General features: G+C 41.1%; 1 protein-coding gene across 1 annotated transcript; it reads right to left on the minus strand.

Annotated features, from left to right (window-relative positions):
- Positions 1–6,739: 6,739 nt before the first annotated feature.
- On the minus strand, positions 6,740–29,269 carry OPN5 (opsin 5). Its single transcript, XM_067294848.1, has 6 exons — positions 29,131–29,269; positions 22,743–22,862; positions 18,972–19,136; positions 15,170–15,504; positions 12,088–12,332; positions 6,740–6,825 (listed from the first exon to the last, which is right to left on the minus strand). The coding sequence occupies exons 1-6, from the start codon at positions 29,267–29,269 to the stop codon at positions 6,762–6,764; spliced, it is 1,068 nt and encodes a 355-aa protein (XP_067150949.1). The 3' UTR covers positions 6,740–6,761.
- Positions 29,270–72,089: the final 42,820 nt, after the last annotated feature.

Here is a 72,089-nt window from a genome sequence, read left to right on the forward strand (position 1 = left end):
CCCATCTCCGCTGATGCCTGACCCAGTTGCCCCCTCCCAACCCCAAGTTTGCAATTCCCCTCAGTCTTCTCCAAGAAAAACAGAGCAAAGCTATGAATGAGAGGGAGAGCATCCCACCTGCATGTCCTTTTAGAGCTCAGCAACGTAAAAACCTGGCCAGGTAACACTCCACTGGGCCAGGCTGCCGAAATCGTGATGCCTCCTGACACCTGATGTGCAGGACCTCTTGGCCAGAGGCACCCACTGCAGCCCCAGGGCCTGAGAGCATCTCCTCCCCCGGGAGCGGGCTGACCTGCAAGGTCCCACAGCCGCAGGGAGAGCTGGGACTGGCCCCAAAGCCCCGAGCACTGTTTGCCAGGGGATGCTAGCCCTTATGCTTTGCTGGCAAGGTGAAAATATCTCAGCCACCTTATTTTTCTCCCTTGAGGTTGTGGAGGTGGAGGGGAAAAGCGGTGGAGAAAGTAAGCATTTTGTTTTTTATTTGGAGAATCCTTTTAATCAGGATGGCAGAGACAGAGGAAAGTGGTTTATTAACCTCAAGCTTTGGGTGTTCCTCATCATTACACTGAAATTGGACTCACCCTCTTTTTGTAGCCACTCAAGTCATGGCAAAGCACTTGAATGCAGGCTATGGACTGCGTGGAAATAGCACCAAAAACTGCCTGGATGTGACAACGTACAACTTTGTAATCCAAACACAGAGACGAAATAACATGTAACAACATCAATCCATTATCTTGCTTTATTTGAAAGCACATTCAGCTAACAAAGTGTGGAAAATAAAGCCTGTCTGTGATGCCATCAGTCTGGCTTGTGTGTTTAGAGAAAAAAAAAAGGGGGACAGAGAAAAATGGAAATAACCAATCTGTTGTTCCAATACAGTGACAACTAAATGGCCCCTGGTGTTAAATGTAGCCAGTATATTAGTTGTTTGGTTTTTTTTTTTACTGCTTCATAAGAAATTGTTATATATTATCAACATATTAACTCAGCATCACTACTTGAGAACTTACACAGACAATATTTACAGGTTCACTCCATAAATTTTCTTATACATTGTTGATTGTAATTCCAGGATGTTGCACTGACACACAAAGCATTCAAAACATTTAAGGACAACAACACTTGAATTTCTTACTGTGATTTACAAGACTGCAGCAGTTTATGAACTCTCCCACTTCTCTGACCTCTGAGGTTCATTAATAACCTTACTTGGATCTCTCCTGACACACTGAGCTCCAATATACCAAAAACTGCAGAAATAAGTACTCTGTAAAGTTCTGTATTAATTAATTCCTTACAGCTGAATACAGCTTTGAATGTTGCTTGAAACATCAACATGCTATCATATTTCTGCTGTGTGGTCCAGTAGGCCATTGGAAAGGTAAAAATGCCTTTAAAAAAGGATATAATGAAGCAGAACACAGAGGAAGCTTAAATCACTCGGCAGCAAGAACAGCCCAGCCTTCATCCTTCCTCCCATGTACGCTACCAGCCAGGTAAATGCGCAGTGCGGTCGGTACCTCCTCTCAGCCGGAGGGATCATCATTTAATTACCGAGGTCGCCTCTGGAGAACTATCCCCTAGAAACGGGGCAATACATCTGGCATTTCTTGTGTCAGGCACACTCCCAAAAAGCTGCGCTGAAAACACACGTTTCTCTTTGTGCTTCCATCACAGCTGCAGAGCGCGGCCGACCCGCTCGCTTCGGTGGTGTGGCTCCTGGTTTGTAACTGAGGCAGGAACGCAGCCCACCGCCTGCCTTCGCTCTTCCCTCCGGGCCGACCGTGCTCCCCATCACGCACGTTGCAAACCAGCCACAGCTCCAGTGAGCTGGTAATGCTGCTGTGGCAGGAAACGCGGGAGAGGAATAGGAAATGCAAGACCTCTTGCTGCGTTAGAAACACCGGGCATAGATGCAGACCGTGGACTTCTAAGGGAGCGTACCTGTTTTCACCAGGAAGGAATCTGATCCCCCTAACAGAGAAGGCAAAAGGTAGCTCATACGTGCCTGTGGTTTTTTGCTCTGGAATACTAAGCACAGGTCAGTATTATGACGTTAAATGCAAACACAATTTTATTGCTGATGCACTAAAACCACAAATAAAGCATACACTGAAAACTACACTTCAATTAGTTTCTTAATAGGACACGCCTTCAGGACTAGGAATGCCTTTATATACAATGAATACACCTAAGCTTTGAGATGACTTTTGGCATTCAGTTATTTTGCATCAGTATCACTAAAAATCTATAGATATCTTCGTAAATTTAACTCTTTTAGAAATAAAACTCCTAAGAGATGAAAATGTAGACAACAAGCCACTAACAAATATTTTAAAGGTACTTTCCTCATGTAGTTCCCCTGTGATTATTTGGTATATTTTAATTTAATTATTTTCAGATTCTGAATTTATTACCTTATTCTCAACAGCTCAATAGCATAACCAAAAATATTTTATTCCAAAGAACTGCCTACAACAGAAATAACAGAATTTCTATCAGCTTGAACTGCAAGCGTTGCAAAATGATAGCTCTCTAAAAAGCTCATCTAATATCTGAGGAACTAAAGCTATTTCTTTCATAACAAAGATTTACTTGGCATCTACACATGCCACTGCATTGCACCAACTTTGGACTTCAGATCCACTTCATTAGACATGGAGTTTCGCTGTATGACAGTTCTTTGCAAGTTGGTTTTAGTGTATACAATGCCATCAGTACAAAGGAGTCAGTACCCATTTCCCCCAGTAATAGAGACACGTAAGATAGTATCAACATTTTAATTAGGAAATTTTTCATAAAATCAGATGTCAGGACTAAAAATGATCATTGAAAAGAATTTAGAGTTGTAAATCATTTCTGCTAGTGGATTGGTTAATCTGTTCTTGAATATCTATGATAAATCACGACCTAACTTCATCCCTTGACATTTCTGCCAAGGCTCAATTGTTCTGCTAGTCCAGAATGCCTAGTCTCAACTTTTTCTGCTTTAGCTTCAAGCTTTGATTTCATATTCTATCACCTTCTGAGACTGTGGATAATTCCCTTCCTTCATTTACATTATTATTGCCTTAAAGCTATTTATAGACTAATATAATTTTCTCTCAAACCTTTCCTCTTCTGGGCTGCTTTGCTTAACACTGTCATCTTCTCCTCTGCTTCTATTGCTTCTATGTGATCTTTTTTTTTCTTTCCTGTTATATTTCCCCTTAGTTCCTCTAAATCTTTCCTAAGTTTTGAGAACTGCCGGCAGCCAGGCAGATTCTTCTCTACACACTGATCAGTCTAAGATAATGGCTTGCAATTCAGTATAAAGGATGTTCAGATGCTTTGGAGGAACACTTTTAAGTGATGTAAATTGCCTCCATGAATTCAAAACCCTAAGGTAAGATACCTTTCTTGATATGTTTTGCAAGACTGATGCAGAAAGAGCCAGACATTCACACCAGCCTCTGATTTTAGGGTGCTGAGCCTCTCTGTGGCCCCTTTCTCAAACTGAAAAGACCTGTACATTTCAATCTCATACCAGCTGTCAACTTCCACTATTTTCTAGATGTTTAATATTTTCACTAACATAGGATGGTAAGACTTCATGTCATGTAAATATTCTTTATTATTTAAAATGTGTCCTATACTCTCTACCATCTCTGACTGAAATGTGTTCTGTGAAACAATCAGTTTTTGCTCAGTGCAATCTTGTGTTTATTTGGTATTTCACAAATATCTTTATCATTTTGCACAAAGACTAAGTGATCCACTGTCAAATTTTCCTTTAGCTGCTTCATCCAAAGGTGGACTAAAGGTCCATCTTATTGACTCAAGGAACCTACTAAGCCTTTGCTATTTATTCGCATTTAAGACTTTCATCTAGGTCTTATGCAGGTTACTTGATTTAATACTGAATGTCTCTCTTAAAAATAGATCTCTGACAAACTGGGTGGCAATTTTCTAGGTGTTTTTTTTTCTTTATCTGCTTGAGACATAAAACTACAGTCAGCGATCAATACAAAGCACATTATAGATGATTAGTGAAGAGTCATTTAGGTCCAGACATAAAAAATGAAAGCACAAAACCCTATAACAAAGCCTTGTATTTCAAAATATTTTGTTCTGACCTGTAGGTCCCAGAACTGTTCCACCATCCAGCAAGTGGATGGCAAACAGAGGCATAACTGGAGAAATGAAGATCATGCCAAAGAAGACAAATATAGCCCTATCACTCTATTCACTATGTACCAAATAAAGGGGGAATATGAGTCATCCTGAAAAATGACATAGACATGGAAATAACAGAGAAAGGTCCATATGGGATGGCTCAAGAATATTTGGAAACATGATGATGATAATAAAGGACTCTTCCCCTCTTTGCAAAGCCCCAAACTCAGCAGCAGCCCTCCAGAAATTCTAGTTTCAGGTGGCTAGAGGTCCTTCCTTGAGGCTGAAAGAACTGCAGAGACATACATGACACTTGGAGAGATGCAGGTGTAAAGGAAAACAATCGATCATCCTTCTATCTTGGGAGAGGGGAGAGAGAGAAATGAGTGTTGCAGTGAATGTTGTTTACTGGGAGCTTCTAACGCAGGACAAGAGTCATTTGGAATCATCCTGAGCTCAGAAATATACTTTTAAAAATGTCAAAAAAGCTCTGAGGGACGCGGATGGAAGCATCTAAAGATCCTTTGGTGAATAGGTGGATCCAGTTTCCAGAAATATCTGAAAGTTCCTGGTAGTAAGAAGAGATGGAAATGCAATCATAAAATAGATTATATCAAATTACAGAAGAGCTGAGTGCCTACTCAGTTAAGAGCAATTCAAATTTGGTCTCCGAACTAAGATCACCCTGCTCATTGGAGGTGGGACAACCTCCAAAAGATATTGTCCATACACAATCATTCAAGAGGCAAGTTTCACCAAAGAACGCAATTCACTGGCATTGTACCTGTCAATTCATTAATCGTGTTCTCTTCATATGCTTGCATTAACTTACTCTTTCCTTTCGTCTCAGTTGACAAAATATCAACTGTTTGTATTGCAGAATGGGAGTGCTGGGATAGGCCAGTAAGCATTCAATTAGTTTAAATCTTTATGATATATATCTATAAAAGATTAGCATCACTACAGAGCAGCTACAAAGGAGTTCAGTTCAGCCTGGTGGGGAATACATGCTAAACACAGTTACGGAATGGCAGTATAATAAAAGTACTACGTTTATCTATATCCTAACTATACTGTTAAATGCTAAGCAGGAAAACAACTGAAACTTTCATAAATGCACTCTTTCCTTTAAGGAACAATTTAAAGGAGAGCTTTAACTCTTGTAACTTTTTTTTTTAATGAACAATCAACACAAATCAATTGATTTGAAATTAACCTATTCTATATAGTTTCAAATTCTTCCTGAAGAAATCGTATACAAACATCAAAATAATATTTTGAGAATTAATAATCCGCTTGTACAAGACTGCTAATTTTTGTTCTGTAGTGATGCCTCTATTGAAATGGTAAATGCAGAAAAGAAAAAGAAGAGGATGTAAACAATTATTGCCTAGATCCAGGGTAACTATTTTGGCTGCCTAACTTACTCTGCAGATCTTCTCAAGGCATGCTGTTTTTCCATTAAGTATATTAGGAACATACACGTATTCTTTAGGAGCACTGACTGAATCATTCCTAATCCTCTTCCTTCCAGGTCTTGGTGCTTAAACAGTAGACACAACTGCACCTGTAAGGGACATCTGTTCCCCATGCTGTTTCCTTTCCCGTGAATTCTCTAATTTTGAGTTTGTATTCATATTTAAGAGTGAGAAAGGATCTGCCTTTTTATGTTTAATAGTGACCACACAAAAGATGGTGGAAAGTACAATATAAGGCAAAAAAAAAGTCAGTTAGCATTCAAGAAGTCAAACATGTCTGCTTATTGCCATCATATATCATTGCATTTTTGGCTAGAGAAAGCCAAAGAGATGGACAAAATACTGGTTTGTCCGAGTTAGCTTGTATGGGGCTGATTCCATTTAGGTTCTGATTTTTGTTACACATAAATTCATGATTCCAAATTGTTTAAATGAAACTAATATTTGACTAAGACTTGTTCCCCTCTAACTCACAAATATTGTCTACCTGTGATGCACGTGTGACCACATGAGCATTGCTTCTGATCTTGCCTTGACTAAAAAAAATGTTATTGAAAACAGAAGCATTGAAACCAAAGTGGTTTTAAGATGGCTCGTAGCCACAAGAGTTTGGAGGGATATATATTCACAAAGGATAATTAGTGGGGCTAAAGCTGCTGTGTTTCTCCAGTGGGTGATTCAGAGTCCTGATAAATCAAGCTCCTGCTCTGATTTGTCCTTTCTCTCATGTTCTGGTTCTCCAGTGATTGTAGGAGGAATCTAGGGAGATTAGCTTGAGTAGAGTAAAACTGGCCTTTGTGAACACTTCACTTTCCATGAGGGGAAAAATATCAATTTTTTGAGTGCTCAAAAAAAAAATTAATAATTTTTCAAAGGCTCTCAAGTGAAGCCAAAATTTTTATACAAATGAACCATCTCTGTTTCTTCTTCCTTTGAGTATTTAAAATATTTGCCCAGCTCTAATCACACTGTTTTAGTTAGTATAGAAAAAAAAATACATTGTACATAGGACTAGGGAGTAAAATAAAACTGTCATCATGTTTTAATTTATTTACAGAAAGAGGAATTTGAGACAATATGACTGTTTGTCATCAGGTTTTCATTTGCTGTACATGAAATGAGCCTTCATACTTCCAGTTGGGTTTCGTTCATTGCTGTCGAATCTCTATGTGCAGATATGGTATACATCCTATGGGGAGGAAGCAGAGAAGTTATATTGCTTGAAACAAGCTGATGATTAAGTTCCCAGTGCTGGGAAGTGATTTTTCCAGAACAATTTGTTCACCACATGGGCCTAGGAAACCTATCTTTCATTCAGCATGAGAACCACAAAACCTCCTCTCTCAGTTGGAGCGCTAGCATGGGGGTTAAACACAAAACCAGCCATTGCACACCCTAGATGCCTCCAAACACGCGGACAAAGCCTGTGGAGGTGCCGGGGAGTATAACGGCATTGGTGTGGAGGGCACAGGAAGATGCCTAAGTTACTGAGGTTTCCAATAGGTCCCAGAAATCAGGCTGCAAGTCCTTGTTTTCCATTTAAAAATCAAATTGGAGGCACATATTGGTGGAAGTTGACCAGAGTTAGATCTTCTACTTTTGAGGGTGTGGATGAAAAGGGATTATAGATGGATGGCAGGAGGCATTGCTGGTTCTTGTTCTATGGTGAATGAAGGTCCAAACAGCTACGTAGGGGCATAACACTCCTCTCCATTTCTGCACACTACATACAGATTTAGGCTTTTTAATTAATTTATTTATTACCCTGAGTCTGAACCCTGTTTTTAAAATGTGGCATTTTTCTGCCAGTGAGATTGCTCCTGCCTAATCAAAGCCCCTTAAATTATTAGTCTTGTCACCCTGTTCTCCTTGTACAGAAAACAGAGAGAGAGACGGGTACTTCAGATTTGTTTCCCATTTGCCTAAAACTGCCAAGGTCCTTGGTAAGCTATCACTTAGGCACCTCAGTTAAATGCATGTAACGTATATAGGCTCCGTATGTTCTGATGTGATAAATCTGAACGTAAAGTTATAAAATGATCTGTTAAGGGAAGCCGTAGAAGCTTGAGATATTGACAACTTCTCTGGACATTACATTAAAAAAATGCTGGAATTGGTAAGAAAACAATATGAATGATGAAGTAGACCTTCATGCCTCTAGTAGGTGCAATACTGAGGCAAAATCCAGGATTTTGAAGTAAATAAACCTCCTGGAATTCTAGGAATTTCCAATCACTTAGCTCTCCCTGCTGCAGGGGACGGAGGCATCTATCTGCCGACCAGACCTCATGTCTAGAGAGGTTTGTGGCCTGCCGGGGGCTCGTGTGAGAGATGTCATGGAAAGACTGCCTAGGCTCGTCCATTCTTCGGACTATTACCCACTGCTGGTCTTCCATGTGGGCGCCAATGACACCAAGGGCAAACTGGAGGCCATCAGGCAGGATTTCAGAGCTCTGGGGATGGTGGTCAAGGGTCTGGGAGCCCAGGTCATCTTCTCCTCAATCCTGCCAGTGAGGGGGATGGATGAGAGGAGGAGGAGACGGACTTTCCAGGTTAACGACTGGCTGCGCCGCTGGTTTTGGCAACAGGGTTTTGGTTTCTACGACCAGGGGACCCTGTTTGAAGATCGACAACTGATGGGGAGAGATGGGATCCACCTCACGAGGCAGGGCACGCGGGTCTTTGCCAACAGGTTGGCCAACCTGGTAAGGAGGGCTTTAAACTAGGAAAGATGGGGGAAGGGGAGAGTTATAGTGACAGGGTAGTTGGCAAAAGACTGCTCAAGTCAGGATGCCTCCAACAGGTGAATGCAGCCAGGGAAGTGCGCATGGGATGTGGCTATGGAGGACCCTCTTTTAGCCCTCCTGGGAAACCTGCATGCTCGATCACCTCCCTGAAATGCCTGTATACCAATGCACGCAGCTTGGGGAACAAACAGGAAGAACTAGAGATATCTGTGCGGTTGCAGGGCCATGATCTCATTGCCATTACAGAGACATGGTGGGATAGCTCGCATGACTAGAGTGCTGTCATGGATGGCTACGTGCTTTTTAGGAAAGACAGGCCAGGAAAGCGAGGTGGTGGAGTTGCTCTTTATGTGAGAGAGCAACTGGAACGTATTGAGCTGTGCCTAGGGGTGGATGAAGAGCGAGTCGAGAGCTTATGGGTAAGGATCAAAGGGCAGGCTAGCATGGGTGACACTGTTGTGGGTGTTTACTACAGGCCACCTGATCAGGATGAGGAAGTCGATGAGGCCTTCTACAGACAGCTGGAAGTAGCCTCACGATCCCAGGCCCTGGTTCTCATGGGGGACTTCAACCACCCCGATATCTGCTGGAAAGACAACACAGCTAGGCACAAACAGTCCTGGAGGTTCCTGCAGAGCACTGGTGACAACTTCTTGACACAGGTGGTGGAGGAGCCAACAAGGAGAGGTGTGCTGCTGGACCTTGTACTAACAAACAAAGAAGGACTGGTGGAAGATGTGAAGGTCGGGGGCTGCCTTGGCTGCAGTGACCATGAGAGGTGGAGTTCAGTATCCTGCAAGGAGGCAGCAGGGCACCAAGTAGGATCGCAACCCTGGACTTCAGGAGAGCAAACTTTGGCCTCTTCAGGGACCTACTTGGAGGAATCCCATGGGTTAGGGCCCTAGAAGGAAGGGGCGTTCAAGAGAGCTGGTTAATATTCAAACATCACTTCCTCCAGGCTCAAGAGCGGTGCATCCCTATGAGTAGGAAGTCAAGCAAAGGAGGCAGGAGACCTGCATGGATGAGCAAGGAGCTCCTGGCAAAGCTCAGCCAGAAGAAGGAAGTCTACAGAAAGTGGAAAGGGGGACAGGCCACTTGGGAGGAATATAGGAACGTTGTCAGAGTATGCAGGGATACGCTGAGGAAGGCTAAGGCCCGTTTGGAATTAAATCTGGCAAGAGATGTCAAGGACAACAAGAAGGGCTTCTTCAAATACATCAGTAGCAAGAGGAAGACTAGGGAAAATGTGGGGCCTTTGCTGAATGGGGTGGATGCCCTGGTGACGAAGGATGCAGAGAAGGCAGAGTTACTGAATGCCTTCTTTGCTTCAGTCTTTCCTGCTCAGGCCAGCCCTCAGGAACCCCAGACCCTGGAGGCAAGAGATCAGGAGAGGTGCCTGAGGACTGGAAGAAAGCCAATGTCACCCCAGTCTTCAAAAAGGGCAAGAAGGAGGACCCAGGGAACTACGGACCAGTCAGCCTCACCTCCATCCCTGGAAAGGTGATGGAGCAGCTCATCCTGGAGGCTATCTCCACACATGTGGAGGACAAGAAGGTGATCAGGAGTAGTTAGCATGACTTCACCAAGGGGAAATCATGCCTAACCAATCTGATAGCCTTCTATGATGGAACGACTGCCTGGGTAGATGAGGGGAGAGCAGTGGATGTTGTCTACCTAGACTTCAGCAAGGCTTTTGACACTGTCTCCCATAACATCCTCATAGGGAAGCTCAGGAAGTGTGGGCTAGATGAGTGGACAGCGAGGTGGATTGAGAACTGGCTGAATGGCAGAGCTCAGAGAGTTGTGATCAGTGGCACAGAGTCTAGTTGGAGGCCTGTAGCTAGCGGTGTCCCCCAGGGGTCAGTACTGGGTCCAGTCTTGTTCAACTTCTTCATCAATGACCTGGATGAAGGCACAGAGTGCACCCTCAGCAAGTTTGCTGACGATACAAAACTGGGAGGAGTGGCAGATACACCAGAGGGCTGTGCTGCCGTTCAGAGAGACCTGGACAGGCTGGAGAGGTGGGCGGAGAGGAACCTCATGAAGTTCAACAAAGGCAAGTGCAGGGTCCTGCACCTGGGGAGGAATAACACCATGCACCAGTACAGGCTGGGGGCTGACCTGCTGGAAAGCAGCTCTGCGGAGAAGGACCTGGGAGTGCTGGTGGACACCAAGTTAAGCATGAGGCAGCAATGTGCCCTTGTGGCCAAGAAGGCCAATGGTATCCTGGGCTGCATCAGGAAGAGTGTTGCCAGCAGGTGGAGGGAGGTGATTCTCCCCCTCTACTCAGCCCTGGGGAGGCCACATCTGGAGTACTGCGTCCAGTTCTGGGCTCCCCAGTACAGGAGGGATGTGGCACTACTGGAGCAAGTCCAGTGAAGGGCCACAAAGATGATCAGGGGACTGGAGCATCTCTCTTATGAGGAAAGGCTGAGAGAGCTTGGCCTGTTTAGCTTGGAGAAGAGAAGGCTGAGAGGAGATCTTATCAACGTGTATAAGTATCTGAAGGGAGGGTGTCGAGAGGATGGGACCAGACTCTTTTCAGTGGTGCCGAGCGACAGGACGTGAGGCAACGGGCACAAACTGAAACACAGACACTTCCATCTGAACATGAGGAAAAACTTTTTCACTGTGAGGGTGACAGAGCACTGGAACAGGTTGCCCAGAGAGGTGGTGGAGTCTCCTTCTCTGGAGATATTCCGAACACACCTGGATGTGATCCTGTGCAATGTGCTCTAGGTGACCCTGCTTGAGCAGGGGGGTTGGACTAGATGATCTCCAGAGGTCCCTTCCAACCTCAGCGATTCTGTGATTCTGTGATCTGGCAGGTCAGCTGCGGCCTCTATACCAACCTACACTGTCAGAGTAATAAATAACATTGTCTTATTTTAGGTCTATCAGAAAAGAAAGATATGTGTGATGTACCACAGAGCTAAGAAGTCGTTTTTTTTACTGCATTTATACAGTATTTCCATGAATGTCACTGACGGTCAGCACAGATTTGTCACAAAGTTATAGATAAAACAAAGACCTTATTATGAAATTTTATTATACTTTGTGTTTTGGGTGTTTTTTTGGTGGAAGGGGAAAGATGGTTTGACTTCTCCCCCACTCCCCCTTCCTATGACTAATAAAAAGATAGATATAACCCTGATCTGAACAGGACAGGAGGGGAGTGAACAGCCATTTGGATTCTGTATATCTTCTAGATAGGAACAGATATGGACCTTGAGTGGTACCTAGAGGGTGACTGGGGAACTAGCATCTCTCTCTGCTACCTCTACGGTTGAAAGTCTTGGTATTAAGAGTTTAATCGTATAAGAACTGAACACAATTCTCTCCCATTTACTTTACTGGGAATGGAGGTCATAAACACCTTCTGGAGGTGGCTTTTATGGCGACATGAAAAAAGAAGTAACAGGAGGACAGGAAAACCACCAAATTCAAAGGGATTTTTTCCCATTACATTAATGGACTTGCAGCTGGATCTATAGTAACCATCTCCTTGCTTCTCTTTATATGGCTAGAATCACTTCATGAAGTTTCACGGCAAGAAAGACCCTGCACGGGTCGTGGTCAAAAACAAGAAATAAGATCAGAAGAGCCATGACTCTTGGCAGATCTTATGTTGGGTAAATTTTTAGAACGGCTGTCTAGAGCATTGTGTACTTAAAGATATACCACTACTCAAAGAAATAAATTACCTGGATTTATTCAAAGAGCTCTTCTTCTTCAGGGTCTTCAACCCACCTGACCGGCAACAGGCAAACTTACAATCAATGACCTGGTAAATAATTGGGTTGTACATGGCTGCTGACTTTGCAAGCAAAGTTGGTACCACTGAAAACTGAATGGGAACTGAATCCGGCTGTCCAAACGCTGACCACACAGACACCACAGCGTAAGGGATCCAGGCAATGAGGAATCCTGCACAGATCAGCATTGCCACCTTGTGAGAGGAAAACAGAAAAGAGAGAAAGGAGTTAACCTAGCAGAATTGTCCTTACTGACAGCACAGCACACAGCTATGCAGAATGCTGAGGAATGTGCCATAGAATGGAAAAATTATAACCCGCTTCAGATAAATTTACAGCATGAACAAAACCTGCCATGCATTTCACTTCTTTTTATTTAGCTCCTGTTTTCCTTTGACTTTTCACAGAATAGCTGGTGATTCTATTAACACAGACCTTTTAAAATGCCATAAGGTCAGCCTAAACATGAGGAAACTAAATGAGATCTCAGAAAATAATAATTCTTTGACATCAAATTTAAATTATTTAAGGAGGGAAATCCTTTTAAAGAATACAGATTTTCTTTTTTTTTAGAGAATTTAACATAAAAATGTGAAATTCCTGGAAAACTTTAGGAAGATCTGAAACCATTTGAAATGAATGCTGGTTAAACTGGAAACATTTCCTGTAGAGCTTTTCTTTTTGAGGGGGTTATTTGAGGAGTCCCTCATTTCTATTTATGGGAAGAGGCTATCCTCTTCCCATCAAATACTCCTTAGAACAGTCAAAAAAACAGGCTCTTTTTTTCCATTGCAGGACGAAACTGGTGTGCACCAAGAAAACAAAACATTAAAAGATTAATCAAGTGCAAGTCTTCCATATTCTGGGTCCTTTGAAATCAGACTCCAAACATCATAAAACCAAAGTCTTTGAAGAAGCTTCCAGGACTGAAGTGGGTCCTGATGGTGTTGGGGAGTAGGGGATCCTGAGTGTCTCTGTAGGTGAGCTGGTTTAGGAAGGGATATTCCTGTCTATATCTGTTGTAGCTCTTTCTTCTGTATCACCAGTACCAGGCACTGAGGCAAGAACAAAGGGAACTAGGAAATGAAGGAAAAAGAAATTGCAATGCCCTGAATCTAACACAGGGCTTCTTCTCCTCTTGTAGGCTGTGCTGATGTTGCACAGAGAAGACGTCAAAACCCAGTGCAACTGATAACCTGTCATGATGGAAGATGTCTGTAAGAGGAGGATGGAGAGCTTTGCCAAATCAGGTTCATCTTCTGCCTGCACCTGGGGTGGGGTCTGTGACCTTTCTTCCAGTGGAAAAATGCCAACCATTTTAATCCTTTTCCATGTGGAAAAAGCAAGCATGAAGTCATTCAAGAAGGCACAGGCTGTTAAACCTCTGGGAATACCCACAACAATAGATAGAAATTAATGTATTTACCTGCATAATCTAGAATCGAAATTAATGGGAATTTAATTGAGAGTGACAACTCTAGTATATTATCTACTTTTTCCTTTGCCAAACCATACTATGGATTTCATACTCCATTAGAATCTGTAGATGCATTGAAAAAACAAATGTCGACAGAATGTTTGGTTTGCAATCCCTGGTAAATAAGAAATGCACTTTCTTATAATGTCAAGAAATGTAGCCATGGAAATATTTAATTTAAATATTAAAGAAAATATGTTTGGAGGCAAAATTTGTGATTCATTTACTTTACCTGAACCAGCCCATCTGCCCTCAGTCGCAGCATGACATAGCTTCAAATCACATATGTAATAAAACATACTGAAGAGCACATTCTATCATACCACTGCCATTGACAGACTATTTATTATTCAGCACCCTCTCTGATTTTAGTACATGCGCGGTCATTTAGAATGAAGCAATTAGCAGGTTTGCAACACAAAGTCACCAGCAAGCAATAGTTTGGGGGATACTGCATTGTCCTCAACCTTTGTTTTCACATCCTGATGGCAACATTATTGAGGGGGAAATTTTATGCTTTTATGCTCTTTTCTTGTCCATCACAGGGATCTCAAACTCAGCCTGTTTTAGAAGTTGTGCTGTAGGGTTGAATGGGTTGTGATGGAGACTCATTTTCCAACTTATGTATATCCCAGCATTAGTAGTACATCTTTACCAGCTGTATTGGCAGCACTGACCATACTGGTAGCAAGCTGAGCTTCCCAGATATGTTCTGGCACAATATTACTTCTTGCTGTATGTCATAAAAATTTCAGTTCTACTCCCAAAAATGTAATAAAATGAATGTTTGCTCAGTCAAGCAATCAAAGCATGTTGCTTGCCTCCCTCCTGACCTGGTTCACAGAGGCTGGCGAATCTTTTACAACTAAGAAATCTCATTTTGCTTATAACAAGACTTTATTTTGAGCGAATTTCTGGCACAATAACTAGTATCAACAAGGATCATTGCTGTCACCACTGCCAAACAGAAAAAGAGATTAAATTAGAAAGGGAAAATAAGGCATGGTCTGAGAAGGAAAACATTTTTTTATCACTTGCATGCATTTCTATCAGCAGCTCATGACTGAACCTAAATGATAAATTATTTGCATAAGAAGAATTGCAGTATCACAAGAGTGCCTTTTGTTTAGATCTTCCTTAATAGAGAACTATAAGCTGTCTGAAGGTACTTGCACTTGTCTCAAATACCTTAAAATAACTCTTTACAACTGCTTCTGAAAGCTAAGGGAGTTTTATGATGGGCAACAGGGCCAAAGAGAGATGATACGACTTCTGTAAGGTCATGCAGGAAGTTTATGGCAGAGCTTCAGACTGAATCATGATCTCAGGGACTCTGGTGCACTACTCACAAAAATATGTTACAGCTTCCTTCTTATCCCACCTTGACAGCATTGAAGGAGAAAGCTAGAACAATCACTTTCAGAGCATCGTACTATCACTCAACATAGTAGACACAGTAGAACATTACTGTACTTGGAACTAGATATTGCTGAATTTCTCCAAGGCTACTTTTAGGATCTGATGAAGCAAAGTGAGTTAAATCTTCCTACTTACCTTGGTCAGCTTCATTTCAAGTATGTGGCTGTTCTGAATCCTGGTATCGTAGTGAGCAACCTCTTTGGTGGATGACTTGACTTTTAAAATGATTTTGACATAGGAAAACACAATCACTGCAGTTGGGAACAGGAGGCAAAAGAAAAGAATACTCAGAATAAAAGCCTGTCCAGCCACTGATGCCTGCGCCAGCCACCAGTCCAGAGTGCAGGAGGTCCCAAAAGGCTCAGGAGCATAGTTCCCCACACCAGCAAAAGGCACCGTAGCCCAGAACGTAGCGTAGGCCCAGATTATAGCCAGACAGATAAAGGCATGGTGTCTCTTAAGCCAGGTACCTGGAAAATAATTCAAGAGTTACAACTGCACATCCATGTATATTTGACACAAACTTGTCTTCTACACATGCAGTAAGAGCTTGTTTGACAACCACTGTAGGGTTCATCTCACCTCCTTCTAGGTATCTACAGTGACACCTAAGCTGGCCACCCTAGGCTCCCTTCACACCTAATGGAGAGAAATAGACACATGTAGGGAGGGTTCCACCTTACATATTTTAGATCTCTACTTTAAGTTGTGATGAATTACAACCTAAAAGAGTCCTACAAATGCAACCCAGACAGGTAGCTCAGATATGGTCACAGGTATCTTGTCTAGCAGTTTTCAAAACTGCTTTGTGGTCTGTAGAGGTATATTCATAACATGTTGGCCTGCTGACATGGAGATCTGACCCACATTCATGACTAAGCTTTTTATTCATCCCTTTCATTGTTCAGTATGACGACTCACTAGCTGGAACTGTATGATGTAACTTACATGATTTCCTATTCCTGTCGCTATTTATTAGCTGGCTGAAGTTTGATCTCAAGACACTTCTCAACATAAATCAGTAACCCAAGGGATTGAAAGACAAGAGTGTACAGAGAAAATAACACACAGGTTTATTTTTATCTTGTCATTCTTTTCCTATCTTTCATCTGTAAGAATAAGCATTGTACTTAGCTACGTACATGAGACTCTGATTTATAAATAGATTATAGTATATAAGTAGCAAACATTGATTACTGTATGTACTAAGCTCTGTGACCTCAAAAGCTTTCCCAATTTGTGGAATACTGCATGAATACAGAATATGCTATAGACCCCTGTCTTGGAGGACACTGTTGAATCTAAATATAGAAAAGTTCTTACTTTCCACAGGGAGAAAGGCAAATTATGATCTGTCTCCCAGATTTCACATGCAGTTTGTCCATCAAAACAGTTTTCCAAGCAAGCAGGTACTCATGAATTAGGAATAGCCTTAATTGTGTCATCTTAACTTTATTCCTCACTAGTTTGGCTAATGCCTGAGGGCTGGAGCTCTCACCAAGAGTTTTGAGAACTGCTATGTTTCCTCACCCCATGTACTGTGCAACATGGTATTTTTTTTATATCTGTCAAATGATCCCCACTCACCAATGCCAGCAATTCCTCAGGTACATATGGTCAGAAGAATTTGTGATAGATGTTTTCACATTTTCTTGCCCATTGACTTTATTAAATGTTAATGACATGCATGGTGTTGTGGGGTGGAATATTGTCTCACTGCCCACCTTACATACAACTCTATTTCAGGTAACAAAAGCTTCAATTTATAAGTTTTCCATCATCTCCTATATTCAACCTGTTGGATTCATATAGGAATTACCAAGTGACATTCTATGACTTATATGAAAACTCAGACTAAAGTGTTATAATAGCTCCTTTTGCCTTAAAAGCACTAATTTGTCTTCATTCCCCAGCCACTGACATAAAAACAATGACAGTTTCTGTTGGATAGCTTTCTTGAGGGTTTGAGAACAACTGAAAATAAAACCAAAGCAAAACAAACAACTTCAATTTGAAAGCAAGCAGAGCCTCTTCTCCAGCTGAATTTACCTTTCCAGATCACTAGAAGGATAATGAGCACTGACGTATTCAAGCACGACACCTGAGAGGCAGGAGGGAGGCTTGTTGTGTTCAGGTGGAAAAAAATAGAGAAACAGTAGCGCGAGGACCAAAACATTGGCACTATTTTCACAGCTGTTGTGAAAACCTTAAAATGGAAGAATGGTGCAGGAAAAGTCAGGCAGCAAATCCTAGGTCTCAGGACCATAAACCTGATCAAAAATCCTTATACAGAAAATGGTTACATTAACTGCATAGACTGAATTTGCTACCTGTTTACTGCTCTCCATCATTGTGTTTGGACAACCACGATCAGACAGTGCTAGACAAAAAGGGGTTGAGTGTTCTGTCTCTCTTGAACTCAGATGTCATGCTAGATACCTAAATCTGTCCTATGCACCAGAGAACTATGTTGATAATAGCCTTACAGAGAGAACTGAAATCCTACTAAATGTGAATGTTGTACGTAAAACTCAGTGAATGAGATGTTCCCTGCACTCATATTTAAGGAAAAAAAACACACAGACATTCCAAGATCTATGACAGCAGATCTCAGTGCAGTGCCACAGCTTTTAATTAACGTAACACTCAGCTATTGGACACACCAGCTTACCCATACTTCCTAGCTGAAAACATTTCTTAAAATTTAATGTTGCATGACTGATATTCATGTCATTATAAAGGGACCCATTGCATGTCCCTCAGTCACATGGGCAAGGTGCTTCTCATATGAAAAGTCACTTTAAGTATTCCCCTTATTTTGTTGGGGAATTTGTCCCTTCCAATGCAAGAAAAATATCTTTCCAAACTGGGCCAAAATCCTTTAACTGGAAAGAATGGAGCATATAATACTTCATATTCAAAATCGATTCAAGATATTGATGGATATGGTGATAACAGCTTTCATTGCTAAATTCATTTCATCCTCTCAAGATCCATCTCTGTTCATTATGTCCTACTGCATGTCCGAATCTTGTAGATGCTTTAAATACCTTGCCACATATCTTAAAGGAATTTAGGCACCTGAGGAGGAATACTGTTGTGTGCCAGGCCATAAGACTCTGCAAGACGTGCAGTGCTTGAATCTGTTAACTTCAACAGGCCTTGATAGGCACAAAGTGATTTATCCATGAGCAATTACTAAAACCCATGGCTTAAACTGACAATAGAGGGACAACAGTGAAGAGGATATGACCAGCTATACAAATTTAGCTGAGCTTACTTGGGTCATGAAAATATGTTTCTTTTATCTGCGTGTTCCTCTCTCTACTTATCAAAAGCATTTTGAAGAGCTTAAGTATAATTTCAGTCTAGAAAACTTGCATTACAGTGACAGGATGAAAAGCTTAAGATGCTTAATTTATCCAAGAAGAGTTTAAGAGCACAGCTTTAGTGGTGGTGAGGGGCTTATGCAATTCAGCAAGGAAAGCATAACAGATCCCAGAGCTGAAAGTTGAGTTTGACCTAGATCTTTTCCTGGACATTAGTCCGTGGATTAATCAACCATCAGTACTATTTACTCACCATAACTTTACATATTAAAATGGAGACTTGCTACTTTCCTGATAGCATGGATCTAATCCAAGAGAAGTTCTGATTTTGATTCAGGAACATTTAACAAAATTCTGACCTATATTATGCAGAAAATTATCATAGATGATCAAAACAGTTGCTTCTGGTCTTAGGAATCCTTCACGATTTTATCTGCATTTGCTATACATTTGATTCTTCTCTTATTTCATTCTACTTGGGAGCAGAAAATCATATGCAATTGTTTTGTATTCCTTACCCTGTTTGCTCACAACTGTAATAGCCTAGAGCTTCTTGGAGGGGAGGAAGGGGGGATGTAGTGTCACTTAACATAGTTTTTCTTTCGTACCATAAGACAAATGACAGATTTTTAGGTATCTATCCAGGCTGACAGCTGTCATGGTAATAAGGCTCCCACAGCCAAAGAAGAAACCAGCCCATCCGTACCAGCGGCAGCCCATCCATCCAAACACCCAGCGGTGAGAAAAGAAGGAAATGATACTGAAGGGTTTTCCTACAACTTCAAAAGGAGAAAAGAATGTCAGCTGAAATCCATCACTGCTAAAACCACCCTTTTTCAGAAAAACAAAACCCCCCTTTGCCCAAAGCTGATACCAGTAAAAATGCAGAAACGTGTTTGCTCTGCAAAATGAAGAGGGGACTCCAGGCACAACAGATGTGATGACTTGCATGCCCTCCATCCACAGGGCTTAGCCTAACGAAGCTTCACTGTTGCTTCACTGTGCAGACCACATGAACCAGAAGTTAAACCCATACTAATGGTACTGAGCCTTTGCAAGCTCTTCCCATCAGGAAAACTTCAGAATATGGGTTAAGACCACACGCAAACACATGGTAGTCTACAAACAGTATGGGTAAAACTGGACTTGAGGACAGGCACAGACCCAGTTAGGCTTATCAACTTAGTGTCTTCACACACAGAGTAAAGAAATTTGCCTTCAGAGAGGACATTGGCAAATGTGCCAAGGCCCAAAAGTAGGATGCATCTTGTGGTAAAGCATTAAGTTAGGAAGGAGGATGGTGATATGGTTGGAGCATGGACATGTGCTGCAGAGGGAGTGGCTTCAATTCCTGTCCATATCACACATTTCCTAGGTCACCCTCAGCAAGTCACCTGGCCACAGATACTCAAAATTTTAAACACCCCCACCTTAATTAGCCATCCAAACAGAAGAGAGCCACCTAACTCTTTTGGAGAAGCTGTCCTAGTGGCTCCCTAGGTTAGTTCTCCATTTGTAAAAGTGGGTGGTGTGTTATGAAAGAAATTAGATTAGATGATATATTGTTCCATTCTGACCTTAAAACAGCCTACCGTTATTCATATTCTTCCCAAATATTGTGAGAATGAGTAAGTTTGGGCACTGGAAATTTCCAGTTGGAAATCTCCACCTAATAATTATTTTCATCTCAAACTGGATGCAAAAAATGGAATGGGAGAGAAACGCAATGTAATGGAAGAGAAAACTCAAAAATTTACACTTCAGAAACATCAGCATGTTTTCAGAATGCTTCATTTCTCCCTATTGGACTGACCTGAAATGCTAAAAAGCCTGAACAGTTCAGCACTGAACTGCAACATTAAAACAACATTAAATATTTAACTTAACCTTCCGGTGACTGCATATTCCTGTAGGCGCATTGCTGGAGCATCTCAAGCAGTTGAGAGCATCTCCAGCTGCCCTGGGCCAGTTTCCCTGGCTGAATTTACAGTCTATAATCTCAGCGTAGCTCAGTGAATTCCTTTATGGAAAGGGTGCTTCTAGGGAGCACAGCACACAGGAAAAAATAGTCTCCCAGACTACGATTCCCACAAGGCACCTTTTGTATAGAAATAGAGACACAAGTCCCTATTTTGCTGAAGTCATCTTAAGTAAAATATTTTCTATGGTTCTCCAGAATATTCCAATTTAGATTAAACTGACCTGAAAGTAAACATTCCACTTCATTCTCAACAGAAAATTAAAACATTTCTATTCCAAATCTTGCAGAAAAGGGCCTTTGCTCCATTTTCTATCCCAAAACCATCACGATTGAAAACCCCTGAAAATGAGACTTATTTTTAAACAACATATTTTGTCATTCTTTTCCTTTAGTGTAAGCCTGTAAGGAAAATTATGCTGAGCCTGAAGGGCTTGATCAGCTCATATTTATAGGCTTTTCTCCAAGCAGAAAGGGTAGAAATGTACATTCCTTTTTCAAGCAAAAGCTGATCTCCAGGATAAAGGCTTCAAGAAAAGCATGAAATATGGCAAGGTCTAGGATAAATCCCAAGAGTCAGCAACTTAAATAATGTAAATTATTGCCAGCTGTAAAGGACACCGCATTTATTTGCACAAAACCAACTTCTCTGCAGCAGCACAGGAATCAGAGCACGGTATTAGTGAAAAACGAGCCTGATTTCGTTTTAAACAAGCGACTGGTGCCACCCTGTGGACACCTACAGGAAGCAGGGCCGCTGCAGAATCCGTTTCTTAAACAAGGGGCCAAATGTGTGAAATATAAAGATTTTGGAAGGAGTCCCATCTCCAATAGCTCCAACACACAGAACACATCACATTTCTAGAGTCAACATCTTCCATTAACAAAAAAAAAAAAGGAAAGAAAAGAGAGAAAAAGCATGCATGGCTTTGCCAATCACAGTTATTTTTAATCATAAATCTTTTACACACAGATAAATTGAAATTCCCAAGGAAGAGAAGGTGACCAAGATCACATGGTATGTTGCTGACAAACCTAGAAAGAGAAACGAGAAGACCTTGTCCTAAGAGAGCAGTCCCAAGCATGCTGTAGTTTGTATGTTAACAGCTTATACGGTTAAGGGTTATCTCTAGATGTTCTTGATAGGTAGCTACAAAAATTCTTCTGGTACACTCCATCTCTGTCAAATATGAGCCTTTTAAAATGAGATTGGCTCTTAGGACACGGAGGAGATAGAAGCATCATGGAAGAGGAAAAGAACTGCTCCTGTTTTGGGCTGTTGGGTTTTGGTTTTTTGTTTGTTTTTTTTTTTTTTGCTTCACTTCAAAGTGAAGCACGGCAAGGATTTGGGGGCAGATGGAGTAGAGGGAAGCAGTGGTGGAGACGTGCCATCTGAAGACAGGACGGACTGCAGAGACGTGGAAGTGGGCACTGGGAATTTGGGAACGAGCACAGGTGGGAAGTGCAGAATGGGTGGCACAGACATGCACATATAGAAATTCAGCCACCCCTCAGCTGCTCAGTGGTGCTTTATTAGGGTTGCAGGCACCTGCACCACAGACACGAGTTTGTGCTGCACTGGGGAGGTCCCACGCTCAGCAAGGTCACATTGAGCCCTCATACCCGCTGAGCTGTCTGCCACCAGGATATCCTTTTCTAAAGGACATCCAGTCCTCCCCCTCTCATGTGCGTGCAGCCCTGAGCAGCCTAATGACCTATGCCGAGAGCCAAAGAAATGATCTCCAAGGGCTACTGGCTCTGCAACTTTGTGCGAACCTTTCCAAAGCTGCCTCCTGACACGCCAGTGATATCCAGGCTGTGGGTTTGAATGAAAATCCTTCCAGCAGGCTGGTCCTGCTCTTACTCTATAGATTGACACTAATTCTTATTTTCCTGACCAGGGAGAAAAGGGGGTGGTGACTGGAGAGAAAATTGTTAGCTTGAAGAGGCTGATAGCCACTGATATTTTCCAAATCTTTCCCTTTACGCCCTCACATTTGGCTAGATATGTATTTCTGAGGCACCGGGCTCCCTCCTGCAAGAAAATACCATTTTCTCCAATTGTAGAAAAAAAGCTGTTTTGTGCTTATCATATCAGGATGTACATGGGAGCTGTCTTTGAAGGCCTGCCCAGAGCCAAAGTGAACAGGAGTTTTGCTCAAGTCAGGACCGATAGATTCAACCTTATTTTTCCCTATGTCCTTACCAATTCTTTCCATCAAATTGTTCAGGAACATTTTTTTTCCTATCCTTCTCTTTCATTTATATACAAATAATAGAGCAGAAACATCAGTGACAAAAGGCATTTGGGGCTCCCCATGACTTCCAGAGGAACGTCTTGTGCTGCTGCAGAAAGAATGGTAGGAAAGTAAAAATGAATGAAAATAAAACATCGAATTACCTGAAATGCCCAGATCACACACTGCTAAATTAACAGTCATTATCTCAGCAGGTCTTAGCTTCTTTTTTCGCTTTGAGGACATAAAAATAACATACCCATTTCCCAGAGTTGAAAGAATCCCTATAATTAAAAAAAGAAAAACAATCAAATTAGGATTCTCCTCAAAAACAATAATATCGTATCTGCCTTGTGAAATGCTCTGGCATTTTCAACCTGAATCTATGGTCCCAAGGCTAGGTATTTTAATCCGAAACACGATCATCTCTTCCTCATTATGTAGCTCATAGAGACATCTACCACAGACCTCTCCCTCTCGCCACAAATGCTATTTTCCCTTTTGCAGCAGGCCTTTACCACCTGAGCCTGCACAGTTATGGACTGAATGCACTTAATAGAAACCCCATAGTTCTTCTGTTCTCATCGACTCCATTTGTCTCATGTATGTTTATACAACCACAATGACAAAATTCAGCTGTTGGTAACCATGAGGACCCCATTCGCTAACCAACCTTAATTTCATTAAATGCTATAACTGAAGGTTGAGGGATACGTTTCTAAAATAATGTCAGCTATTGATATTAATATCACATCACAAGCCTTACAATAGAAATTAATTTCTATCATAAGATGCAAGAAAAATGAGGGAAAACATCTGATTTTACCTTCCAGCTGAGCTCACTGCATGAGGAGGAACCTTGCCCTGTTCAGGCTGGTTGGACTTTCTTACCCACTGGCCACCACCTGAGGATCCACAGAGCTTCACCTGCAAGCAGCTAATCTACCATGGAGCTGTTGCACTGACACCAAGAGCTACGGACTTTCCCACCCCCTTAAAGAGAGCTATTTCTTCACTGACTGATATTTGAAAGAGTTTGAGGTTGGCCTGGACATTTTGTAGGAGAAAAGCAGCAAAAGACTTAACATCAGTTTCAGAAAACAGAGTCTAACTCCCAAAGATACAGCAGGTCTTATCACCCTGTGCTTCTACCCCAAGAGAGTCCTAAATAACCCAGCTTTCCTCTGATGAAGAGGAAGCCAAGTCACTTCTCGTGGTGCCTCCCAGCCTGCACATTGCCCTGCTGGTGCAAACTGCTTTACGGAACCAGCAAATGTGGCACATCCCATGGCAAAACGGCAACAGTCGCTGAAAAAAACATCCCGGCCAAGAGGTTTTCCACTGGAGAAAAAGCCATTACTACTTGGAAAAATATCCCTCTGTGAAATATCACTCCAAGGGATTCTGGGATCCCAAAAAAGCACAGTAATAAATCACTCTCTTTTTCCTGTATCTCAACAGGCATTAAAGCTCCTAGCAGATACCCTGTCTTTTTTCCATATGTTCCAGAAAGACTCCAGCAGCTCCCCATCTGCCCAGCAATGTGTCCCATTCCAAATATATTACTCTCATACACCACATAATTTTCTCCGGTTCTCTCAGCAGAGTCTGACGGGAGGCCCACGCCTCAGGAGTTAAATGGGTATTTGTGACAGCCCGTGAACGAAACGGTCAACTTGTAAGGGTGTCGCCTTCCCCCAGAACCAAGAAACCAAGCCTGGGGACATTCACGAGGCAGAGAGAAAAATGGTTCCCAGAGGCTAAAACTGGGCTATTTCACAATAAATATGTGCAACTGTGGAATTCAAGATTTACCAAACTCAGGAGAAAAATATTTTGATACTGAACTTTTCAGTAATGAATGCAAAACTGTTCTAACTGGAAAAAAAGTATTTTATACTGTCAGTACTGGTCTGTAGCTTATTTAAAAAAAATAAAAAAAATAAATCAGAAAGTGGCTTGTCCTTTAATCTTAGCTTTTCTCGGTAAATTTGATTTGTCCTTGGTGAATGAAGTTTAAAGAACATCCTATTCTTATGGCTCTGAAAATTCAATCATCTGAATTATAAGTAGATGCAGGTAATCAATTCAATTCTTTTCTTCTTTGCAGTTAAGTGAATGAATCCCAGTGCTGTTGAATATATTTTATATATCTTAATCCTTTTTCATTCCCATTTTCTCTCTAGTGAAATTCAGGATATCTTGTCTCATGTGCCAGGGTCCAGGCTGGAATACCTTTCAAAAGCACGTGACAATTTCCCGAGCACTTTACAACAGACTAGAAATCTAGAAAGATTTATATATTAGACAAGTCTCTGAAGCAGCCCTTCATTATTAATAGCAATATATCAGAGGATCTAAGCCTCAGTCCACTAAACGCAAACCTAAGGCTGGAAGGTGTCAAGTGATAATTTAAGCCAGCCTTCATCTCTACCTGCGTCGTTTCTGACAGTCGCTTATCTAAACCTTTTTGAGCTCTTTGATGGTAGAAACTTCACTACCCCTTAAGACAAGCCAGCTGAATACTTTATTTTCCCTGTCGGAAAGGTTTTCCTAGCAGCTAACCAAAGTCCTCTCTGGTGCAAGCTCCCAGCCCAGAGAAAAAGACAGGGAAACAGAGCCAGACTTAGGTACGGAGTCTGCAGCAAAAGGGGAAAACATGTCAAAGAACCAATCTAAACAAATAAGACTCCTTTTCTTCAATTTGACAGCAGTGCTAAACCGTCAGAAAAAAAAAAAAAACCACAATAGTTCAGGATTTTGCTTTCAATTAAGCTGTTTCATAACACACCGTGGACCAGCGCAACAACAGTTTGTGAATCGATAGTTACTTGGCAGTTAGTTACCCGACGGCCGGCGGGTCTCAGCTCAGCCGTGAGTCACTGATGACTCCGTACAGGAAATCAATCAAGTCAGTGATGAAAAAGGTGACAGAGGAAGTGACAAAGTAAAAAGACCTGGATCCTTAAAACCAGGTGTGAGGTTTGATTTCTTTTTTTTTTTAGACAATAAAAAAAAACACACATGGAAATGAACTATTCAGATCAAAAGATCACACATCGGCAAAGTATTTGCCATAATTTGGCCAAGACTCCCTTTTTTTTTTAAGACCAAAAAAATAAAAATGCATTCTTCTATTTTCAAACTAAAATATTTCAATTGTTCAGACAACCAGCCTGACCCCAAAAGCTCTGCTGAGGTTTCTGAGAGGATCTCATCTTTGCTTGCTCACTTTGCAGCTTCTCCCCTCTTTGAAACATATTTTAAATTCACTTGCACCTTACAGGCCTCAAGCACAAAAAAATGCCCAATGGCAATTCCCACCTTCTGGCTTCCATCTTCCTGCAGCTAGTCGCTCTCTCTGCACCTCAAAAGAGGAGAAAGTTTCTTGGAAGAGGTCTGCCAGGGAACCAGAGACACAGCTCAGTGCCAGAAGAAAATGGGCAGGTTTGGTCTGAACAACAAGTTAGAGTAAAAACATATAGGGAGGCTCATGGAGAGGTTACACGGTTTACAAAATAAATCTGCAAAACTGCACAGTTACTACAAGATACAGCTATGCTCATGAGCTACTGAGGCACAGAGCTTTAACTGACTATTCTGAATACTTGGGAGCTCTCATTAATGACACAGCAGCCAATTAATGTACATTTACAGCATCAGCAAGCCTGTTGGGTGGAATGAAATGTCAGCGAATACTTTTACTGAGCTACGCAACCTTCTCCGCTACCTTAAACAAATCCTACCGTTCGCCACGGAAAATCTCTGCATGGCAGTGCCCGACAGAAATGTGGGTGCTCTGAGCTGTCAGAAATCAGTTTAGCAGAGAAGGAACCTTGGGTTTATTTTTGTTTGCAGCAAGTAAAATGGCCACTCAGAGATTTTGCTGGGAGGAACAACAAAGATGAACTACCTTCTAAAATATCATCTTTTTTTCAGGCCCAATATATTATTAGAAGGTTGTCATCCACCTAAATATGAATGGGTAATAAAATGTGGATTTGCATACTGACAACTAGTGGTAGCATCCGCAATATAATAAGCTAAACCAGTCTTGTGAAGTACAACATACACATGAAACATTAGCACAAACTAAGCCTTTTTTTCCCTAAAAAAAAAAAAAAAGTGGTGAAAGAATACTTCACCCCATCTATACACAAGCAAAGAAGAAGGACCTGACATTGTTCCTTCCACCAGGGAAGCTCCCTCGCTTAGGGCTGAGCTGAAGTGTAATTCTGCTCTACTGATAAAAAACATAACATACTCTTCCTTCACGAAACCTCTGGAAAAGGTTCCTGACTTCTCTTGGCCTCTAATAAAATAATATCCATTACTGAATTACACACTGCCGTCCACAATGGTACTACGCTGGTCTAGGAAACAAGAAGCCAGTTGCCGTATCCGAAATGGCCGAGGGCACAACTGACCAGCAGCAAGGCAATGAAAATTCAAAATCCACAAAAGGGCTAAAACATATCTGTGCAGGATGCCGGTGGTATCGTATGCTATAGATGCAAACCCAAGAAAGATGCAAATGTATAGCATTTAGGTGAATATAATGCAAACAGCATATTTGGCTCTAATAAGAGTCAGTACTGGAGTGTGTAATCATCAGCAAGGTAAAGTAATTAACCAAGTCAAATGCAAAGCAAACACATGAAAAAGGAAGTTAAACCCAGGGAAAAAAGTAGGATATGATCTCTAAGGCGGAGCTTTATGTATATACAGCAGAGCTATAGCTTGAACTTTCTTGGCTTGAGCCACTAGGCGCAACGAGTCCACTCTGGGTTGTTTGGCCCCCACTCTGCCACGGGGCAGGGAGGTGGGAATCTTCCTGATGGGTTATCGGCCATTTTTACCTGTAGATTCAGCCTCCTCTTCTTACGCTGCTCACGTAAGTCTGTGCCTGAATGGTCAGGTTTGGATTTTTACTGGAAATTTATCATTTCTGCTCTTTGCCTTAATTTTGTTATGTCTATTGTTCAAGACGTTTCACACCTGGCAGGGGTATTTCTTTGGACGTGGATAAATTCACACGAAATATAGCCAATATACCAAGGCAACACAATGTACATCGGAAGGATTCATTTCAGCTACTCAGACATATTTCCTGGGATTAAAGCTAAGTTTGCTCAACTAAGTGAAGAAAGACACAAGGGGTTGTTTTGGATGGTTCAGTGAAGACATCTGTTTGCATAGCAGCCATAAAGGAAGAAAAAGGATAGAAAAAGCGAGGATACATACAGTATGTGAATACTGAGACTAGCACAGCATCACCAAACAGAGCAGAGATACAGCTTCACCTGCAATCTGTTTAGTTCTGAATTCCTGTTTCAATAGAGGCGTAAGTGGAAGACTAATGAGAGACTGGTATTATTCAAGCCTTGGTGATACTTTCTCAGCAGAAAATATTAGATTAATTAGATCAGAGGAAAGGCAGTGAGAGAGAATAGGCAGGAGGTATGCAAAATAATAAGTAATAAACATAAAGATAGGACTGAACAGTTTTATATTAAGTGCAAAACTAATATAACAAGAGAACAAAACCAAAAGGGAATAAATTTGAAGGAATACCCTGTAGCCCTCAGTCCATCATTGTCTGTGACCCAGAACACAGCTTGGTGCAGTGCTGTTATATGACCTTGGCTCAATTTTACCGAGAAAACAGATTTTGAGCTGTGAGAAAGTATATAAGGTAAAGCCATAAAACATAAGGAAAACCAAAATCATGGACAGAAATTTAAGGGGTGAGACAATAGTTAGCAGCTCAAGTATTTGAAAGGAAAAATACTGACACAAAAAGGTATAAAATCCCAAAAGAGCAGAGAATCAGAAGATGGTAAATCAGCAAAAACAAGGACCAGGCTGTTCTAAGAAGCAATGGAGACTGGTATTTCCCCAACTGAATGAGAACTGCCTGCAACATGAATACTTTACCAAGAAATCAGTCATACCTATTATCTTACATACACTGGCCAAAAAATAGTTGCATTTATTCTGCTTGCAGAGTCACTTTGCACATGGTAAAAGATGCCAGGACAAAAGTGTCCAAGTGAGGGGAGGGTCACAGACAGAAAATACTGTTCAATGAAGTGAGTAACAAAAGAATTGATGCTAAGAATTGAACAAGATTCAAATGAACGCTTTTGAGGATGTTCTCTTTTGCTGTGTAGACACACAAGAAAGGTGCTGAAAACAGGACATAAAACCCACGCTGCATAAGGGCAGAAGTCAGCTTTGGCCAGGAATAATTAATCTGCAAGCTAGTTACCTCTCAGTAGAAATTATTGAGGATTTCTTGCAATTTTTCCTGGAAGGTCCACTAATAGTCACTTTTGAAGACAGGCTTTTTGCCTACCTAGACCAGCATTCTGTCATGGTGCTAACCATATTTCTGGTATGTTCTTCTCTACCTTTGCCTAGATTTTTCCTTCTGGTATGAAGAAACATGTAATTACACATCTAATGCCCAGCAGTCACTGTCTTTTTGTGAGTGCCTGAAAGGGTGCAGTGATATATTTGTGTTTCAGAAATGAATTAAAAAATCATTACCAATCACTGTCAGATAAATTCCAGCTACTATATCAGCTTCTCTAGAAAGCTTTGATGCAAAGGGGTCTTCCTTCTGGAGATAGTGTGGGAGGTACTCATCCTGAAATGAAGTATTGTGATCTGATGCCATCCCATTCATGTCCAGCTCAGCGTCTGAAAAACAAAAGAACAGATTCAGTTACAGACCACATCCACCACCAGAAATGACAATATTTTTGTTCATGCACAGGAAGCACCTTCCCATCTTCATTTCTATTCTACCAGCTCCCATGGCATTTCAGGATCCAGTTCAAAATTGCATAAAGCATTTCTTTCATGGCTTTATTTATCCAAGTATATCATTATTCATGTGGCAGTCATCACTGTAATCCATTTGAGCAGCATCTAGCAACTGCTGTATTGCAAGATGCAAGCCAGAGGGATCTGAAATGCCTTCTCTGAATATCTTAAGGAACCTGACACTTCCAGCTGAGTGTAAGAGTGACCCAAGAGTCAGAATCCGGGAAAACCAAGTAGGGCAATTGTTTGTGTCTGAATAGCTTCATTGTTCAATGTGTTTAATGCATGCTGAACTTGTCTTTATCTATACACGCTGTTCTCATGATCCCAAGAAACTGGGAATTACCAGTTAGACAGTCCCAGCAATTTCTTCATATCTTGAGGGGCATTATGTCTACAAATGGTAGCTCTGCAAATTTCATGGTTAAGAGTTGTATCCATAAATTCTCCTTAGAATTATTTAGGTGGTTCTACTGTAAACAACTTTGTATGGTTATGGTTATGAGTGGTAATTGGCTATTATGGTTACAGAGAAGCAGCAGAGGTACTGAATAATAGGCAAGCAATAACAGGCATCTAGGCAAGCTCGCTAATGGCTGGAATTTTTTTACTGTTTCTACTTTTATGGAAATGGACTATTGAGGGCAAATGTGCTAAAATAAATACAGTGTACCCTGATATGGAAAAACTAGTACCTCCCAGGTTTCCATGCAGGTTACCCCTCCAGGACAGCTGAAGAGTAGAGTGAGGAATTCTAGCATAAGATGAAAAACATTGTAGAAATGTTTGAAACCACCCAGTCAAGAGCTGTTTTGGACATTCAGTCATCTCAGTTCTTTGTGCCAGATTGTTGCTGGCTGCTTTGCCTATGAGGCAGGAGTGGAATGTAGGGACTTTATGTTCAACTGCCAGCTCTTCCATACTTTTTTCTGTAGTGCCTGGGGCAAATTATGAAACTCTAAATTTCTCCCACCAAAGTCTAAACACACAGGAAGCATAAGCTAGAAGTCTCAGCCCTCTACTCCTTGGTGGAGAGAGTAGGCTAAGCTTAGATGGTGACATTAGCCCAACTTAGACTGAGTCATCATCTACAGGTGTCTCCTCTCAAAATATGGTAGGAGACTGCAATGGCCAGCTATCTAACTTTAGGTATCTCAGAAGGACATTAGGTGTTCACATCTCAGCAACTGGATCAAGCCCTGTATACCTACTTTAGGATGTGAGGACTCCATAATGCATGAAGCTGACTGCGACTGGAGGCTAGAACATCTTTTTGTCATGTAGGTAGCTATGATATAAACAGTAAATTTGGGTAAGAGGTCCCATACTTGGTGTCTAACTTACAGGAGGTTAAACTTCAGAAGATGAACACCACCTTTAATATTTTAAGAAAAGACAGCCTCACTTTACCTGGCCATTACTATTGAAATTTCTGACAGAACTAGGCCTATTTCCTGCTATGAAAAGAGACGAGCTCCTACTGTTAACTTCATAGTCTGGTCTTTGAGAAGTACTCACGTCATTTGCATTTAATCAAGACAAAGAGGAAAATAAATGGTTTATTTAACTTTACTGCAAAGGTGAGAGAGAAACAAGTGCTGACTTTAACAACTAACTTTTTTTTTCCCCCAGAGGAGACAAATAATAGTGTTTTTCATGGAAAAAATAGCTTACCCTGCCTTGCTCTCAGATGCCTCTCTGTTTATCCTCTTACTCTCTGCATTGGACTGCTTCACAATATGCTGCCAAAGATGCTTCAGTTCAGCCCCATGTAACAAATTCAGAGATACACAGCTTTCCCCTAGAAAACAGGGGAAAATTTAATTATTTTACGCATTCACTTTCTCTTCTGCATCTTGAAGTTGGACAGTATTCTCAAGAACAGCCCAATATGGCCAGACCTGAAGCAGATGACACCTACCTACCCTAAACTATCCACAATCCCCTCTCCACCTGTCCCTCAACCTTTGAAGACAGACCTCCTTTAAGAGAAACAGACCATGGGAGGGCACATTGCCCCTCTAGGCAGTGACAAAAGGCTATTAACACCCAGCCACGTTCCCCATGCTTCCAGATCCTGGCTCCTCTGTGGCTACCAGCACCCAATTTAGTCTGAAGCAAGCACCACAGCAGTGACATTTGTATACCTCGTCTAGAGAGGTGTGTGTCTATGTGTTTTCCAAATCGAACAAAGAAGCACACATGGTCAGTACATCCTTCAACACCAAGGCCCCAGCTAGCTGCTTTGGTTGAGGCTGAGGTGCGTTTCATCGGTGCAGTAATGGGAACTTGGTGATTTGTAGAAGAAATTGAAAGAAGAAACCGCAAAATGCTGCAAGAAACAAAAAGGTGTCCCGGGCATATAGCTCCAAGTAGTACTACAGCCTTTAAAGTTCAGCAGCTTCCTTGGTTTCCTTTGTTCCCAGTGAAGGAAAAACTAAGCAAAGGCTGATTAATTAGAAAAATACCGTGGGTGACTTCATAAGCCCTCTTCTTCTCCCACAACCTTGGTGAATAAGCTGTCCAAATTTTTCACTGCTCCTTTGAATTCAGATGCCAAACTAGCTGTCTAGGCTTGAGTTAGGTGCCACAATAGGGCAACCTGGAGGTGGCCCAGAAAGACTGTCTCATACAAAAGGACCAAGTCAGAAGCAAATCTGAGAAACAAAACCATCAGGCTAATCTTCCTCTCCATCAAATCACAGCCACGGGTCTCGATCCAGCTGCCACCTGGCCTTTAAAAGGACCCCTGTGCCTTTCGGTCCCCCAGCTTTCACAGTCCTGCCACTTTTATGCAGCTGCTGCATTTGAACCATGTAGTGGTTGAACTGATGCAAATGGAAAAGCACATCTGGGACCTGTCAGGACAATTTGGGTTTGATATAAAGAAATACCAAAGTGTTCAAGGGCATGTTCCTTTCCTGAGCCACATTAAAAACTCCCAGTCATGACAATATTAAGCAGCGCACGAGGAGAATATCATCTAACTTGCGAGCCCCCACATAAAAGCAGTTTTCAAGAGGAAATTTTGACTTCTGCATATGCTAACTTCATCCAGAAGCCCAGTCATTACTGATCTGTAAAAGGTGCACCTTTCCCATACAAATCAGAGCCATGGGACAGACACGAAGGCTTAATTGATCAAAATGGACCACTATAACATGGCAGAGTTTGCAACTTCTGTTAAATTGTTACCTGCTTGTAAATATTAATGTTATGACAGACTAGTCCTATTTGGCCGCTAAAAGAAAAGGAAATAGTTTATCTTGACTTTAACCAGAGAGACCAGAGTATTTATGGGAACATAGATTTATTGAAGATTTTCTGCAAAAAAAAAGAGGGGAGATTAATGTCTAACTTCCAAAAAGACACACACACAAAATTTCCTAATTAATCATATCCATCAGACTAAGAATAGGAGAAGTTTCAGGTATAAGAAGAGGGCCCATTTGGAGTTTAATTTGGCAAGGGATGTCAAGGACAGCAAGAAGGGCTTCTTTAAATACGTCAGCAACAAAAGGAAGACTAGGGAAAATGTGGGCCCACTACTGAATGGGGCAGGGGCTGTGGTGACAAAAGATATCAAAAAGGAAGAGATACTGCATGCCTTCTTTGTTTCAGTCTTTACTGCTAAGACCAACCCTTAGGAATCCCAGACCCTGGAGACCAGAGAGAAAGTCTGGAGAAAGGAAGACTTTTCCCTGGTCGAGGAGGATCGGGTTAGAGATCATTTAGGAAAACTTGACACCCACAAATCCATGGGCCCCAATGGGATGCACCCATGAGTGCTGATGGAGCTGGCAGACCTTATTGCAAGGCCACTCTCCATCATCTCTGAAAGGTCATGGAGATCAGGAGAGGTGCCTGAGGACTGGAGGAAAGCCAATGTCACTCCAGTCTTCAAAAAGGGCAAGAAGGAGGACACAGGGAACTACGGACCAGTCAGCCTCACCTCCATCCCTGGAAAGGGGATGGAGCTGCTCATCCTGGATAACCATTGCCAAGTGCATGAAGGACAAGAAGGTGATCAGGAGTAGTCAGCATGGACTTACAAAGGGGAAATCATGCTTAACCAATCTGATAGCCTTCTATGATGGAATGGCTGGCTGGGTAGATGAGGGGAGAGCAGTGGATGTTGTCTACCTTGACTTCAGGAAGGCTTTTGACACTGTCTCCCATAGCATCCTCATAGGTAAGCTGATGAAGGGCCGACTAGATAAGCAGTCGGTGAGGTGAACTAAAAACTGGCCGAACTGCTGGGCTCAGAGAGTTCTGATCAGTAGCATAAAGTCCAGCTGTAGGCCAGTCACTAGTGGTGTCCCCCAGGGGTCAATACTGCATCCAGCATTGTTCAACTTCTTCATCAGTGACCTGGATGAAGGCACAGAGTGCACCTTCAACAAGTTTGCTGACAATACAAGACTGGGAGGAGTGGCTGACACACCAGAGGGCTGTTCTGCCATTCAGAGAGACCTGGACAGGCTGAAGAGCTGGGTGGAGAGGAACCTGGTGAAGTTCAACAATGGGAAGTGCAGAGCCCTGCACTTGGGGAGAAATAACCCCAGGCACCAGGACAGGCTGGGGGCTGACCTGCTGGAAAGCAGCTCTGCTGAGAAGGACCTGGGAGTGCTGGTGGACACCAAGTTCACCATGAGCCAGCTATGTGCCCTGGTGCGCCCTAATGGTATCCTGGGGTGCATTAGGAAGAGCATTGCCAGCAGGTCAAGGGAGATAGATCCTTACCCTCTATTCAGCCCTGGTGAGGCTGCATCTGGAGTGCTGTGTCCAGTTCTGGACTCCCCAAGACAAGAGAGACATGGAGCTACTGGAGTGAGTTCAGCAAAGGGCTACTAAGATGATGAAGGGACTGGAGCATCTCTCATATGAGGAAAGGCTGAGGGAGCTGGGACTGTTCAGCCTGGAGAAGAGAAGACTGATGGGGGATCTTATCAATGGGTATAAGTATCTGAAGGGAGGGTAATGGGGCCAGACTCTTTCCAGTAGTGCCCAGCAACAGGACAAGAGGCAATGGGCACAAACCGAAACACAGACACTTCTGTCTGAACCTGAGGAAAAACATTTTTACTGTGAGGGTGACAGAGCACTGGCACAGGTTGCCCAGAGAGGTTGTGGAGTCTCCATCCTTGGAGATATTCCAAAGCCGTCTGGGCAGGGTCCTGTGCAACGTGCAAATCTGTTTAAGAGTCAAACCTCATGCTTTTAGAGTATGAGAACCAAAAAGGAGATGTAATTAACAAGGCAGAATAATTATCCTTCTCAATTCCAAGTCAAGAAAAACCGTAATCCTGAGCAACATCTAAGGTCTGCCAAGTGTTGGGTAGAATAAATAAGAAAAGGGACAGCTTTTAAACTATCAAATAAAGCCTAGCAAATTTAGAGGATTTGCATTTTTCAAGATTAAGTATTCCATGAAACAAGATTTGAATTAACTCTGTCGTGGTGGTGGTGGTGGTGGTGGAGGATGGGTGAGTGAGTGTTTAAGACACCATGGTATTACAAAGCCTGGCAGGTCAAAAAAGTCATGGCACCTAAAAGTTAATGGGAGCCTGAATCATGGACAGCGACTGCAAAATGCTATTGTAATGAAAACTTCCATGGTGTAACTTTGATCTATACTTTACAATTTCTCATTGCCTGCAAGTTCCTGGGAAGCTACAAGCAAGTGAGGTATGCTAATCCTTCTTCCATATGGCTTAGCTAACTATTGGCAGATATTGACAAAGTCTAAATCAGTAAAAAAACAATCAACAATAGCTTGCCAAAAAATGGATGCATTCTGTTTACAGAAGAAGGCCAAAATTGTATGAAAAAGTCTTTTTTTTTTTTAACTTTTGAGGGAAAATTTAACACCAAACACTTTCAAAAAAAAAATCTAAAAAACTAAAGGCATTGTGTAACTCAGAAGCAGGAGTTACTTAGTATGACAATGCCTGAGCAGTATGAAATTTGTACCACAGGAATCACAGAAACTGAGCTACAATTGAATGCTACCACAAGATTCCTCTATGAAAGTTACTAGGGCAGAAATGCTTTAACGTGACTGATGAGCACACAAGGAATGGAATATTACATTCAAAGACATGAGCCACTTACAAGTATCTTAATAATTTGTGGAAGCAGATGAATTTACCAAGAGATAAATTGTAGATGGAAAAAAAAAGAGGGCCACTGACCCAGCGCAGCCTGTTGGAAAAAATTAGCAGAGTTCATTATTTAAAAAAATTAACACAGCTAAAACAATAACATTATCAACTGTGTTAATTAAGAAAATAACTTTATGCCCTCTCATGACATGTAATAGGTCTTAAAAATAAAAAAAACTATAATTAATTATATTCCAAGTAAAAGACAAAAGCTAAAAGGATACATTAGCACCAAAGTGTATCGTTATCTTTCTAAGGGGGGAGGGGGGGAAGGAATTATTTTTTTCTTTAATTTGTTCAATGACATCCATTCCTCAGAGTCTCCATAATAAAGTTAGTCAAGTCTCAGTGCCAACTGGATCCCAATTCAAACTATTGAGAGTAATTTTTATTCTAAACCTCCCCTGTACTCCGTATAAATTTGGCATCCACTCACTTTGAGAGTGTATCAAGAACAAAAAAAAAAAAAAAGAGAGAGAAAAACAAGGTTACAGAAACAGCTAGTTATAACAAAATGAGGAATCTCACAGCATTTTTTGTGCGCAATATGAATACTCAACATAAATAAACTTCATACTGAGGTTGTGTTAGCATCATACATCACTTCTCCTTATCAAGGAGCGTCAGGGAAAGGAGAGGACCCCATAGCACCAGCTGAGGGCTCAAGGAACTGCAGGTAACAAGAACCTGGAGCTAAACATCAAATAATTTTGTAGAGTGTGTCTTGCAAACATGGACCACAAAAGGCATAGGCCGAAGGGAACATGGGCATTGCCTTGCCCTCCTACACCCATCTTGGCTGCTATGGTGTCACTCGCTCATCATATGGTCATGATATAATGAGTTCAACACATCTGCTAACAAGCATCGCTACACCATTTAACTATCTGCTTCCCTGTGCTCATTTTTCCCAGATCCGATTATGTCTCTCAAAACTGGTTTTAGTTAATGACATGCATCCTGTCAGGTATTCCTCCAACAGTCCGACCAGCTGTTGTATTTAGGAAAGTAAATAACCAGAACACTTCTCCCAGAACAAACACTAAGCATCTCTTCTTTTTTAATGTAGTGAGCTCTACTGTTAGTAGGAGAGATTTCTTTAAGAACGAATGTCATGATTTAATCTCAGGTTACATTTAAAAGGCCTGACGACTCAAGCCATGGACTTGAATCTATTTCTTCTCTTTAATAGGTAACTGCTTTAATCACCAGACTGTTGGTTATTCTAGGACAGATTCTCGTGCACGCTCTTATTGAAGGGGAATAATCACTTTGAATAATTATTCACCAGGTTAAAAGTTCAAATTAAGATTTCCTACATTTCAGGTGAGCTGTATGCTCCATCATACAAGACTAACTTCTTTTGTGCTAATCAGGAAAGAAAATGGTAAAATAGAAATATCTCATATTTCTCACATAATAGAGGCTGGGAAAGCTTTTGGAACATCAACTTTTTGGATGTTGATACTGGGAAATTACTTTTCTGGCCAGCTATCGCTGAAGAATCACTGATGATCTGCCTAGCCAATACAATGCAACATCACATAGCAATACTGCAGTGGAAAGAGTAGAGGAAAAGCTACAATCACACGTGTAGCTGCATGATGTGGCTCCATCTCAGGCTGAACACCCTGCTAAAAGGTGGAATTTAAATTTTGGGTTAAAGCCCCAGTTAGGTGCTTCTGCCTTCTTTTGGTCTTAGAAGTATGCAGTAAGACTTATTACTCAGTTTTGATGGCCACGTAATCGTTACAAAAAAGTGGGGTAAAAATAAACTCACATGTAGCTGCAGACAGAGCCTTAGAGGTTGGGAGCCCACCCCTCGTGGCCTGATCATCAGAAAACAGTGACTGACTGTCCACTATATGAGTCATGATCTGGGCTATTCCCATTTTGGAGTCTCTCTCAAATTAAAATAAAATTCATTTTTCCTGGGCTGTGCCCTTTTTGAGAGCTAGCCCTCTAAGTGTTCTCAAGAAAAAAAAAGACAACAGCAAATACAAGAAAATAAAGTGAAAAATAAGAAAAAAATCCCTCCAATCATTTTTTTTATTAAAGTCCTTGATTCTGATTAATATGCATATATTAAAAAACAGGCTCTCAAAAGATCTGTTGTAACACCTAAGTCTTCCAGATAGCGTGACAGGCAGATTCAGACAAGCACTGGAAAATAAGTCAGTTTTCCAAGACTGTTTTCTTCTTGCTCCCTTGCAAGAACAAAGGATACCACTTTGCAGCAGGTCTCCGACGAACAAAGCGTGGGAACAGAGCATTACACCACAGCCTGCCGATCTAGCTCATCTACGGACCATCTTTCCAGCACATCCAGTGCTGAAAGGCCCCTGGTGCCTGTGAAAACGGACTTAAAGCCAGAACAAAAGACACCAATCCTCTGCTTCCTACCAGAAATGGACTCGTGCTTACTCCTGTGCTGCAGACATTCATATTTAATTAATACAAACAGTTCCACTTTTAAATAATATATTCTTTAAAATGGAACTGTTCCGCTATAGCTAACCTCAAGAGATCCAAAATCCTGACTCAGACACTATAAAGCAGCAGGTCTCAAAACTTCTCAGACTAAAAAGAAGGCTGGGGCTTTTTTGTTTGGTTTTAATCAATGCTGTTTCTCCAACCCTGCGTGGGTTTTGCTCCCCGTTCCTCTCCTCAGCTCTCGCGGGGGCTTTTCACCGTGTCCTCCACGGTTTGGCAGGCCTCTTCTGCCTGCTGCCCCGAGGAAGGCAGCTGCAGCAGCTTCAGGCCACTCGTGCAATCTGTCCAGGCTAAAATTTCTGCCCGTGGACACCTCACCTCCCACCGTGACCCTGCCAGGGTCCACTTTTTCCATCCTTGCCCTCAGGTTTTCCAGTCTTCTGATGGGAGAGTCTCCTGCAGGCTCCAACCCCCTCAGGGAGCAGAAAGGCAGAGAGGACCGAGCTCAGGGCAGCCCCTGGGACCCACAGAGCCTCGTCTCTTCTTCCGCTCGATGCACAGCTTTTGGCAGATGATTAAACCTCTTTTCCCCAAAGGGGAAGTGGAGTGAATTTGTATCTACGGCAGAGGTGGGCCAATGGACTAATGCAGCCTGCTGTGATGGCACTGAAGTCAACCATATGAGCAAGAATAATGCGTTCTGCTAATTTGGGAAAACATTATAAAGCACAGACTGTCCTAACAGATGCAAAGGCACACAACATTGTTATGAAGTAACAGTCAATTTATTAGTTCTAGTAAAAATAAACTATGATTTTGCAGGTGATGGCCTACACAGGGACCTGAAGCTGTGAGCGATGTATTTTTCTTTTTTCCCCAGGACAACACCTTTGAGAGAGAATGGAGTGATGTCTTTGCAATAAGCAGATCAAAACTAAAATTTGAAACTCAGCTCTGAGCCATCTGTTACATTTTCAAATTTTGATGTGCAAAGTCAAAAACACTGTTTTCAAAGCGCTGTGTTTACACATTTGGTCCTCCATATCAAAAGCAGACATGACCACATTCACAAGTCTGTGGTCATCTGAAATTTGTGATTTATTTGTTTGGGTGGGGGGACTCAACAAAACAACCAATAATGCTCTCTGTGGCATAATCCCTGCTGATATCCCAGGCAGCGGCCAGAACGTATGTTGGTATCCAGCGAGCAAGGTGCGAGGGCTTCCAAACTGCGGAAAATTTCTCCATCCTGAGAACAGCACTACATTTGAACAAGGTGGGCATAGTGGCAGCCTTCACAACAGTCGTTTCTGATTTGGAAGGTAAGCCTGTAACTGCTCACTCATGCTGCTAACACAACCCCCTACGTGCAGCTTCCAAGAGGTCAGTGCCACTGCGCTCAGTGAGAAGTTTGGAGTATTTGGTGCTAAGTAACTCCAAGAAACGTGAGTGAGTGGTGACAGGGACTTCACACCCTCCAGGAGACAGACACTGGGAAACAAAACTACAACCTACGATCATTGCGAGCCCTGTGGCTGCAAAACAGGCTGGAAAGGACCTCAAGCAAACAGCTAGTTCTTGCTTGCTTTCAAGCCAGGCTGAACTCTAATCATCTCATCATAGATGACTGTCTAGTCTGTTCTTTAAAACTTTTAACAATGAAAATTCAGTAGCCTCCCTAGGTGAGTTTTTCCAAAGGTTAATTAAAATTGTCAAAAAAAGTAACTTAAGACCTGTCATGTCTTAAACTAATCATATCCTTAGATCAGAGGGAGACTCCCTTTCCCAGAACACCTCTTAATTTCTAATACAAGCAGATCCTTTGGGGGGAAAAATACTAGAGATTAAGTTCACTATTTTAAGAGCGCAGCTAAGGCAGATGCAATAATCTACTGAATTCAACCTTGATAAAAGACTTATTAATGTAAAATGGAGTATGAGCAGTTGCTGAGTTGTGCACAAGGAAGAACATTTCAAAAGTGCCCTGAACAGGTAACACACATTACAAAGAACTGCACTTGTTCAGTGACAAGTGTCATTGCTTTGGCAAGAATCAGGCATCAAAAGTGCTTTTTAGGGACTCCAAAAAGATAGAAAAGTCACCAGGACCTTATATTATGAAACATAAATGTATCACAAGAGAAGTAGTTGGGGGAAGGAGAGGAAGAAGTGCTAAGAGGAAACCACTTTGGACGAACCCGATCAAATTCAAGCATTATTTTACCAGAAAAGCAAAGAATGTTTAAGAGACACTGAGAGAAACTTGATCTGGGAACAAAAATTAAAGCAAAAAAACCCATAAACCTTTGAAAAGCAATAATACAGATTTCCTTCTGCTCAGCTTTTAGTACATGAAAATCAACCAAACCACAATGCGTTGTGTACACCAACACCACAGCAACACACAGCCCTGCACGCTGAGCCATGCTCCCTGGTGGAGGACATTTCCAGTCACCTCTGGTGAGTGCCTCTGCTGCTGCCACAGACAAAGCACAGCACAGTCGCAGCTTGTCCGAGAAGACGGGCACATTTTACCAGGATCCCTGCTTGGATTGAAAGATTAATCCCCAGATTCAGGTCCTCACTGTGAAATTCCTCAGACAACTTCAAGGACCAATGCAAGAGCCAGATCTTGCTTCTGTGGACTCTAAATTGCAGCATATTAGAAGCAAAAGCTCTGTATTCCCACTGTAACCCACCATATGTCCACGTTTGAGTTCCCTCTGCTGACGGTTTTCAGGGCACAAACCCCTACTCTTTTCTGGGATAGGCAGGAGTATATTTTCTTGCAGTGCCAAGCCTGCAGTAAAGTTTCTGGGAATCCTCAGGGTGAGCAGACCTTCAGATCTGGCTGCAGCTGAGCGATGCTGACTTACACAAGCTGAAGATCCAGCTCTACCTCGCTTCAAATGTTGCAAAACGAATTCAGGTGTCTGTTTAGTCCTGAGCCAAAACAAAGCAAAGGAAAACAGAGCAGACACGTCACAGGATCTGAAAAGGCTGCAAAGGCCTCATTGAATCAGAAAATTTCTGCAGTACCTCCAGCACAGCAGCAATAAAGCAGCTTTCAAACTCCTGCTTTCCTGATGTTGCCTTGGGAAAAAAAATTGTTTGACACTCAAATGCTGGAGCTACATAATCAGCAGAGATTGGCTAGACAAAAAGGAAAAGTAGACGTAGCCACGGCATGTTTCAGAGAGGACAAAAATGGAGCTAAGCAACTCAGCAAGCACAATTTCAACTCCGTAAATGGAGTTTGTCAGAAAATGGTACCAATCGCACTGCTACAGGAGAACATACAACACGGAAGGGCTACAAACACCAGACAAACCAAAGCGGCATGGAAAGGCAATCCCAGCTCACAAGATACGTCACCTGCAGTTGGTTTGAGGGTGACTGTGCCCAGCTCCTGAACATTTTTAGATGGAGTTTTCCCATTTCGGAGCCTTACCTGTCCCTGCTCCCCCTGCACTGATATATGTCTGTCCACTAACCGAGCATCCTGGTGACAAGCAAAAGTCTAACCCTGTCACAAGGAGAGAAAAGTGGCTTCCTGGCTGACCAGCCTGTGCAGTCTCATCTATTCTGTTCTCATGAAAAACAATAAGGCCTTAAAACAGAGCCAGAGCATGTACTTACATAACTATTTTCCAGTTGATAAACCTAATTAGGGCGATTTAGTGATTTACATGCAGTCGTACAGTGAGGCAGTGGCTGGGGATGTAACTCAAGACTGCTGCATCCCTGTCCCCAGTCTCCCTGCTGGATCTCTCGCCTCCTATCACAGGCTAAAATTCATACTAAAATTGCCCTTTTTTTCTGCATTTTTACCACTGAACCAGTAGTTCAACACTGCAAGTTTCTGTGCAAAAAGGTTCACAGAGACAGTACCTTCATCTAACTCAGCAAAGAAACACTGTCCAGTCATTTCCTAACTGCGTGCAAACACTGAGATACCCCAATACCTGACTCTCGTAGGAGTGCTTGAGTGTTAATTTGCCATTAAAAATAGTTCAGAAGTCCGAGAAACACAAAGAGCCCATTTCCCTCTGGTGAAAAGTGCCATCACATCACTGTGCTGACTTACAATTTTACACGTTCTGGCAATTACCTTCTCTCTATGAACAACAAGCAGAAGCTGTGAGAAAGGGACACAAACACACAATTTAAGGAAATACTTTCTCTTGTGCTGTAAGAGACTGTTTTGGGACATTAGCTTTAATTTTTGACTTTGAAATCAACCAACCAATATTTTGTGTTTCTGATGTTATCCAGTAACAAAAATGATCAGGTCTCTCCCAAATTAATGTTGTAATAAAAGTAATGCCAGATCTCTATACACCTCCAGAAATACTGGTCCAGAAAGACCAATATTTATCAAAATTCCATAATGCTGCCCAGGCATACTACCTCATAAAGTTATCTCTGGTTATATCACACATGCCTAGTGACCACAACACTATTAGATGGGATGGAGGGGAGAGACAAGAAAAGAGACTGTGCAACCACTAAATATCAACACTTTCAGAGCACTGTTCTGACTTCCTCAGATACATTTAAGAAGGCTAGATCCTAAAATCTTTATGTGTATGATGAAATATCTTATTCCCCAGGAAGGAGGAAAAAGGTGGAATGATAATTGAGAGGATTCTATGTGAAACTAAGTATTAGTGAAGGCAATCTGAATACGAACCTAAATTAATAAAATAGTGAATATACAGAGTGAAAACGCCTAACTGTGCACATACACATGCATTTTTGCACTTACCTTTTGTGCATACATACTCACACTTGCAGCATTTAATTTTTTTCTAACAAGAACAACAGGAGAAACAGGACATACCTTATTCTCGAACTCCGTGTAGAGCATTCACCCTATAGCTTCATTGCTGCTTTTATTTTAATGTCCAGATCAAAATAATCTTCAAAAACTGTAAATCCACAGCTCACTTGATGCTTCAGGTTTTACAATTCAAGAGGGACAGGGGGAAAACATGCTGCAAAGACGAGCTCTCTCTTTCCTCCCCTTGCTGACTTTGGCAGCCGGCTCTGGATGTTGTGCTGCTCGTTCCTCCCTCTCTCACTCTTTCACGCGGTGCTGCTGTACATCCTCGACTCCACCACAAGAAAACCACTTTCTAGAGCACCCAGCCCCCCTGGCCTCGCCGAGCAGCTTTCCAAAGGAGCAGTGACATCTCGGAGAGCGCTCCCAGGAGCCAGCTGCCGGCTGGGAAGGGGTGTAAGGCAGACCTGCGGGAGCTGGCCAAACTGTCCAAGCACACGTCACAGGCTGCTGGATCCCTCCTGTGCGTTTCGGAGAGCACAGCTGTAATCCTGCTTATTATCCGTGCCCCAAAACTCAGAACACTTTTAGACTTGAAGGACTGCATGTTTTTTCTCATCAAGTTCCTTTCTGGGAAGAGAGGAAAGGAATCTGAAATCCTAAAAGGTCCTTTTACAGATTTAATAAAAGCATCTTTTGGTATTCTGTTTCACTAATGTTTCCCTACCCCCCAGCCATTCATAAAACTGTAGTGGATAGTAAGAACCCATGTGTGTAAATCATCATCACTACCCTGAAGTCTTTCGAGGACCACTACAGTAAAATAGAATTGAGTGCCTGCAAAAGAAGTTTACAAAAATGAAATACAGAAATCAGCCCCAGATTTTTCTGCACCAAGGAAGATTTCTGAGTCTTTATGGCTCTGCCCCGCAGAATCAGTTTGCTTTTATCAACTGTCTGCTCAAGAAGCAGTTTCCTGGGTATTGCAGCAAAATGAACGTTATCCTGGATAGGGAAAAATATGGATTGCAGGGACATTTTCAGTTGTCCTGTAACCATAGACTAACCCTGTCACCTTTCTGCTAGAGGCCAGAAATTAAGAGGCTGAAGAAGTCACTGATGGATTTTTCATAAATAACTCACATGATGCTCTATTACTTAATACAAAAACACTTTTTTTTTTGCTTTATTTTAAAAAAGAATCACCATGAGCTTTGTTAGTGTCTTTCTGCTCTTGCCTAGATGTGAAAGGATTGCAGCCTGTAATTAAAAGATCCAAAAGGGAAAAAAAAGGAGAAAAAAACATTAAAAGAAGATAGGAGCAAGCAAATGATTTCTAGAAATAAGGACAGGTGACATTGTTCTGAGCCAGGGGCTGAGTCTTACAGTAAGTCTGGCTATCACTCTCTGATGGTTATATAAAAAGAAAAGCAACATGTTTTTGCCTTTTCCTAGTCAAGGGACAGGAAAGCTTATGTTAAAGGGATGATTTGCTTTAGAGAAGCCCAGTTTCAGACTGGACCCAGCTAGTCCATCTAGTTTGCAGCCTTGTCACCTTTTATCTATCCCTACACATACACAGGTCCTTCATCCCATAAGCATGACATATGAAAGGAGAGATCAGGCAACTCCAGAGTGACCTTCTGAACGACCCAAAACTGGCTTTCAGGCTACAGCATCAAAAACCTTGAATGTAAGTGATTTCAGGACAGTCCACTAAAGAATTAACACAAACATAGTGCTTTATACTAAATTGACCTGAAACTGTTTTGCAGAAAGTGCTCCTTGTTAATGCCATCTTTTATTTACAGAGTGAAAAACCAAGGCAGAGAAAGGTGAAAAGGACACTTTTCAGAAATGACAATTCACTCTAGGCAAGATTTTCAGTCTTCCAAACTGGCAGTTTGGTGCCAAAATGGCCCTAGGTGCCAGGAAAGCTCTTGGGGTGTGAGGCTCCAGCTCCTTCAAAACCACTCCTGCTCTACCACCCTACGAGTCTCAAGATAAAGTGACCAAGTTAACAGGATGCTTTACAGGTGCTAAGTCCTGAAGACAGATGCTGTGTAGTAGCCCCCCACTCCTTTCCTCAACTTTTCTCACGTACACATGGAGAAGAGAGAGAAACAGCTGTACTTACCAAGGTTTAAGGAGATCAGTATTACATGGAAGTGTCAGGATTTGTAAAGGGCAAAGAGGAAAGGGTGAAAAGGAGAAAAGGGAAATGGGCATGATTTATAGCATCACTGAGCCTTTGGCATTAGGAGACAACGGGAGCATGGTTCTCCTCCAAAGCAATACCAGAAGAACTGCTCTATTAGGGTTGCCACTGGAACTTCTGACTTATAACATCACTTGTTAAGGAAGATTTTGACATCTGCTACGGAGCCAAACACCTGCAGACATAAAGCATAAATTGAAATCGTTCCAGGGCATGTCACTCATTTCCAGGAAGGAGTTTGCTATACCCCTTTGCAAAAATCACTGCAAACAGCTCATGAAAGGCAGCAGTGGAAGAGAAGTGAGTTTATTGCTCAATTTATTGTGGGTGGTGTTGGTGATATGGTGTTGCTAGCAACAGACTATAGACTTCAAGTCTTCATCTTAGTCCGAGGATTTGTCTCAACTAGTCTTGACTTGCTTTGTGTGCAGCAGGCAGGTGGCTAAACTCCAATAACAAAAACAAATGGTTAGATTTTTTTGTTTTTAATCTACAGTCCTTGTTCAGTAGCCTTAAACCTTGGATGTATTCATATTTAGTAAGGTTTAGTCATACCTTGTATAGCAGAAGCCCAGCAAACAGCCACGAGTGAGCAAAAATCCTAGCATAGCACAGAATCACAGATCAATGGGAAAGAAGCACTAGGAAGCAATAGTATAAAAATATCCCCAAACAAAGCCCAAAATCAAGGACAATCAGAAGAGGAAGAAACCATTGTCAATGTTCACCCAGTGGTAACTTGGGGCACTAATACCTTGCCATGGCAGTCCCCGGTGAGAAGACAACTGGCCAAGTGTCTGCAGCAATCCACAGGCAAAGAGAAGGGTGAGAAAGTAGCTTGGAGAAGAGGGACAGCAATAGGACAAATATTACTAATATTACTATTAATTATACCAGTAATTTCACACCTTTTATTTTAATTAAACAATTTGGATCATGTAGGTGTGGGTTTCATTTTACTTGAATAGGTAACAGCTTTTGCCTTGTTTTCATTGGACTAGCAATCAATTCTTTGATGTGTATATAAGGTGTGCTCCCTTTTTGTCCATAACAAGATCTTGAGTGTGCCAGGAGAGGCTTAGGAGGTGGCACCAACGCAAACGCTGGGGACTATCTGAAGTAGGAAGTAGGCCAAGCATGTGGAGGCATAGGGAAGGTGTAACGCTTAAAAATTCAAATTATGGATTTTTTTTTTTTTTTTTTTTTTAAGAACCTTGGGGATAAAAGCCATAGTTTGAAAGACAAGAAATCAGACGTGTTCTAGTCATTGGAGAGAACCAAATAGTTGCTGGTCATCTTAAGCTTGGAAGAGTCCAGCTGACACACACCTTTCAAGACCATCATAAACAAAGAAATGAAAGTCAAGAGTGAATATGCTTGAGAGAAAACAAAACTAGTTTTTAAGAATCAATCAGCAGCACAGAAGGAAAAAAAATATTCAAGAAAAAAAAAAAAAGCTGTGGCCTAGTAGTTCAGCTGCACACAGTGAATAAGCACAGAAGGGAAATGCTGGTATTTTGCTAGCAAACAATTTCTTCCATTTCTAAAGCAGCCTTGTAATGAATTAATGATTTAATATGAAAGCCAAAAAAAAAAAGATCAGAATGGCAATGCTTTGATTACTGGTACCTTACATCATTGTAACACTTTTTTTTCCTCTCTCTCTCTCTCTCTCTCCAACAAACAACGTAAAACAGTAAAGCCTTATGTTAACTGCATCATTTGCACCATAGGCAATATTCCTGGTACAGCAGGTAGAACATTCATCCAAAGTTAATGCTGTCATGTGCCAGATGCAGGTTGCCTTACAAGCATTTTCTTTCCCATTGTTATATAAAATTTTGTGGCTTGATGTTTAATGTTATCAGCTGAGATAAAATTTAAGAAGCAACTTCCTCATCTACTTATGAAATTTCAGCTTGGCTACACACAATGGCTTGAAAGAAGGGAATCTGAGTGCAAGAGCCTCATCCATCAGGATGTGTCTATACAAATTATTCTTGTGGCACATGCACTCTCTCTCATTAAGAAATAGATGCCAGGACTCATTACAGAGCAGGCACAAGGCAAGGCTGTGCGAACCTCCAAGTTGTACATCATGACGTGTGACAGAACAAATTAATACAATCCCATGGCAAAGCTGGAGGCACAGAACAGCTCAGTGGTGGTGGGTGCCATCCTCTCTCAGGGCCTCATCTTCTAGCTGCCAAAAACTGTTAACCGAGCCGTTGACTGTGCTAAATCTAATAGCACCATTTGGGATGATATTTTAAATATTAATGCTGGGACGCAATTTGCCAAGTAGAGCTATTGTGCACATGCCCAAACCTTCCCTGTTGGCATGTCACTGCATGAGCTCTAACCTGCTCGACATTGAAATCTTCTCTGCAATGACTGACCAACCAAGAAAGATACTCTGCACACCAAACAATCATGACTCAAATGTATCAGTCCACTGCTGTCAGTGTGAAAGCTGGTGAGAAGGTACAGATTTATGGGGTGGAGAAGCTATGGTATTTCAAAGCAACACAACAGTTTGGTAGAAGGATTTTTTTCTATAGTTTGAGAAGACCTGGCAAGCAGCTCAGAAGTGTGTGCAGGTCTTGCACTGTCTGGTAACAAATCTAAGAGACCCCTGAAAATTTCCTGTCTCCGGAGAACAGAAAACTGCTGCTTTCAAAACTTCCGATGAAGTCCTCTCTCAGACAGAGATGAAGCGGTGAAGACTATCTTCCAAATAGAGTCATAACAATTAAATTAAAGAAAGGAAGGAAGGAGGTGATAAGTAGCATGCAGAAATAAAGACTGTTGTTATTTTTTGACCAAGAAATGGTCTGGAAAGCTAAACAAACAAAAGCGGGAAAATAGAACATTTTAGTTAGTAAGAGTCCTAATCTGGGAGGGAAGGAAAGAAAAAAAGAAAGAAAGAAAGAAAAGAAAAATGCAAGGGAAAGGGATGGGAAAATGCACATGGAAGAAGTAGTACATCTATACTGCACCACAACCTTATGGGCCCTTTTCAATTTGTTTGAAATAGCAAGATATCACTGAAATCTCTTTCTCCATTCATTTTGGCTACCTATCTTTCAAGTGGCCCCTATGCTACACAATTCTCAGTTAAGCATTCAAGTGGACAGTAAATAGCATGACCTAAGTCACAGTCCAAAGCGTGTAAACCAAACCCAGAACTGGATCTTTTAGCCTCTAGGGCAAAATCTCTCTCATTTATCAGCCTGTCCATTATATTTCAGCCATAAGTTTCTTGGTGCAGAGACTGGCTTTTCTTTCAGACACAGTCATTTGTATCAAAACTATCACTAACTTCTGACACTGATTAAATACTGATTAAATATTTGCCACGATACAGCCTAATCTAGCATTTCTAACTAACAGGAGTTCCATTTTTGAAATTTTGAAAGTATGAAATGGTCATCTGTAAGTTTTTGAGAAATTGCAAAGGTACTGGAAGCATGAAAACTCCAGCATATTTTGTTCATCAAAACACAGCGCTCTCCCCATACACATTATAGGCAGCTGCATACAAGTAGCTGACCATCTGTACATATCTCATTTCACCAATAACCTGTCTCAGGCAAAGACAACACTTAGATATCTTCTGTTTTCTGCCTGTGACCTCCAGGCTTCCAAGAAGGAACATAAAAGATAACTAAATCATCAAGCCTGACAAAGAGATATCTAAATAAAATGCAGCAGCCCATGTACAGGTGAGCAGATTTCTGTATTTAATTATATGCAGATGAAACATGTGCAGATAATTATCCTGGAAAAGGATAATTCAAGTCAGCCTCAAGATGCTTCTGGTACTTCCTGTCTTTCCCAATTCACTAAAATTTTATGTGAGTCCATGTTGTCCCAAGTAAGCTCACATCCAAGCTAATTCAGCCATCGAAATACCAAGAAAAGAGGGAAGAATCCACCATTTCATGATTCCACAGCTTGTCTTCCAAAAAGTCAACAGGTTATGTTGTAGTCAAACACAAGTTATCCTACCTCAAAGAAGGCTGGGGTGTTGGCAGGCTTTGATGCACAAGCAAGTTACAGTCCACCGGCTGGTTCGTGGTAACTGTGTGCATGCATGCTCAACCAACAGTCCAGTCTGAGCCCTCCTTTTCCAAAAGTCTGGAAGTACAAAATTGAAGAAGGGATAACCTGACAAACATCTTACATTTGCCCCAAGCTATGCACATGCATAGCCAGTTAAGACAAGGAAAGATAATAAAGAAAAAAAGGTTGGTTAATTTGAAATAGAAACTATTCAAGAGAGACCTCTTGAGAGAAAAAAAAATCAGTCTAATGGTAAGGACAGGTAAGCACCAAAATGAGTGGATCCATTCCCGAGGGGCTTTAAGAACAGCTTGGGCCAAAACCTAGCAGGAATGGGTTCAGAGGAGCTGAGGGCACAGAGATGGACTAGGTGACTTCTCAGATTCCCTTCTGCTATTGTTCTGAGTCTGTGTAATATAGCCATACCCATTTATGAAAACAGCCCATGCACCAAGTAACTATTGAGGCAATCCTAACAGGAAAAAAAGGATGCCCTTCAAAACAGGGAGAGCAATTTTGAATTGGATGTTGAAGAGAGAGAAATAGAACAGTTGAAAAGAGTACAGAACGGTATTTGATTGAATCTGTGTCTACTTCCATTGTACATCTCTCTGTCTCATAGCATCAGTTTAAGAAAACATTCAAACACATCTGTTGACAGAGATTATCCTCATGGGGGGTGTACATTAACGACAATAGGCCCCCAGGCAGTTCTTGCTGCATTGGAAACAAGAGACTGCCTGTTTGAATCTTGACTGCTTTAATAGTTCACACTTCATTTAGAATCCCTCCTTTGCCAAAAAAAAAAAAAAAAAAAAAAAGCCCTTTTAAATGTTTCCGTTGATGGAAGGATTTCTTCTGAATTTGAAACAAGAGACCCTCCAGCATTTTCAGCAATGATTGTCTTTTAATTGCTAGAAAGTGTAGCATCTTCTCCTTATCTTTCATTTTCCTTGATACAAAAATGGATTCCCAACACCTATTTCTGCCTACACCTAATTATTAAACACTTTGGTAGCATTCTGAGGAAAGGAAAGAAAAAAAAACAGCTCACGCCCAAACCCTTCATTTTCCCACCTACAACCTCTCTATTTTCATTGCAAATGAAAAAGGACTAAGTATGTCTGTTTTTTAACTCTCCTGTATATTAGACAAAATTCAGCCTCTCCATTTCTCTGCTGTTGAAGGAGAAGATAAAACTTGATAACCTCTAAAACTAACTTGAGAACACTCACTTCATATTTATTGAATTCTTGAGACAGCTCAGGGAATACTGAAGTAATGCTATTTAGTTAAGACAATTAACTCTAAAGCCCAAATTCTGAACTTTAGAATAGTATTAGAAGAGCTAATATTCAGAATACTGTTTGAGATGGTCAGTGTCCTCCTAAGAGCAAAAATGTAGCTTAATAGCTAATAGAAATTAGGATCCTTTTAATTACACAGATTTAGGGATTAGCTTGGCACTTACAAAAGAGCACCTACTTGACATCCTTTCACACAAGGAACTTTCAAAAGTATAGTGCTCTATAGCAAAGGGAAGTCACTGATAGAGTCAGATACATCATTAACAAAATTTTGAATATAAAGGAATGTGATTCTTTCTTCCCATACACGTGGAATAAAACAGGAAAAAAAAAATAAGGTCTTTATTCTAAGCTCCAAGGCTCTTTCTCCATCATGAAAATCCTCTCCCACCCTTCTCTCCGTGATACACGTCTCCCCTGCACAGGATGTCTCCAAGTTTTCAGGCTGGAGTGGGTCCCTTCTATGAAAGCAAATCATGTTCCTGTGCATCTTTGGCTGGAGACAAGTACTGGGGTTTCAACTTTGGTACCTGCCATTACTTAAATTAAAAACTTCCCTATTATTTGTGTAATTTTTAAAGCTAATTTGGCTTAGGCCAATGGTTTAAAACAATAGTTTTGATAGGATTTCACCCAATGCATCACAATAATTTTAATTATGAGATAAAAGTTTCTGCTTGTGTGGTGACCGTCTCTACAACAACGTCCTTTAGACATCGTATTCCTTTAACTTTGTGGTTCTCATTTCAGCTCCTGTTCATTTACTCTTTGATCACGCTGGCAACTTTTCAGTTCACAAGTTCCATTATGCCAATATATATATATATCTACCTCCTTTTCAGTGAACAGTTAGAGAAGGATTAGCGAGAAGATGAAATTATTGTTGGAGCCCCATATACTGGAAGCCGCTGCGTCGTGTCTTCACTCACAGGTTCAAGTCGGGTAAGTCAGCCCAGGCTTTTCTCAGGGTGATGCTTCTGGGGGAGAGAGACAGGGGAAATATTCTTTACCCACATCAGTTGATTTATCCCCTTTATCATACAGGCCCTACGAACGGTTGCATGATACAGGTGAGGGCATAGGGCAAGGATAAGAATTCCTTAAACTAGCATTACTATCAAGAAAAAGGTACCTGAAACTGTATCCTGACTCACAAGAGTTCATGCAAAAGCAAAGCTCATAGGAACCGTAGAGAAACAGGATTATCTAGGATTTGTTAAACGCACCTAATTCCCAGGATCTCACACAAGTCTTCCCTGGAGTCACTGGCTTATTCGCCACAGTGTAAGGGCCTTTACAGCATAGCCTGGATGATCTCCAGCAAGATTCAGTTATCCAGAGACTCTAACAACCAGATTAGCCTGTTTAATACAAGGATGACCCAGCTGAGGCTGCAAGCTGAGTTGTTAATTGGCAACTATATATGTGAGTGATATATTTTTTAAGTCTCCCTTTTCTCTGGAAGCTCTTTGAGCACAGTGCACAAGAGAAAGAACATAGACACTTGTCTATCAAGCAAAAACACTGACAGAAAGAGCGAATGCAAAAGAGGAGAAAAGGAGGGGAGACAAAGAAGAGGCAGAAACAGCAGTTCCAGCTGGACAGAATGGAAGGCCTTCAAAACAGTAAAAAATGGAGAGGAGAGAGAAAAGTCTTGAACTAAAATGGATCAGAAGATGAAAAAGACTCAAAGACAGGAAAAAAAAAAAAGAGGAAGACTTTCTGAAAATATTTTGTCATTTTAAACTGCACCTTCTACTTCAACAGACCACAACACCTTCTTTAATATTTCAGGGTAGGGACAACCTGCCCTTTCTCAGCCCCACGCAATCCCTTCCCTCTGGATGAATTATTGTAAGTCTTATAAATCACTATTCCTTTCTTCTCACCTCCTTTTCAGGTGCTGTTGCTGCCCTGTGCATGTCACACATTTTGATCTTCAGATCACAGTGTCCTCATCTCCCCAGTCCTGCAAGTGTCAAGCTGAAGTCTATTTACCATGCTCTATTTACTTTCAGAGAAAGAAAAATAAGTAGCCATGAAGTGTTGAGGAGGATGTTCTGCCTATGCCGGGTTATTCTCATCACGGCCTGCCAACGCATATTGTACCAGCTTCATAAGAATAAATGTGGGAGCTAGGAAATTCTCTGTGTGCAGAGTAGTAAGTAGATACTACCATCAAATTAACACTTTTATACTACCAGAAATAAACAAACAAAAAAACCCTGAACAGCATTACCTTCAACGCAACAGGAGGTGGCAGCAAAGAAAAGTGGTAGGTTTCCCAAGTTGCACAGAGGTAATACAACAACAGAATTAGCGATTGGAGATGGGAAGTATTAACTTGATGAGCTTTTGACATTGATTCATTTCTGGTGGATTAGTTAAAAATAAAAAATATACTTTACAAAAAAAAGGAAAGTTGCAGGAAAAAATCATTTCTTGAACAAACTAACTTAATTTTTGTGGAAAATTGTACAAAGGAAGTATTCAGTTTTGACCATTTGACAGAGACTTTGTGCATGTGTTTGTGACAGATGTACATGTTTAGCATCAGATCCTGCATGGTGTTTTCATGACCTTCAAATGTGGATGGAAAAATCATACTTAAACTTTTGGATATCTGTTTAAAGTATAAACCAGTGTTTATTTTTGTATAAATACACCAACACTCACCCATTTTGCATCACTTGTGACAAGATGTAAACAAAATGACACAGAACAAGAAAATCATTCCCAAGGGGCAGAAGACATCTTAGAAATACCCCAGTATACAGAACCCTGGACTTAGCAATCACTAAAATGAAGACCACAAGAGGAGAGAAAAGGGCAAAGAACAAACGCAAGAGGTAACCAAATTTGAGTCTGGTATAAGTAATTTTTCACCATCTTCAATCTACAAGACCTAAAAACAGCCGCGGACAGCTAGGTAAAACACTTCTAGAAACAGATCACTAACCTCCATTTTCCTGTCTGCTGACAGATCTTATAGCCTGCATGGGGGTTGTTAAAAAATAAATCCAAAGCATGGGGCGCTTATGCATAGGGATGGACATTAGAGTTCTCTTCCCACTGGTGGTCTACCACAGACAGGAGTCTTGAAATAGCCTCCTCAAAAGTAAACCAACTGCTTCTTGCAGTTTTACACTTCCTTTGTCTGAGCTGGTCCCACTACGATGACATCTCTACCTTGTTCACCGTCTCCAGGGTGCCAGGACTTTTTGAGGGGTTCTACAACTACAAAAGTGGTGCCATGAAGTGGCAAAAGTGCGAGTCAGCCATAGATAAGCATGCTGTCTCACCCTGACCATGTCTAGGCGTGCCACTGAAGGAGAAAAAAAGGTAAAGACAACATTGTCAGTTATGCTAGATGACTATCCAAGAGCCACCACCAGCAACAGAGGTTCCTAACTGTAATGGTGTTTCTGCACGTCAACCCCTGCAAAACCACCAATCAGAAAATAACAGCAAAGACTTTTCAGATCATTTTTCACCTATTCTAGTTGTATCTTTGTTTACCACAAAGACAGTTACTGTTTTAAACCAACTCAAGAGCACAAATTAGTCGTCATCTCTGCTAATCCAAGGCAGTAATTCCCTTAATCCTAAATGTTTGTTCATTCTTCAAGTTATTCACACTGTGTGGATGAATTATTGAAAGTCTTATAAAAACTGGATAAACTATAATCATTGTCTACTAAAACACTCTGCGATAAATTTGTTTCTTGCCTGAAGACAGTAGGGAAATAAGGGGAAAACAAGTTGCCCTTAGAAGAACTGAATCTTAGCACACACCTAGAAGTGACTTGTCATCTGAGCTTTGTCTGTGGGGACACCAGCACTTCCCAAAGGCAATTTATCTCATTTATCTCTTTTTTAGAATGAATTTGTGATTCTTCCACTTTTCCTCTTCCTATCAAAATGAGATGAAGCTGATATTTCAATCTCAAAGATAAATCAATTTATGAGTAGCATTTGGGTCTCACAAGGTAAATATTTCTCTCTCATTGTTTTAGGGAAACTGATAGGTATGTGCTTACCAGTCCTAGCTGAAGTTATGTATCATCTTTGTAAATATATGTAATATTCATTTGAACATTCATAGAAATATAAGCTATAAATTTATTTGAGATCATATATAAATGTTTATATGTTTAATGTGATTTATAGAACTAAATAAATATCCAGAAAAAATGTATATAAAATAGGAATGCAGAATTAAAGAGAATGTTTGGAGATAAAGTCTCACCACCTTGCACTGCAGGCAGCCAGTTTGTAAACTGATCGTTCTCTGTCCTCCTGACCCCTCCCCTTTTTTTAAATAGCTTGAATATTTGTTCTTTTTGCTTCTACTGGAAGGACATTTCAGAATTTCATTCAGTGTTGTTTAGAAGTCTTTCTCTAATTTTCAGCCTGAATATATACCTATTTGTTATTATTTTGAAACTGTCTTGCAGTTCAGATTACTTTTCCCTTTTCCAGCATTTATTTCCCCAATGTATTACAGGATCCAATATCACTTCAGCCTTCACTTTGCTTTCCAAATAAACAAAATACCTTTAGTTTCTTTATGAAGAGAGGTTTCCCATTTCTCAGATCATAGTTAGCTACTCTCAGGATCTGCTTTAGTTTATCCATCTTTATTCCATGCAAGACACGGCATCCTAGATGAGGTTTTTATACATACCATGTACCAGAGGAATTCATCCCCCATTCCTCTTTTTTTTTTTTTTTAATCTCATACAATTTAGGAGTGCATTCAGCTTTTTGACAGCAGTAGACTAAGGGTTCGTCTTCAGCCTGTGATAGGCCAGTCCTTCACTTCAAGGTAAGCTGAATTCAGCAAACCACATAATAGCAGTTCTTGTTATTATTTCCTAAGGGTATATCCCTGTACTTCATACTTATCTACCTCACTCCATTTCCATTATTTCAGACTTCAGGGTGATTCTGTTTTCATTAGCCACATCCCTACTAGTAAATTGTTCCTTGGCACTGGATCTCAGTCACCTATGCTTGGGTGTGATCCCTGGTCTTATACTTGTGTATGTGGTCCCTGGTGCTTTTCTGGCCAGGGCAAAGCAGCACTACATCAGAAAATCCCAGACACAGTTCAGGACTTAACAGGGTCCAGGAACCATTCCCAAAAGGTAGTTTGGATGTGGTCATCCTGCTTTGGTGGCCAGGCAACCTTCACAGCAGCTAAGTGCCGTCTGGCGTCAAGACCAAAGAGCCAACTTTGATACTGCTTACTTTGACAGTACTGATGCACCCAATGTCTGCTCTTTTAACCTCATTCTGGACCAGCAATGCCTTCCAGACTCAGGGTCATGGGGGGAGGGGAGGCAGGAAAGCAATGATGCTTTCTTCCGGCAAGCCACCACTGCTCTCCAGCTGGGTCTCCCAACCCTATAGCAACGTGCCGTTGAAACAACACTGTGACTCTTCATCTGTCCAAGATCTTTAATTAAACGTTACATACCATTATGCATATGCGAAAAAGGACTGGGTGGGTATCTAAGTATTGAGGTTTCTAATCCAAAAAATTTGGAAGCCAGATTAACCATGGTCAATGATACAGCCCTGGCTCATGGCTGGGAATGTAAATCAATTTAAAGCAGTACATTTGTCTTTGGAATAAGGATGATTTTCTACCTCTGTAAAAGTTAAGTATGGCTGTGAAGAACTATGATTATGAAAGTCTATCACTTACTGGGAAAAAATATTGACATCTAATTTTAACTTTTTGATCTATGTGGCTTATGAGATATGGTTTAATACTAGATAACTGAATATGAAGCATTGGAGCACGGCACTGTAATAGGCAAGTAGTGATTTCTATTTACATTGAGAAGTTACTGACAAAATTGCTACATATAACATCTAGCTACAAATGACTACAGCAAAGAAATTTCAAGGCTATCGCAGAATTTCAGAAACACTGATACGAACTTAGAGGAGAATAAAGCTTTACAGAATGGAGATCATACAGCATTACTGAAAAGGAACATTTTATCCTTTTTAATAGTAAAGCCTATAAGAAATCTGGCTTTTTTTTAAGTTGGCAATTAAAATAATGTCCTCAGATAATACTGACTGGCATTTTTGTGTCACCCCAAAGCAATATTATACAAGATAGTTAAAGGTAATAAAGGGAATCAGATTCCCTCATATAAAAACCTAGTCTTTGAACAGTCATCATGCTGCAGATGCATTTCTAATAACAAAAAGTGGAGGAGTAACTCTTTTAAGGGAAGTGGCTCCAAAAACTTCTTTTGCAGTGATAAAGCAGTCTAAATGTTCTGCTTAAGCATACACTAGATTAAGGACTTTTTGATCATTAACTGAATAGAAAACGAATGCACATCTGCTCCTGTAGAAGATACGTCCTGATTACAAAAAAAATTAGTTACCTAATTCTTGAAACAGCCATGGTATTAATTGTATCTTTCTCCACAAACAAAAGGATTACTTTTTAATGACTAATTCTTATTCATGCTATACAAAGTATTGCAAAGACAATGTTATTGTCCTCAAACTGTGAAGTATCATTAAATCCTAAAAGCTTTTATAAAAATCCAGCTGATTTCCTATAGCTCATGGTGGGAATTTAATTATTTTAACATGCATAGGAGCATAGAATCTGACCTTTTGACGTTTTAATGTGTCTAAGAAATTAAGCATATACTTAGCATAACAGTTCAATGTGCTTTTAAAAATATTTTAATATAATGTATGTATTTCCAACAAAATGAATGAAGTTTTGACCCCAAAGTGAATTAAGTTGAAGCCAACAATACCAATAGAATGAGAATTACAGGGTGAATAAAAACAAGTGAGGCACTGCAATTGTGAAGGACACTCATGACAGATTATATTCACTAACAGACGTAGACCAAAGAAGAGGTACAGCACTGAGTGATTGTAGCACGGGCAAGCGTAACCAGAAGGCATTACCATGGTAAGCAGCTAGGCCCAGTTCAACCTTGTAAAAACCAATGGAAAGAGACCCCATCATTTCTTTTGTTCTAAATCCTGCTCTTATGAGGTTCTCACAGCAGTATGAGTTATACTACTAGAGAAAACTTCTGCATAAAGAAGAGGCCCTCTACACTCAGTGGATTAATTTTACAGTCTTCACACTAGGAAAGCTTAATATTCCCCAGAACAGCTGAGTAAAGTTCCAGTAAAAAAGTGTAACCTGAAGTGTTATCTTCTAAAAAACATTTTCTTCCTAAAGGAATAAGAGATCTGGAAACATGCAAACCCGTGACATGTAATGGTGGATAAGCCTTCATCTCAACCATTCCAAGGGTTCATAAGAGGCTTATATATTTATTTTGAATCCCTTGCTATTCACAATATGTGTCTCTAAATGGTGACACATTCGTGTTTTGATCTCCACTGGGGTATTAGCAGCTCTGAGTCAGAGGGCTGGACCTTATAACAGGAACTGGAACTTCAAAATATAATCTATCACAGAAGCAGGAAATTCCAGTGTAATGCTTTAACAAATAACTTGTTCTCAACTGAAAACACACCATTTCAAGACAATAATCTGTGAAAGGCACAGAAGGAAAAATGAGAATTACTGAAGCACTCGGAGTCTTCACAACTGAGAGAGATCCCTTGGGGCTGGTAAATGGCTAACTTCTTAATTTTAAAGTAAAGAGAATAAGAAAATGCTCAGGCATATCATGATAGGAATCACACACAAGCAAGCCATTGCTGAACTTACTTAGGTTGTTTCAAGGGTATCAACATAAATTATATATACACTGTATGTCTGAACACAAATAGGCTGGTAGGAACCGGTGCAGTGCATATTTCCTAGGTCACTGAGACGTTCTCCAGGAAAAAGTGTCCTGTCATTCACTTCTGAAGTGAAAAAGAAAGAAGCCATGAGTAAGATCCTTCTGTTTTATCAAACCCACCAAAAATGGGTAATACAGATCAAACTGACGGGAATAGCATGCTGGGAATTTCTCTCACAAACAAGAACAAAAACGTTTTCTGTTTCTATCGAACAAGATGGTTTCTTTTCAAGTGCTTAATAGCAGAAGCGAAGCATAGAGCTAGAATCACCAAACTGCTGGAAAGAGAGGAAAAATAAATAAATAAATAAATAAATATGCAGGTTTGAACCAAGCACCCAGAAGCTAGAGTATTTTCTCTCACTCCTGAGAAGTGGAGATGGTGAATGTGAACTAAATTGTGGTTTGGTGCAGGGATGTAAAGCAAAGCCTTTGTGGAACAAGTTCAAAGTCACATGCATCTCCCACACAAAATGCAACGGCAGGAGCGTGCGTTCATGCCTTACTGCTGCAGGGGGGTGAGAGATGTTCAGATGCCCTTTGAGAGAACCAGGGTCTCCCACATCTTGAATTCAGTGGCAGCACTAATGCTTTTTAGCTGTTGAGGCACTCGACAGAAGATTCTGTAGTAGACGTGTTATGTATGTGTGCGTGCATGCACACGTACAAATACAGTGGAAGTTTAAGAGAACAGTGTTATGCAGAACAAGGACAGTACAGGTTATTCATTATAAGGATAATACTAGCAAGGCAAGAATACTTTGTTGTTATATTTTGAAAAACATAAGAAATGGCCAACACATTGTCAAAAGAACCTTGTAATTGTCTTCTGCGTGCCCAGTTTTGTGCTCAGTCCAAGCTGCCACATGCCCATGCCTGCTAGCTTGTGGAAAGTCAACAACATTTCCCTGGGAGCTGTGGTGCCCAGACTGGCGCGAAAGCAATCTAACACAGTATGAGGGGAAGGGTCTCTGTCATCTCCTCTGAGTACTAGCATGCACCATAGAATGTGAAAATGCACAAAGTGCAAGGAAGTGGGATCCATTTCACTTAAACCTGGTTCTCCAGAAGTTAGGCATCTAGTTTAAGGTAGTCCTCTAAGCTTCATAGGTAAAGCTCATACACAGGTCCTCCAGAGCATGATTCAATTCCACCTCAGGATGGAAGTAAACAGTGATATCCAAAGAGACAGGTTCTCACAAGAATGTTATAATTCATAAAATAAGCCACCATTACAGAGGAGAATTTCAAACTTGGGGGGAATTTCAAAATAAGGAAAAATGGCTTTGCTCCTCTCACACATTCCTGCTTCAGGTATTCATTATCTAGGACATTGCAGCTTATGTAGCAATGAATGTTTACAGGTACTTCACTGAACTATTCTTAACTGTGGTTTGATAGGGTCCCCAGTCTTCATACACCATGAAAATTGCACCATGAAAAAAAAAAATATATATATATATATATATATATGTATAATGTGACAAATCAATACATTTTGGCCATTAAACCATCCCTAGCAGAGCAGACAAGTTAGCTCACTGCCTGTCAGTTACATACCAACACTGACAGTTGTAGTATCTAATGCATTGCTGGAAACATGTTCATCTGCCATCGCATGCACAATAGAGAACATTTCTTATAATAATTCTATTTAGGTCCATTAGTGCATTAGGGTGCACTAAATTACCAGTAAAATGAACGTCTGTTTAAGCTGGAGAAGGTCTTCTGTCTAAAATCAATAGTATGCCAATTATATGAGCTTGAGATTTGCAACATTATTTGTTTCTGAACCACTTATTGGGTTATTAGCCTTATAAGGCTTATTTCTTCCTTCAGTTGGTAAATCTAAAGAGACCAGTCTTAAAAGCTGAAGCAGTAAGATCCAGGTAAGTTTCTCTTTCTTATTCGCACACAACTGTACTATTTGATTAGAGGTTAACAGCTGTAATGTTACAGAGAAATGTTTTCTCCTTACATGTCAAATCTATTTTAAAACTATTTAAGTAATGTTGTTAAGATATCATTGATTTAATTACAGGGTACTTGGTTCCTAATTCAAACTCCTCGAGATTTTGGGGGGCCTGAATTACAGCTGAAGATCTAGAAAGTTTCCTAGTCATCATATCATCTTCATTTCATGAATACTAAAGAAAGAGAGACTTCATCTGTGGAAGGCATCTCTGTGATTGCACTTGGCTTTTCATGGTTTTGTTAAACATAATTAAGATTTCTTTCATTAACAATTTTCCAGCAACATTAGCGCATGCTAAATTTATGCTAAAGTTCAAGATGATCAGTATATATGGGTGATTTTTCTGAGAAAAGTTCACAGTCTGAGATATTGCCTCAAGAATGCTAATTTAATCAAGTCATACTGACATTTTCTCCTAAAGAGAAATCAGATAATAAGGAAAAGCCACATCACCTCATATTTCTAAAGACAACAAATAAAACACTTCAAATATATTTTAGTATAAATGACATGCTTGTGCAACACCAAGAGCATTAAATGTTTAGCTGATGTAGCCATTCTACACATACAAATGTGAAACTATGCATTAACTTGCTAAGACAGAAAGATGTTTTCATTATTCTCCCTGAAGAATCTCTTTAAACATTTTTCCCTTAATACATGATTACATCCCATACCAGAACAAATGGCCACAGTGAAAGAGGATTTCATAAAATCAGAAGTAGCACAGAAAACCTAGGAGGAGAATTATCTCAGAGCATACATGGTCCCAGAAGCAAATGAGCAAAATTGTATCTTGATACTAAGAAAAGGTTGAATCAAATGTAGAGGGAAGGAAGGTTGTGGATTAATTAGAATGCGTGTTGAGAATTTGTTTAGATTAGACCAACTTTGGCTAAATTTAAGTAAAACCTTTGGTTAGAGTGGTACCAAATTGCTATCAGCTGCTTCATGTACTAAGGGCCCAGAGCTAACACAGGCATCAAGGAAGAAAAATGGAATAACAGAGAAGTAACTAGCTGTCTAAAGCATCTATTAATAATTGTACATAACAGAGGAAACAGAGAACTAGAAATAATATTTGCTATTCATATTATATTTACAAAATTTGGTAAAATTGTACTGCTAAATTTACCAAATTCTCTCTGGACATGCATCGAGAGCAGCCATACTGATATCAGTGAAAAACTCAGTAGAACATAGGTCAGAGACTTGACTTTTGGTTTCATCTGGAAAAAATGCTATCATACAGAGAGAGACTGTGCACTTGCTGTTTTCATAAGTGTTTGTGAAAATGTTCATAACCCCCCCAAAATAGAATACCTTTTTGCACAAAAGTCTGGTTATATGAAATTAAGAGTAGAATTTTGGTTTTATTCAGTTAAATTTTTGTTCTGCCACATTCAGAAATTTTAATCATCTATCAGGGTACAGAAGGAAGATGCATGCCTCCAGTTTTGGACAACATCCACACAAAAATTAACAAATCCGCACGTACCGGTCATGTAACTTTGCATGCAGATGATCGAGAGCTTCCTACTACTTTCCTCTTCCTGTCACATCATCTGAGACACACCCATGATATCAGCAGATAAAAACATTTTGTGTGCGAATTGTCACAGGAGAAAAAAGCATTTATGCCCTGGAGTAAGACAAGGCACATCCCCGCAACAGGACTAGATAGGTATGCTTATTTTGCAGGACAACTGCATTTTGCTCATATAATGTTGCACAATACGTCATACAACCGAGGAAGGGCCAGAAGGACCCTTGGCAAAAGAAGAGATGAAAGCACGTAGCCTCAGGCCTTAGCCTTATGCAAGATCATCCGTCACTCAATTTTAACAGGCGCAGTTTGTAAATCCTATAAACTCCCCCGCTCAGCTGGACTTTGTTGCCCCGTTTGCACACTGCAAATTCTTTGATCGTCACTGTGAAATAAATCCACACTTTTAAGAAAAGTGGCCTGACATTAACAGGATGTACCTTTCAGCATGCCCGAGGAAGCGGTTTCCTGCCCAATGGTGAAGGCAAGCAGAGCTGCAGATGTGACCAAGTCATCTTTACAAATCCTAACAGAGGGAACGGTACTTATAAGTGCTATTCCTGGTATATCCAGGGAGTGCAGGAGACACCTAGCAATGACCATGGGTTATGACCCTGCGCGGAGACAGACAAGAAGATGACAATAATCTCATGCAGGCTTTCTGCCACTCTTCTGAACATAACTGAAGAGTTACACTCACAGATGGAGAATTGCTTTCCTGAGAGGAATACACATTCCCTATACTTTGCTTACAAACTAAATTGGTGATATGACTGACCTGGCTAACTGGGATAAGATCTGAGATTATATCGATCTCCAATATCTCTCCAGAGGCAGTTCACAGCCGGACAGAAGAGTTATGATTATGACTAGGTCCTGATGATTAAAATCCTGGCATTTTGGTTTAAGAGTTTTTATTAACAAAAGAAAGGAATAGGGTTTTTTTTTTAAATTACTACTTTAAATATACATTTTTGTCTTTTTAAAAAAATTACCTTTTGGATTTCCTCTGTGCAGAGGTTGCCAGATTCTGGTTGCTTAAACGGAGCAGAGGAGCTGTTTCACCGAGGAGAGATCTCAGAGCTCACATGGCAAATTCCCCACGGGTCTGTACTAACACTGATGAAAGCGGGGGGAAAAAAACCTATGACATTTAAACAACAGATTCCATTATATTTGCACCTTCGATGGCTGTCTGGTCAGGAAAAAAGAAAGTGTGAACGTGCTGAGCAAGATGACTTTGACTTATAAAAACTGCTTTTATCAAGGTCACGCAGGAAGCCCAGACTTTTAATTGGGCGCTGCTCGCTTGCCGCAGGGAAGCGCTCTGTGAACCTGACTCATCTCTGACTTCACATGGTAATAACCGCACGGCTTGAGCGGAGTCCTCTCCCTTCGAGGGAGAGTCAGGCTGGACATTTCCAAAGATGCTCAGCCCAGAACCCAGCAGGAAAAGATATTTCAGAGATGGTTGTTAATGCTGTATGGAGCACATATGCATAAATGAGCCAAGATGAAATACTGAACAAGGATTCAAACTTGGATTTTCATCTCAAATTCAACTCTGTCAAAGGATACGAGAACTTTTTTCACTGACTTTTTCTAATAATGAGGTTGCTTTCAATTCTTTTGTTGAACTTTTCCAGAGTGGGAGGGGATACTTCTGCTCCCCCTGGGAAAATCGACAATACCCTACCAGTAGGGAAAAATTCTTGTCTTTTGAGCTCAGCTTACCAGAAAAGTCTGTAGCTTTGATAATAAAAAAATTAAAACAAGGAAATGCATTTATGTATTTCCTCACCTCTCTCTCAGGATAAGTGCAGGCAACAAACAACCTCAGTACTCTGTCGCCTCAACCACGAACACCTTAGCACACATCAAGTCTTTGCTGCTCAACATAACTGGGCAAATTTTATTGCTATTTGAGATATTGCATTTGGCTGGTTTGGTTGCTTATTCTTAATAGCTTTATATAAAGGCCTATAAAGATGTTAATGTCAAAAGAATTTATTATATGCACAGCTCCTGTTGATATTGAATGGACATATTTGTTTTTTTCTGCACATAGAAGTGTTACACAATCTATTTTCATGCATGCACATACATACCATTTAGTCTAGTGATAAAGCCAAAGAATTATCTTTCATCTATATATCTATCCCTTCCTATTTTTACAGCATCTTAGTAAAAAAATTCAAAGATAATGCACTGAGATGTATATTGCTTGAGAAAATAAAAATAATGTACTTCCCCTGAAAGATGCTACAAAGATATGCAATGTGGGAAGGCATGAAAGGCTTCGTATTTAAGGTTAAGCTTTGGGGGTGGGTGGCTCATGATCTCTTAAAGCAGCATTCGGTGAGTCTGCTCACTGATAGCAGTATCTCTGAGTAGTTAGCAAAGTATCCCACGTCACCTTCAAAGCTGTTCAATGAAAGTAATCATGACTGTCATTAACGTTAATGCTCTGAAAGAGACAATTCACCAATGTCTTACCTGCTTTGTTTAATTTTTATATCTAATATACAAGTCTCTAATGAAAAGAACAGAGATCACAGTGATTACCAATATGAATACAAACTTGTACTATGATGCTGCTGCTGAAAGGCTAACATGATTTTTGGATGCATGAAAAGGAGAAAACTTAACACTAGAGGAGAAAAGTGATGAAGTCAAGGTGATAACACAATTGGAAGGACTTGATCAAAACAGCACATCTGCTGTAAAGTCTGTGAGAATCCTCCAACTTCTCAACGTACAGAAAAGGTGAAAATGTGTGTGCAGCCTTCAACAAATTAAGCTCTGCATTTCATAGTCACAGCATATGTGTATACAGGGGATTAAAAAAAATAGCAATTTGCTAACTCAAAGCATATAATTTCTAGATTGGTCTCATAGAAACATAGACATTTGGAGATAAGTATAAGCAGAGCAACAGCAGACTGGTGACTGTCCTTCTCTGATAAAACATAATTAAAAAGATAAATACAACAACACAAGTTACTACTCAAAACAGACAACTTAATAAAGTCCTTTTGCATGAATATTTCTTCTCCTTGCCTTCCTCTCCTACTGCGCAAAACTGTGTCAGGGCAAAAAAACCCTCTATCCACAGCATCTTAAGCAACATAACCTTTACACATACCAAAGAGTTTAGGTATTAGGGAGCAACGTCTGTGGGACATCCAGGGCAGAAATCTTATCACCTACCTTTAACCAAATACAGATGCAAGTTCTTCACCACATCTAGCCAGAGGTTTTCTGTACAGATAACGGAGGGGAATACAGGACATTGGGTGCAACATATCCAAGTTATTTTAGACATCTAAAAATGCCTCTCTCATCTCCTCATCCTTGGGAAGAAATGAATTGCAGTGTAGATGAGCCCATTTCTCTGCCAGGGCTACAAAGGGAGCCTAGGGTGTTGGCTCAGCAGAGGTGAGTGTCCAGCATTCAGTCAGAGCAACCCTGCCCAGAACACTTCATGGGCCAAAGCTTCCTCCAAACGAGTATAATTGATGTCTTCTGGTTATCTCTCAATGGAAAAGTAACACACTAGGAGCAGTGCAAAATTATTACATCAACTACAGTTCTCCAAGAAAGGTTTCAGTTTCACTGAACAGCCCAGGCAAAGACCAGAAGAGAGTTGAGATTCAGGTGGAACTCTCTTCAAATGTGATTTTCAAAATTAATGTTTCGTCACCCCGATGTTTTCTTCATTCTTAACTCATACAGAAACAGGGGTGAATGAAGGCCAAGATGATCTTGGTATAAGACAGCTGAAGCTTCAGAGGTCTCTACATCAGGGCAAAGAAAAATTTCTACAAGTGCCCCAGTTGCTCTTTCAAACTCCTACTCTTTCAAAATCTCCTTATTAGAATGATTGCACTCTTGTACAAATAACAGAACTGAGCAAAGGCTGTTACATTTTATTTTCTATTTTTGTTGTTTGCATGATTTATCTTCACTGCACCATTAAGATAACTTTGGGCTGAAAATAGCAATATAGGGAAATTGAGCTCACTTTGTCCAAGGTTTGCAGACACAGCTGGTGAGAATGTGTACCTTTTCAAGATGTTCACCTAAACATACCTCTAGCAGTGCCACTTTTGGAAAGTCCTAGCAGTTCAGCCTTCTGGAGTCAGATCTCCAGACAGTAGCAGAAAATAGAGAGACTTGTAGCTCCCAGCTACATTTCAAAATGTTTCCTTTCATGTTCCATATCTACTGTTAACATTTTTGTTGGGCTTTTTTTCCTTAATACACTGGAATTTAGGAGAATGTAGAATCTAGGAAAAGTACTTCTGTTGTGGAATGTGATAAGGATATTGATCTACAATACATCTATTAATGATGATAGGAAAGTATTGTGGAAAACATTGGTTTACCCTGAAGAAATAATCTAAGAATTCATTTCATACTATTTGCTTTTATTTACATTGTCATAAGACCTGTCACTGAGCCACATGACTTGTGTTTATTTCCTAGAAACAATGATTTAGCTATGTCAAATCATATCAAGTTAACTTGAGGTCAAGCCCTGAGTTCACCAGATGAAAATACAACTTTTAACAGAGTGCCTATAATAAAAACACATGACTCCAAAACCAAGAAATTGCCTGTAGGACACCCTTTTTCCCTTGTATCAACAAAATTAACAACTTCCTAAGAATAAAGAATTTGGTAAGTGACTGCCAGTCCTCTGCTTTCCTGCTTGTAGTGGAAGACTATCTTACGCTACTAAATCACATCGTTTTGACTTCAGAACTGCACAGGACAATGACTTTTTTGTTTTTAAGGCCAGATACATATCTGCAAATATAAAAATGTTTGTGTGATCTGTCACCAACACATTTCAGGATATAATTTCATAAATACATGCATAACAAAAGACATTCAAGAGAAAGCCTTCAGCATCACTGGGATTATTATTATTGACTTATACTATGGTATCATGTAGGATCTTTAGCCATGACCCAGGGCTCCAGCAGGCTAAGCATTGTGCGGTCATAGGACAAGAGAGCAGGTCATACTCTCAATATTTATACTTAGGTCAGGTTTGTGTTAACTCCTTTTTACCAAGTGAAAATTGAACCAAGGTCAGGAAATCAAGGTCAGTTACCAGTGTCAAGACCTTCAAGAAATAAAATTAAAGATTAGAGCCTTAACACCCAAAATAATCATCTACCTAAATGATTGATTGGACTGGTCAAATTTTATGAAAATCAAGTTATCAACAACTTTCAGTAATGCAAACTTTTTTTTCTTTTTCTTTTTTTTTTTTTAACAGAAGGTAAAAGAATACAATCATATATAGGTTGGTGCCTGTAGATATCATTTTGGAGTCTGAAAAGGTAGACTACATTTGAAGGTATTAATGCCTTGCTACACAATTGATTAGGTTAATAGGGGCATTAAGCTTCTGAATGTATTTTGTATGAGCTATGGATTGTCCTAACCATGATTAGATTCAGTTTGATGTGACTGGCTGCACAGTCAATGAAACATTTTGTCTTCTTTCTGAACAACCGCATCATCACCAGGAAGCTACACAGTAATATTGGACTTCCAATCCAGACTACCTACCTCGAAAAGCCAGAAATCAGGTCACAGTTCCTCCCAGGACATCCAGGGTTCAGACTGGGATGGTCCAGGGGCAACCAGCATTCATATAAGAGCTGAAAGCAAATGACAGTTTTTCTCATTTGACCCCTGATCTCCTTTCTTCCATTTCCATAACACACATTATTTTTAGGCATCTTGTACTAGCTCAAGTGATCAGGAACACATGCCAGCTATTTACACAGCTTTATAATTCAAGTAATTTAGGACTGTGACTAGCCAAAAGGGTAACATTCCTTTAGAAGGAAGGAGTCATGCATTCATCAGGAACACCCCACCCTATGTGCTTATTCCTCGAAACCATCCATGCTTATTCCTCATAAACCCTCCATAATAAAGCGTCCTACACGGAGGCTGCCTTCCTCTGCTGCTAAACAGCTGCAGAGCTCCAGATTACCTGGGACAGTGGTCTTCAGACATCTCATCACCTCCCCCACCATCCTTTGCTTTCGGTTTCAGGCATCTGTTAGCTCCAGTCGCCACACACTGAATCCCCGGACATCCCAGATGTCTTGGGACAAAGCTTCCCAGTGCACGCAAAGGCCTCAGGGCAGCACCAGCATTGGAGTTCCCACCTCCACCCACAGCACGCTCCCGCTTCACACCAGTGCAACCTCTGAGGGCCTCACCAAGAACTGGGTCTGGTCCAGCTAGAGCTGCACGACACAGTGGGGAGCTGCACAAAGACATGTGCCCTACTGAAGCAGCATGATGGCCAGAACCCTGGGTCAAGCTGCAATCTGGCTATCAGCAGGTCCCAGATGGGCTTTCAAGGGCTGGTTGCTGAAGCAGAAAGCCTCCCTTGAGCTAGTCAATGAAAACTAAGTGTCTACAGCCTTTTTCTTTGTCAGCATCATGATTAAGTTGCCTTTTGTCTGCTTCAAATGTCAGTCACTAATTTTAATGAATTTCGGTCCTGTATTGTAGCTTAAGTCTCAGTAACCAAGAATTAAGTCTCGATTCCTGCTTTTTGTTGCAGGTTTTCACACACATTCTTGTAAGCAAAAAGACACAAATTCCTATTAGTTCAACATAGCCTGTAACCTGAAGGATGCATGTGTGTACTAAATTCCTTTTCTGTCTGCTAGCAAAAAAGGAAATCAATACGAATTCAATACTATAGCTCATCTTCTGAAAGGAAAAAGACAGGTCAATTTATTTAGCTTGTCCAAAAGAAGGTTGAAGGGTGATTGAATGACTTTCTAATTCCTAACTCAGAAAGATTTCTGAGAGAAGAAGGTTCTAACTAATCACAGCAATTTCTTCTGGCCTAAAAACTAAGAAAAAAAACCTTAAATCTATATATATATACACACACACACACATACATATACACACACATATATAGTGAACCTTTTCCCCAAAACAGGCATTTTCAAGGCACTCATGGCTTAGCCTTTCCTTTTAAAGTCAGTAGAAATTTTACTACTAATCAGCACATTTCAAAGTCATCCTTTCAATCTTGCCATCAATAGGTCTTTGGGCAGATCCTGACACACAGTATACTCTAGTAGTTTTACAACTTACTAATAAAAGGTCAAAATTCTCTTTTCTACTCCCCTAGTCCTGCTCTGCCCCATAGCACTTATACTTGCATTACAGGAGATAAAGAGCGTTTCTCCTGTTAAGCTGTACTTCTCTAACTGGCTGTGTAAATGCCTTAGGCTCTCTGCAGCGAGCAGAGATTAAGACAACATTTTGTAATAACACAGAAGCTAAGCAGGAAATCCAGGCAGCCTCCAAGCTCCCAGACCAACCATCCCAGAAACGCGGAAGATTTTCAGCCACACCATGACAGGAACAAAGATTACATGAAGCCATGAATCATTTACTATGGAAATAGTGATGAGAGACACACATCACAGTATCATAAATCTTGCATGATTTAAACATGAGAGGTACCAGAAGTCCAGTTCTGCTCTCTTGTACTACAAGAAGTCTAGATTAACTACTGATGTCAATGGAGTATTTTGGGAGGAAGGGACACTAAGAGCAGGAAGGGGGGCCAAAAACACTACTGATGAATAGAAGGGTTTATTAAAAACATTGGCACAATGTGAGTAAACTGATACAATTGCCTGATCTTACATTTCCTTACAATTGCCATAGAAGAGCCAGCCAAAGCAGAGAGCCCTGCCTGGAGATGGCCACCAATAATACCAGACATTCACATTTGGCTAACTACAATAAAACTGTAATGGAAGGAAAGGCTTGGGATAGTTACCAAGTGTTAAGGCTGGAAGGGACTGTTTCACAGGCTGGAGAGCTTCTTTCACAGCACTGCACAGATCCCAACAGTTAGTGTTTACTGAAAGCCTGTTTTAGCAATACCAGAAAAAGGAAAAAAACAACTGCTTCTCAAAATATTTTGTTCCACTACTAACTTATCCTTCCTTAAGGACGGGTATTTGAAGCTGGACGAGTTCAAGCTGAAATAGCTTGATCTTCCCATAGTCCAATAATTCTGAGAGTGTTCCTGTTCTGTAGCCAGAGAAGTTGCAGTATGATTAAGAAGTAAATTATAAAACTTGACTTGCAGTCCCCAAGGGTTGGAATGCTCTTTCTAATCAATCAGCTGTTCAATACCTAATTTTCAAATACCCAAATAGATTACTTGTTAATGGCCTGAACCTGAAAGGAAAGTACCGAAAGGGCACATGTACATGTTTTATGTGGGTTGAAAGGTTACAGTTAAACCCTGATGCTTAACGAAGGAGGAGAGCACTGGGCTTTTGGAGTTTAACACTGTCGATCAAACAAAAGTGCAATTCTGATTTACCTGCTGCAGATAAATAAATAAATAGAACAAAGGTGAGTTTTTTAAGCTGTGAAAAAGGAAGACCTTAGTGCATGTCTGCAGCAATTAGGGTTGGATGAACTATTTTTGTAAAATCAGAACAGACATGCACCTTTTCCCAAAACTTGAACTAGCCTCAAGCTATAAGGTGTCACAGAATCACAGAATCGCTGAGGTTGGAAGGGACCTCTGGAGATCATCTAGTCCAACCCCCCTGCTCAAGCAGGGTCACCTAGAGCACATTGCACAGGATCACATCCAGGTGTGTTTTGAATATCTCCAGAGAAGGAGACTCCACCACCTCTCTGGGCAACCTGTTCCAGTGCTCTGTCACCCTCACAGTGAAGAAGTTTTTCCTCATGTTAAGATGGAAGTGTCTGTGTTTCAGTTTGTGCCCATTGCCTCGCGTCCTGTCGCTCGTCACCACTGAAAAGAGTCTGGCCCCATCCTCTCGACACCCTCCCTTCAGATACTTGTACACGTTGATAAGATCTCCTCTCAGCCTTCTCTTCTCCAAGCTAAACAGGCCAAGCTCTCTCAGCCTTTCCTCATAAGAGAGATGCTCCAGTCCCCTAATCATCTTTGTGGCCCTTTGCTGGACTTGCTCCAGTAGTGCCACATCCCTCTTGTACTGGGGAGCCCAGAACTGGACGCAGTACTCCAGATGTGGCCTCCCCAGGGCTGAGTAGAGGGGGAGAATCACCTCCCTCGACCTGCTGGCAACACTCTTCCTGATGCAGCCCAGGATACCATTGGCCTTCTTGGCCACAAGGGCACATTGCTGCCTCATGCTTAACTTGGTGTCCACCAGCACTCCCAGGTCCTTCTCAGCAGAGCTGCTTTCCAGCAGGTCAACCCCCAACCTGTACTGGTGCATGGGGTTATTCCTCCCCAGGTGCAGGACCCTGCACTTGCCTTGGTTGAACTTCAGGAGGTTCCTCTCCACCCACCTCTCCAGGTCTCTCTGAATGGCAGCACAGCCCTCTGGTGTATCGGCCACTCCTCCCAGTTTTGTATCGTCAGCAAACTTGCTGAGGGTGCACTCTGTGCCTTCATCCAGGTCATTGATGAAGAAGTTGAACAAGACTGGACCCAGTACTGACCCCTGGGGGACACCACTAGCTACAGGCCTCCAACTAGACTCTCTGCCACTGATCACAACCCTCTGAGCGCTGCCATTCAGCCAGTTCTCAATCCACCTCACTGTCCACTCATCTAGCCCACACTTCCTGAGCTTGTCTATGAGGATGCTATGGGAGACAGTGTCAAAAGCCTTGCTGAAGTCTAGGTAGACAACATCCACTGCTCTCCCCTCATCTACCCAGCCAGTCATTCCATCATAGAAGGCTATCAGATTGGTTAGGCATGATTTCCCCTTGGTGAAGCCATGCTGACTACTCCTGATCACCTTCTTTTCCTCCACATGCGTGGAGATGGCTTCCAGGATGAGCTGCTCCATCACCTTTCCAGGGATGGAGGTGAGGCTGACTGGCCTGTAGTTCCCTGGGTCCTCCTTCTTGCCCTTTTTGAAGACTGGGGTGACATTGGCTTTCTTCCAGTCCTCGGGCACCTCTCCTGTTCTCCATGACCTTTCAAAGATGATGGAGAGTGGCTTAGCAATAATGTCCGCCAGCTCCCTCAGCACTCGTGGGTGCATCCCATCAGGGCCCCTGTCACTAAAGCAGTGCTCTGTCTCAGATATAAAGGGAACCTGAGGGGCTAGAAAGAACACTGTGCCCAAAGCTGAACTGAAATGCAGACTGCATGTAAACAAGCTCACAAACTTCACACGATTAGAAAGGTTTCTCTTTGTAAAATCCCATTGGAAGCAGTTAGAGAAAACCACCTTTCACTACAGTGTTTAGACCAAAACCATGAAAATATTTGATGGCATCAAAAGATAACATAAACATTAACATTTCATACAATTGCAAGAGCATTCAATATTGATTTTAT

The sequence above is a fragment of the Apteryx mantelli genome, chromosome 3 (assembly GCF_036417845.1).
Source record: "Apteryx mantelli isolate bAptMan1 chromosome 3, bAptMan1.hap1, whole genome shotgun sequence".
NCBI lineage: Eukaryota > Metazoa > Chordata > Aves > Apterygiformes > Apterygidae > Apteryx > Apteryx mantelli.

Bases quoted from the DNA above. Each gene is read 5' to 3' on its own strand.
- OPN5 (XM_067294848.1), bottom strand. From the start codon at position 29,269: ATGAATGGGATGGCATCAGATCACAATACTTCATTTCAGGATGAGTAC. The intron at 15,505-18,971 runs GTACGAAAGAAA...ATTATTTTCCAG, and splicing joins AATCTGTCATTTGTCTTATG to GTACCTGGCTTAAGAGACAC. The intron at 6,826-12,087 runs GTAATTTATTTC...TCCTCCCCATAG, and splicing joins AGCTCTTTGAATAAATCCAG to GATGTATACCATATCTGCAC.